General features: G+C 41.1%; 4 protein-coding genes across 6 annotated transcripts in view; 1 reads left to right on the top strand and 3 right to left on the bottom strand.

Annotated features, from left to right (window-relative positions):
* The window catches only part of LOC115006981 (serine/threonine-protein kinase MARK1-like), a 10,321-nt gene extending 3,507 nt beyond the window's left edge, over positions 1–6,814 (bottom strand). The window contains exon 1 of the mRNA XM_029429615.1: positions 6,296–6,814. Coding sequence (XP_029285475.1) covers positions 6,296–6,346 — 51 coding nt within the window. The 5' untranslated portion in view covers positions 6,347–6,814. The remainder of the gene's footprint in view (positions 1–6,295) is intronic.
* Positions 6,815–11,159: 4,345 nt separating this feature from the next.
* LOC115027528 (atlastin-2) lies at positions 11,160–25,600 on the bottom strand. 2 transcript variants are annotated; one of them, XM_029460943.1, is made up of 14 exons: positions 25,494–25,600; positions 20,620–20,891; positions 18,096–18,227; positions 17,842–17,946; positions 17,665–17,715; positions 16,759–16,815; positions 16,190–16,282; positions 15,599–15,737; positions 15,379–15,506; positions 14,970–15,026; positions 14,593–14,664; positions 14,080–14,511; positions 13,541–13,555; positions 11,160–13,355 (listed from the first exon to the last, which is right to left on the bottom strand). In XM_029460943.1, exons 1-14 carry the CDS (start codon positions 25,552–25,554, stop codon positions 13,245–13,247), a joined length of 1,725 nt encoding a protein of 574 aa, XP_029316803.1. In that variant the 5' UTR covers positions 25,555–25,600; the 3' UTR covers positions 11,160–13,244. The 2 variants fall into 2 exon arrangements, with proteins under 2 accessions (XP_029316803.1, XP_029316888.1); XM_029461028.1 differs by lacking the exon at positions 13,541–13,555.
* Positions 25,601–28,571: 2,971 nt separating this feature from the next.
* Positions 28,572–48,608, bottom strand: hnrnpll (heterogeneous nuclear ribonucleoprotein L like). The gene is made up of 14 exons (XM_029429608.1): positions 48,598–48,608; positions 47,054–47,375; positions 38,732–38,850; positions 37,849–38,086; positions 36,635–36,720; positions 36,098–36,194; positions 35,835–35,907; positions 34,891–34,950; positions 34,540–34,772; positions 34,289–34,410; positions 32,599–32,797; positions 31,574–31,631; positions 31,315–31,413; positions 28,572–29,795 (listed from the first exon to the last, which is right to left on the bottom strand). Exons 1-14 carry the CDS (start codon positions 48,606–48,608, stop codon positions 29,740–29,742), a joined length of 1,773 nt encoding a protein of 590 aa, XP_029285468.1. The 3' UTR covers positions 28,572–29,739.
* A 19,799-nt stretch (positions 48,609–68,407) lies between these two features.
* The window catches only part of LOC115025460 (protein NLRC3-like), a 10,701-nt gene continuing 8,855 nt past the window's right edge, over positions 68,408–70,253 (top strand). For both annotated transcript variants that reach the window (XM_029457779.1, XM_029457860.1), the window contains exons 1-3: positions 68,408–68,467; positions 69,918–70,025; positions 70,133–70,252. In XM_029457779.1, the coding sequence (XP_029313639.1) occupies positions 69,937–70,025; positions 70,133–70,252 (209 nt within the window). In that variant the 5' untranslated portion in view covers positions 68,408–68,467; positions 69,918–69,936. The remainder of the gene's footprint in view (positions 68,468–69,917; positions 70,026–70,132; position 70,253) is intronic.

Below are 70,253 nucleotides of genomic sequence, written 5' to 3'. Positions count from 1 at the left end.
GACAACATGTATACAGTAACACAACGCGACAACATGTATACAGTAACACAACGCGACAACATGTATACAGTAACACAACGCGACAACATGTATACAGTAACACAACAACATGTATACAGTAACACAACGCGACAACATGTATACAGTAACACAACAACATGTATACAGTAACACAACAACATGTATACAGTAACACAACAACATGTATACAGTAACACAACGCGACAACATGTATACAGTAACACAACGCGACAACATGTATACAGTAACACAACAACATGTATACAGTAACACAACAACATGTATACAGTAACACAACAACATGTATACAGTAACACGACAACATGTATACAGTAACACAACGCGACAACATGTATACAGTAACACAACGCGACAACATGTATACAGTATATACAGTAACACAACGCGACAACATGTATACAGTAACACAACGCGACAACATGTATACAGTAACACAACAACATGTATACAGTAACACAACGCGACAACATGTATACAGTAACACAACGCGACAACATGTATACAGTAACACAACGCGACAACATGTATACAGTAACACAACGCAACAACATGTATACAGTAACACAACGCAACAACATGTATACAGTAACACAACGCGACAACATATATACAGTAACACAACAACATGTATACAGTAACACAACGCGACAACATGTATACAGTAACACAACGCGACAACATGTATACAGTAACACAACGCGACAACATGTATACAGTAAGACAATATGTATACAGTAACACAACGCGACAACATATATACAGTAACACAACGCGACAACATGTATACAGTAACACAACGCGACAACATGTATACAGTAACACAACGCGACAACATGTATACAGTAACACAACGCGACAACATGTATACAGTAACACAACAACATGTATACAGTAAGACAACATGTATACAGTAACACAACGCGACAACATATATACAGTAACACAACGCGACAACATGTATACAGTAACACAACGCGACAACATGTATACAGTAACACAACGCGACAACATGTATACAGTAACACAGCGCGACAACATGTATACAGTAACACAACGCGACAACATGTATACAGTAACACAACGCGACAACATATATACAGTAACACAGCGCGACAACATATATACAGTAACACAGCTCGACAACATATATACAGTAACACAACAACATATATACAGTAACACAGCGCGACAACATATATACAGTAACACAACGCGACAACATATATACAGTAACACAGCTCGACAACATATATACAGTAACACAGCTCGACAACATATATACAGTAACACAACACGACAACATGTATACAGTAACACAACACGACAACATATATACAGTAACACAGCTCGACAACATATATACAGTAACACAGCGCGACAACATATATACAGTAACACAGCTCGACAACATATATACAGTAACACAACGCGACAACATGTATACAGTAACACAACAACATGTATACAGTAACACAACGCGACAACATGTATACAGTAACACAACAACATGTATACAGTAACACAACAACATGTATACAGTAACACAACGCAACAACATGTATACAGTAACACAACGCGACAACATGTATACAGTAACACAACGCGACAACATGTGTAACACAACGCGACAACATGTATACAGTAACACAACGCGACAACATGTATACAGTAACACAACGCGACAACATGTATACAGTAACACAACGCGACAACATGTATACAGTAACACAACAACATGTATACAGTAACACAACGCGACAACATGTATACAGTAACACAACGCGACAACATGTATACAGTAACACAACGCGACAACATGTATACAGTAACACAACGCGACAACATGTATACAGTAACACAACAACATGTATACAGTAACACAACGCGACAACATGTATACAGTAACACAACGCGACAACATGTATACAGTAACACAACAACATGTATACAGTAACACAACGCGACAACATGTATACAGTAACACAACAACATGTATACAGTAACACAACGCGACAACATGTATACAGTAACACAACGCGACAACATGTATACAGTAACACAACGCGACAACATGTATACAGTAACACAACGCGACAACATGTATACAGTAACACAACGAGACAACATGTATACAGTAACACAACGCGACAACATGTATACAGTAACACAACGCAACAACATGTATACAGTAACACAACGCAACAACATGTATACAGTAACACAACGCAACAACATGTATACAGTAACACAACGCAACAACATGTATACAGTAACACAACGCGACAACATATATACAGTAACACAACAACATGTATACAGTAACACAACGCGACAACATGTATACAGTAACACAACGCGACAACATGTATACAGTAACACAACGCGACAACATGTATACAGTAAGACAACATGTATACAGTAAGACAACATGTATACAGTAAGACAACATGTATACAGTAAGACAACATGTATACAGTAAGACAACATGTATACAGTAACACAACGCGACAACATATATACAGTAACACAACGCGACAACATGTATACAGTAACACAACGCGACAACATGTATACAGTAACACAACGCGACAACATGTATACAGTAACACAACGCGACAACATGTATACAGTAACACAACGCGACAACATGTATACAGTAACACACAGCTCGTTTTAATGCGGAGAAGTTACATATTATACCTTTAAACAGATCCTCTATGAGTAAAACTAGCATCGGTTAGCCGCTGTGCTAACCAAGACGTCACACACACACACACACACACAGACACACACACACACAAAGACACACACACGGAGGTCAGAGGTCAGAGTTCAGGCTCTGGTTGGGACTCTTTAGCAGGGCGGAGGTGGATCTCTGTGTGGCTTCATGTCTCATCACCGGGGCGGGTGGGTAAAGTAGAGGAAGGGGTTGGGGGGTGGGGGGGGGGGGGGGTTTCCCACTCCCACTAGGGGAATCCCATAGTAAGCCTATCTGTTGCCATGGTGACAAAGAAAGCCTCCAGCAGCTGATTTCACAGTGATTGATCACGGAGGAGAATCTCTCTGTGTGCACAGAGAAAAGCTTCATACTCTGTGTGATGGACTGCACGTGACACAGTGACCGGGGTCAAAGGTCACGCCACCAAGGTAGGGGGGGGAGGGGTTATTTGTCAACCTCGGAAGTTGGAAATCGGAGCCGGGAGAAAGAAACCGGGTTGACCACGTTCCAGTACAACAAGTCGTTAAACTGTTGTTAGCAATACCAGCTAACCATCAATGTGGTTTTATGCGCGCGCGCACACACACACACACACACACACACACACACACACACACACACACACACACACACACACACACACACACACGAAAAGAGCTACAGCTTTCATTTAGTGAAGCGCAGCCATCTTGGATTTTCAAGTCGGGGTTGGTGATGTTCTTGGGACTTCCCCCCCCACACACAATTGCGGTATTGTGATATTTATCGTTAAAAAACTACTTTTACAAAAATAAAGTTCCAGTCAGGTTCCAGATGAAATTTCCAAAAGTCTGACTTTCCCAGGACAACTGGAACGCACCGTTAGTATCTGTCCTGTCACACTTCAGGGTTTTAAAAGTGACTTCTAGAAGTCTAAAAGACTTCACAGAGCAGCTGATATCACATCGTGCAGTGTATTCTGGGAACAATCAATAGTCAACAGACAGTAGGAGCCAGCTGTGTGTCTGAAGTGAAGGGTAACAGATTAGAGGAAACAAAGACACGACCGGCAGCAGGACGTTACTCACTACTACTGTGAATAACAAAGTGGAGACTCTGCATTGTTTGGTTTTTGTTCATCAAACTGAAATCAAAGCAGCAGTCCGAGACAAATACATTTGAAGTTGATCATCAAAACAAAATTAGAAATTCATTGTTTCAGTCAATTTTTCAAGCATTTCCACTAAAATGACCTAAAAGTACGAAGAATAACGTACAAACTAAATATTTAGAGCCTGAACGCACTGTTGGGGACGTCGGCTAAATGGAAGTTTGAATAATTAAATTCTTCTTCTTTTGGGGCCTAAACTACTTTGAATATAAATAATACATTTGGTGTCTAAAATATACTTTAGACATTATTTAACTTCTTGGAGTTGAACAAAGCCAAACATTAGAAGACGTCAGATTTGTTTTTTAAGGAACTGAAAGTGAAATATTGTGATTTTAAAACCAAATCGATTTATTAAGAAAATAATGAGCAGATCAATCAATAAAGGAAGCAATCTAATAACCATCTTAGTGGTTATTAATATCTTTTTATATCAATATACAAGTTGTAAGATGGAAACACATTAAGACTTCACAGAGTGATGAGGACGTGCACGAGGAGCCTGAGAACAGCTCACTGTTAGCATTCCTGCATTAGCATGACAATAAGGAAGCGCTTCCCAAAATTCCTTCAAGGTCCATCAGCCTCCACAGACCTTGTTCACACGAGGCATTAAAAACATCAGTGTTCTCGTGTTTGACAGATGACACGAGAGGAAACGAGGTCGGTCTAATCTAAAGTACAAAAAGACTCTTTAGTGAAAAGTACGGGCGGATGTAGTGGACCACAATAAACAAAGCAACTGTGTCAGCAGCTGTTAGCTTCCTGCTACATGACTCCACAGATAAAACCTGAAGCATTATACTTCATCGACTCAAGTTATTCTATCTGACGGAAAGTACGGGGATCATTTACTTCAGTAAAAGTAGTAATACAACCGTGTAGAAATACTCTGTGCAAGTAAAGGTCCTGCATTTAAACCTTTTTACTTAAACACATTCTTAAATTCATATATCAGACCAGATACTCTGGTGCAGGATACATTAGCTACAAGTTTAACACACCTGGAGTTATGACTGAACTGTCAGAGGAAGCGTTGCATTGTGGGTAATGTAGTCACCAGGTTTTGACATGGAAGAAGATGTGTGGAATAAAAAAGACGATATCTTCAGTTCTGCTGCATCGATTTTCATCCTTTTTCTTTTAAATGGAATATATATTATAATAGTGTGATGATGAATCAGTGGAAGACTCTTTAAAAAAGGCAAGACCTGCAACGTTATCTGATCTTAAAGCGATAGTTGCAATTTCTTTTCAAGTGGGGTTGTAAGAGGTACTTATCAAAAGTCAGATGGCGGTCGGCACGCCCCGAGTTTGGAGAAACAGACAGGAATACCAGCACGGGACTGCAGTGTACTGCTGTGGACGAGGGCCACAGCACCAATATAAATATCAGTTTAAGTGTACACTATATTTATATTTTTACTGCTTCACCTTGTTGTCAGACAGCCGTTTCTGGCAGGACTCTGAAGCCGTTATCTATCCTCTCATCAAAGCTACCAGACTCCATAGACAAAAACAGTGCTTTTACCTCGCAGAACACGGGAGCTGCTGGTCTATCGCAGCCTCGATCGGTTAGTTAGTTTGCGTTATTGTGCGACTTTGGTGACTCCGAATTAAACCTTTAAAAACACCAAAGTAACAATAACACAAACTAACTAACCGATCGAGGCAGCGATAGACCAGCAGCTCCCGTGTTCTGCGAGGTAAAAGCACTGTTTTTGTCTATGGAGTCTGGTAGCTTTGAAGAGAGCGATAATGGCCTCAGTTCCCCGTCGGGAAGGGCTGTCTGACGGAAAGGTAAGGCGCTAAAAATATAGCGTACACATAAACTGATTATTTAAGGTGGCTAAAATTAGTTTAGCTGCTGCCCCCGTCCACAGCAGTACATTGCTTTGCTCCCATGCTGGTACTCGTCTGTTTTATCCAATCGGTGGCATCTGTAGGTAAGACATCGACGATGGATAAGTACCTCATACAACCCCACTACAAACAATGCGGACTATCCCTTTAAGGCAATGTGTTGTAAAAACTCCCCAAGTTTAAATGTAGTTCTGAGGCCACAGTTTCTCACAAATGGGTGTTGTTTGGGTGCACTGACCCTTTAACATGTTCCTACAGTTACTTCTCAGACTTGAAACATGTCATTGTGGTTGACCCTGTGACCCTGAAGTTAGATATTTAACAGTATGAGGTTGTCACACAGCTGCTGCCGAGCTCCCTCTGAGCAAGGCACTGCTGAAGGACTATGGATCAAGATGATCAGATTGTTTCACCCGGTTTAAACTGTCAGAATAAGAAATAATACAACTATCAATGATAATAAAACATCAATATTAAAAGACTCCATCAATAATCAATAATCAGGGTTGAACCACACTTACCTGCTCGGCTTCTCTCTCGCTCACCGGGGTCAGAGGCATCCTGCTGGACATCTTCCTGCTTTCCTCCGCTGCTTTCTGCTCTTTCAGTCCGGAAGACGCATCTCCTCCGCCCGCTGTTCTACAGCATCTCTCCCCGGGAACCAGGCCACCTCAGCGGGGCTCAGCTGGGAGGCTCCGCCGGCCGCAGGGAGAGGGAGGCCGGGGCGGCGGCTACAGGAAGGCCCACTGTTTGCGTATGTGCGGGAGAGAGACCCGCATGGAGACAAAGAGAGGGAGGAAGAGGAGAAGAGGAGGCGGAAGAAGAAGAACAACAGTAAGAAGAATGAAGAAGTGTTAAAGTAAAAATCCTTCCTGCAGCTTCCAGCGGTTTATCGGCGCACACAGCAGCACTGCGGAGCTACCAAAAAAAACATGGACCCATGACGTCAGAGCTCCTCCTTCCCGTCATCCTCGTCCTCACCATCGTCATCCTAAAAATATCCCAGCATCCTCAGCTGCTTCCTCCTAAAGCCTGAAGCACGCGCCCCTCGGGGAGCTCTCGCGCGGAAGTCTTTTATGTTGTTATATTTGTATTTGTTTTAATGGCGAATCAGCGGCGGCAGAACACACACTTCCTCCATGCAACTGTTTTTTTATTTTTCTTTATTGAAAAACCAAATGTAACAACAACAATATGAAGTAGTAGAAAATATATATTTAAAATAATAACCTTTTAACCTCTTCTAATAAGTCATGCTTTAGATTAATTAAAAGAGACCCCTTAGCTATGTAATTTAATTAACTAAATGTATTTTATTTATTATTAATAAAATAGATACTAATGCTCAGTAGCTTTTTTTTTTGCAGTTTTCTTTGTCGTGATTTAATAATAATAATACATTTTATTTATCAAGCGCTTTTAAAAGGTACTCAAAGACGCTTAGATTTATAATACAGTGATAGTACTCTCATAACAACACATGGATAAGGGTTGGTACATTTATGAATGAAACATTTACCTAAAATGAATCAAGTATTTCACAAAAATACAGTTTTTTTATCCTCCACTATGATAACAAATGTAATACATGTTCTGGTCAAATAAAAGATTTTTGATTCTAGCAAATCATACATCTTAGATTAAGTATTTCTATAAAGAGATGAAGAATAACTGATCCATAGTTTCTGTTTTACAGAATACACACCTATTGTGATCATGTTGACCCTTTGTTTAAGTATATATTTATTTATATTAATATATATATTTATAATAAAACAAAAAAAATATATAACTTATAATAGAAATATATTAATGTAAATAAATATATATTAATATATATATATTAATATAAATAAATATTAATATATATATATTAATATAAATACATATTAATTTATATATATATATTAATATAAATAAAATAAATATTAATTTATATGTATTAATATATATATATAAAATATATTATATATATATATATATATATTAATATATATATATATATTAATATATATCTATATATATATTATATAAATAAATAAATATTAATATATATATTAATATAAATACATATTAATTTATATATATATCTAATATAAATAAATAAATATTAATTTATATGTATTAATATATATATATAAAAAATATATATATATATATAATATATATATATTAATATATATATATATATTAATATATATATATTAATGTATATATAGACTTCTTGAGTACTACTTGAACATAGATGCTACTTTATACTTCCACTAATCTTTACTCCACTACTTGTATTTGATAAGTTACTTTTAGGCACAGATGAATAATAGAAAATAATCATCAATTACATTATGATGTATTATTATAAAGATACAACTTTATTGATCCCCAGGGGATCAAGCAGATATTCTATTATCCATTCTGCATGAGTACGACTTGTGGTACTTTAAGTGTATTCTAATGCCAATACTTTTGCATTTGAAATGCAGGACTTATGTTATGAATCACAAGGTTGCAAAACTAAATGCAGTTGTAGTTTAGTCCATTATGCAACACAAGAAAAGCATGACAAAACCTACAGAACAAAAACAATACTCATATTTAACTTCAGTAAAAGTAGTAATACAGTGTAGAAATACTCTAGTACAAGTAACGTCCTGCATCTAAGCAATGCACTTCTGTAATCCTTGCACATTTGACTTTGACTAACAGTATTTGTACATGTGATATTAATACTTTTACTCAAGTACAAAGAAGTACTTCATCCACCTCTGATGAAGTTTAAGATTAAAGCTCGACTTTATTTCTTAACTGATTTTCATCTTTATCTCCGACGACTGAAATCAAACTGAACAAATTCTGTGATTGAATTTATTTTACTTATCTGCAGCGGTGGAATGTAACCAATTAGATTTACTCGAGGACTGCACAAGTACTTTTGTTATTGCTACTTTATACTTCTGACAGCTTCAGCTCCTCCCTGTCCAGTGTGAAGCCTGTATCTCCAGATGTGTCGAGTGTTTGTGATACACTGTGTGATGAAGTGTTCCTTTATGTGTTGAGAAGATTCTCCTCCTCCTCCAGATAAATAAAGTGTTTGTGATACACTGTGTGATGAAGTGTTCCTTTATGTGTTGAGAAGATTCTCCTCCTCCTCCAGATAAATAAAGTGTTTAAAAAGCCTCTTGGATCAGCTGTAACATCGTCACAAAGCTGAAAACAGGCTGTTTTTGTGAGGAGCTCATGAAAAGTAGACTTTTTAGAGACACGTGGTTCTCACAGGACAGAGACGCTACAAACATATGATGATCTTATAGAATATGATGCATTGATGGAGATTACACTACCAACAGGATGTAAAGGAGGGAACATTAGAACAACCTTAAACATGTACAGCAGTAACACACAACACACACATTAATGCAGCAGGAATATTAATCCAGAAGCATCACATGTACTGAACCTCACAGGGAACATCTCACTGCACGTACTTTAAGTTCTGCAGGACTTACTTGTAGTGGAGTATTTTCCAGTGTGGTATTAGTTTTACTTCAGTAAACCTCTTGCACAACTGCTTCTCTGCACGTTTATAATAACAGTACATCTTGACATCTCATGAGGATCAGTATATCCTTATAATATAATAAAATATATGCACATGTAGAAACTAATCAGTCATACTGTTACTTACTTTCCCATAGCATCGCTAAATGTTCCTCGAATATTTCTATATTTTAATACAGATACAGAAAGTTCTATTATAAAGAGAACAGACAGAATAGTATTGTTGTCACGTCTTCTTCAGTTAATAAGTGTAGTTTGTATTCTGCTGCCATCTGGTGGTTTGTCTGCTCTGGTGCAGTCAGTCTTCTCGTGCACAGGATTTCAGATCGTTTCTCATAAATATATAAAGATTAAGATGAAATGTCAATATAATGAATACACTGAGACATGTGATGGTGAATATACACATGATCAACTCGAGGGGATTCTTTTAAATAGAAAGGAGTTGACATGAAGTCTGATGTGCACCGATAAAAGGACAGGATTTAATCTTTAAGTGATCAGTTTCCACTATTTCTATAAGAACACAGTGACTGGACGAACCTTCACATTAAACTGAAACAGGAAGAAGAAGTCAGAGTCCCTTTAAATAGATTATATTAAAAACAGTTCTGAAAAAGATTGTTTTCCTAATAACAGGAAAAGATCATTTTTATACCCTCAACTTTTAAAAGACCCACTTGGTCAAATGACTAGTAACACAATAAGCTTTGTTTAAATACATTATACTGGTCAGTGCAGGACACATTCAGCTGCTCATATATGAAGGAAGCTCCAACACTAACGGGACTTACGAGCTTTTTCCACCCAGAGCTCTCAACCACATCTGCAAAGAGCAGGAGAGGAAGTAGGAAGCTCAGAGAAGAAGGCAGGCGCTGCCTTCCAGCGGAAACAAGTCATGAACACAACATTTAAGTCGATATGTCAGCAAACCGTTGTCCATTTACACGTCCAGCAGGTACAGAGACACCGTTCATTAAGAGTCTTTGTTCTCCACCAACTCTGGGACTGACTTCAGCTGCTGCACTATGTTCACCAGCTGAAGACACGTGTGAACCAGAACAGTAAAGTTGAGTCAGAAACAACGAGCTGAACCTCTAAAGATTTGGCTGATCATCGAAGTCACATTATTTCATAAGTTACTATAAAAGTATAAATTATAGCCAATTTTAAAAACACGAGTAAAGTCGCTGCAGGGCCGTTGTAGCAGATGTATTGAGACGTTTACTTCAAAGTCTGTTTTAAATGCTAAATAAAAGAAGCTAATTGTTCTTTTAGCCTCTAAACTTTAACAGGCTAACATGTTAGCTTTTATTAGCATGCTACATCGCGCCAAAAATGTTTGACTTAACCAAATGGAAACAAGTGATTGAAACACGAGCAACAACATGTTGAGAAATGTTAGCATAGCAACCTTAGCATGCTCACAAATTAGGAAAGACTTTCAAAATAAGAGGCACTGCAGTTAGGAGCATGCTAAAGTTAGCATGATGCTAAAGTTAGCATGATTTACATGCTAAAAGCTTAACCGGAGAATATTTTACCACCAAAAATACTCCATGGGAAAAGTTTTAGCATCCAACGGATGTGAACGCTCGTCTTCATGTACAGAACATCTGTATGGACGCTCTTTCATGACAAACAAAACATCAGGAATGATGAGTGAAGAAGACTCACTGCAAGTTAAAACTAGGAGATGAAGCTTTAATAAATATATTACATTTACTATCTCCTTTCTATAATTTTGGAAAACATGGGCTTCTGTTGTATTGTATATATAATCCCAGATTACACAATGAAACATTTACAAATGGAACGACACTGCTGTGTGTTGTAGGAGTTTGGTTTAATATTGTATTGAAAAATAAATTAACGAAAATAACTTTAAAATGCAACAGAAGACAAAAGAAAAGTAAAGAAAAGAAGAAAATCCAGATTATAAACATTCTTTGCCAGCAGGGGGTGGAATCTCAGTGCTCGTGTAAGATTAAATTTACAAATATATATATAAAAAAGGAATTTATTAGACATATCCACAAATCACGAAAGCATTCCTTTACATCCAGTGAGCTGAATCTGGTCTACCACCCAAACCGTTGTTCTTACAGCTACAAAAAGGTCTAGAAAATTTATATTTATATATGTATATATTCATACACATGCCCTATGTGTGGATGAGGCTGTAAAAAACTCAACTGTACAAAAACAAACAAAAAGCACACAGTGGTGATGATGTGGATGGAATGATGATTAAAATAAACGTGATGAGGTCGAACCTTCAGTCATCCGATGCACGGGAGTTTGGCTTTAAAAATCGGAAACACTGACGCCGAACAAAGTGCTCATGTTACATGTGGGGGATGAAATGATTTAGAGTTTTAACTTCTGGTGCTTTAACACAAGACGAGGTGATTCAGTCCTTCAGATATGAAGATGACGAGGAGGAATAACGAGAGTTAAATAACAGAATTAAATATTATCTACAAGGTCTCTGCTGAACTGGAGGAACACATTTAAAAAAAAGCTTTATTCTGTGGAACTGGCAGTCAGATCAAGAGGACTGAGGATCATCATCGTGAACTACCAGGTGAAAGACTTAAAAACCTGATATCCCAAAATAATAATCCAGAGATCATTCAAGATTCAAGGAATGGTTCATAGTATTAGAGATTAATATTAATCCCATGTTTGTACGTTAAGTAAATGGAGCCGTGGTGGAAGGATTACCTGTCGTCGTCAGGAGATAGTTCCTAATCGCTCCTGACTCCAGACATGAGATCCATCCGAGCACCTCCCTGAACTATGACCTTTAACAAAGGAACTAAAAACACGATCGGTTTAATACTGAAAGTCATGATCACGTCTTTGTTAATCTGAAAATAACGAGCAATCAAGATAAAGTAATCAAGTCAACATTTAGCTGGCTCTTGTTTTGCGTCAGAAGGTTTTTGGGGGACATTTAGTTTATTTTACTTACAGTTTTACTTTCAGACAAACTCATGGATGTTTAGTGACCGTCTGCAGGAGCCAACACCGTTCAGCTCCCGTGGAGCCACTTCCTGTCCCACTTCCTGTCCCACAGCAGCAGAAACTGGTTTGAAAACACTCATGAACCACGAAGATAACTTTTACTATGAGCTTTCGATTACATGGCCGTACTGGAGGTTCACGTCACTGAGAAAGACTCGACGGTCGAAAGCTCCAGGAAGTGCCGACTGAATATTTACCACAGATATGTGGTGGAGAACTAAATCTCCTCGCTCAAGTGTTTATTTGTTGTTCCTCTAATCGGACATAAAAGTTTGCAGCGTTAAGACGTCCTCGCAGCTGGACGTGACCTCTGAGTTCATGTCCAACACCTTCAGCAGAAGCACACCCATGAGTTTGTGTAAGTCGGAAAAACTGTAAAAATTTCCCCCGAAACCGAACCGTCCTAAAAACATCGAGTCAGTCCGCTCGGTCTGAGAGCCTCTACGAGTAAAGCTGTAAACTTTTGGTCGTGACTCCTCCTCGTGACGCCGACCAGCGACAGAAACCAACCTGACGGAGACGACAGGAAGGAGGAGAGGAGGGGAACCATGAGGAGGGTCTGTGGTCATGCGCTTCATTCATACAGTCACATAAATGGGAATCATAAATGTTGAGACACTCTGGAGAATAATGGCCCTTCCCAACAATAAATACCGTAACCCCGCCCACTGACAAATAATAAAATACATCACACTGCTTCATCCGGGTCTACAGCGAGTCCTTAAAACCTACAGCCAGCTCGGCGAGGAACCTTTATCTACAGTCCGAGAACGAAAACTCATTTACACGTCTCAAACTGTACTAAAGAAAACGTGGTTTCAAAACCGAGCAAAGAGTGAGGAAGAGGGAGAATAAACATGGCGGGAACAAGATGGCGGGCTGCTAGTTTTTCTTCTTCACGTTGTTGTTCGAGGCGAGCCGGGGCCGCGGCGCGGGGATCAGGCTTCCTAACGGGACTCGACTCCGAGCCACTTCGAAGAGTTTGGAGAAAACCTGGAAGAGGAGGAGGAGGAGGAGGAGGTCAGGTGGAGACTAATACTTCTAATACTGCTCTTAGTGAAGTGTTTCCACTCGCCGTTTTTAAATACAGCAGAACAAGTCGTTTCAATTAATAAGTTTCTCATTCTGTTGCATCATCTCTGGACCAACAAAGAATCTATACAGGGAGTTAAACGTACCTTTCGTGGAGTCCTCTGAAGCATCGAGAGATAAAAGAGGAAGGGTTAAAGGATGACATCACGTCAACACATCTTAAAGATCAGTTAAACGTTTGTTTGTAAAGAGCAGACCCCCCAGGGAGGAAGTAAAAAGCTTTATGACAGGGTTCAGTTCTACATATTTAACTGCCGGTGCAAATATGTGACGTAAAGTCAGACACCGACATCATCATCATCATCATCATCATCATGTTGTCTGAGGAATGTTACAGAACTGCTCTTTCATTACAAAAATCTAACTTTGATGCCAACGTGCAGAACTTCAGTTCCCGACACGCTGCATCGTAGACGCACGTCAGTCGTGAAGTTTAATAACCGCCCTGTTTGTTCACCATTAGTCGAGAAGATCTCGTCTCATTACGTCACCTCCTGAAACTAGAATTTAACTCAAAGTGCTGCAGATCATAACGGTTTGCAGCGCTCGACATCCTCGCCGCTGAGCTTCGGTTGAAGGTGAAGACAGACGGACACAGAGCAGCAGGTAACGCGAGGCCTCTCACCTGTTCCCAGAGGGTTTCAGCCACCCGGTCTATAATCCCTCCGACCTCGCGGAACTCCCCAGAGTATTTGACGTAAGCCCAGATGCACAGCGCCGTCAGAGCCACGCCCATCACCAGGTTACACAGCGCGGCCACAGAGTTGATGCCCACAAAGCCCGTGACCATAGACACCACGTACATGACGAACATGACGGCGAACAGCGTGGCGGGCGTCCGAGCGGCGAAGAAGATGTTCTTCCCGTCGTTGTGCTTGCTGAAGTTGACGTACTTCTCGTCGAGCTCAGCCTCCAGCTGCTCCTGGTAGCGCCGGCAGAAATCCTCGCCGCCCATCTTTTTAACGGAGCGGAAGTGTTTCACCGACGCCTGCCGCAGCTCCAAGTGCCGGCGCTCCAGCTCCACCGGGGACATGTAGGGTTTGTCTCCGCCGCAGACCTGCGAACAACAACAACATCTTATTTTATCACTCAAACCCCGGATCTGATATCCAGCGAACGCAGGTGTGCGACGCGTTACCTGCTCCATGCTTTTGTTGTACAAGTCTTTGGCTCCTGCTACAGCTGCAAGGTTATTAGCTTCAGCTGTTGCCTAGGTAACAAATGAGAAAACAGATTCAATATGGAGTCAACACGTTATGACAAGGCAACAGATCTGCTCTGTGTGGAAGCATCACGTCATACGTAAACATACGAACCACTCTGAAGGTTTGCCATAATGAAAGAATATTTATATCTAATAAACATTTCATAGGATTTGAAAAGTTCATATTAGACTTTAAATGATTATTCAGTATAAAAGGACACACACACTGTTTTGGATTACATATGATGGCACTGTCAGCAGCGTTTAACAGAAGGATTATTGTAATAATGTTGCGTATGAGCGGCGCTGACCTGCAGCATGGACTTGGGGTGAGGAAGCTCCTCTCCCTGGTAGATCTTCATGTACGCCTGAGAACAGACGGACAGTAAGTGGAGCGACACGGGAACAATCGGAGCACAGCAGCCTCTCTACTGAAGACCGTTCAGTGAAGCTGCAAAACTACTCATGGGATTCTGACAAAACAATCCCCACTCAAGGTCTACTTACTAACTAAGAGCCAGGATTTAAAAAGTTTCATTTAAAAAAAAGTTCCTGACATTTTCCTAAAGAAAAACAAAAACACAAAAAGGTTTTATCTGTTCAGGACATTTTAAAGTTTCAGGAACCTAGAAAAGAACCAGTTATTTGGTAAAAGGCCGACTTCACTCACGTCACTGACTGTAATGCAAATGAAATGTGGCAGCTGGAGAATAAACTCACCTTGAAGTAGTGCAGCAGCTCTCTGCAGGTGATCTTCACGCCTCCGATCTCTTTTTCCACCAGGTTCTCTGGAGAGAGCAGCGTCGGGACGAGGTTCACCAGCTCCTTCTTAAACTCCTCATCGATATCTGAGACACACACACACACGTCATGAAAACTGACTCTTCTCGACTGGGTGACTAGCTGCATACACTAGTTGGGTCGGCGTTAGCGTTTTTACCTCGGAGACGTCCGTCAAAGTGCGGGTTGGTGGCCACCTTGAGGCCCGGGTGAGGCAGCAGGAAGCAGCCGATGTTGGAGAAGCAGGAGTGGATGTGTTTCCTCACGTTCTGCAGCTCCTCGTGTTGGTTCTGCTTCACCTGCACAGACGTAAACACAGCAAATCACTTCATTTATCCCCAGCGGGACCGTTGGTTATGGAGCATTGGTTTAACTGTCCTCCCAACATGTAGGAGGGAGATGGCAGATGGTGTAAAGGATTGTTTGAATTTATTGGTTTTAACTCGCGGAAGTCTGACGAGGGTTCCAGATGTTGGCGTTAAGCATGGCAACAATCAGACAGGATGTAATCTGCTTTCTTTTATAACGGCTGTAAAGATCCTGCAGTGTCCCGTGCAGCAGCAGTTCAGCTGCACACATTGAACACCTTATCAAGAACACTTCGGTGTTTGACCTTGAGAGATCGTGGAGTGAGAGAAAAGAAACACTGCTGGCTGTTCTTGTACACCAGTATTACCCTCGCATGTCAGTTTATAGTCGAGTATATCGTCCGTCTGAGGATGTTCAAACCAGAGACTTGAGTGAAACTAACCTGCAGACGCTTCTCCAGGAAGCTGTGTCCTCCCTCCAGGCCGTACGGATGCTCGTAGGGGTAACTCCAGTCTCTGATCAAGAACATCAGACTCTGAACAGAGGGACACGTTCAGGTTATTCATCCAGGATCCAGAATCCAGATCATTTCACAAGATACATAAAACAATGTCTTCAAATATATACTTTTGATAAAACATAAATAATCGCACAAATTAAAAGATGGAGCATCTAAAAAAAGCTCAACCCAAGAACACGAGTGGTTTTATTACACGTTTTATTGATTGATAACGTTGCTCTCTGCAAAAACAGACGTCAATAAACAATTACTAACGAGTCTCTGCGTTTATTTACCGGTTCTTATTGTATTTTAATTCATCTGGCTGCTATGACGGTTTAATTTCCGTCTGGGGATTAATAGGATCATCCATGACGAAGTGTATACAGATTGTTCAGTTATTAACATTAGTTTAGTCATTTGAGACCTGAACTTCAAAATCTTGTGTTTCTAATGTCTCAGAAGGTTTAAAGAAAATAAGCCTCTAAAAATCAAACATGTTGGCAGATCACCTGAAAGGGTTTCTCATAGACTTCCTCCATGGCCAGTCGCCCGTACTCCGTGAAGAGCTGAGGAGACAACCAGCGTTAAGATCTAACATCACAACAGTCACAACGCTCAATTAGTGTAGCAACAAATGTGAGCAGATCTCCTTCCGCTGTATCCGGTCCATGAAAGCTTTTCCATTTGCTGCGCTAAACGATCGCCGTCTAAAACTGTAGTTTTGTGCTGCAGCAGGATACAAGATTCTTTTTTGAGTGGAATAAAAAAAAGAGAACTGGGTTGAAGTCGACCCGACGGACGCGTGTTGCCTCATTGCACCTGAAACCCTTTTAAATTAAGAATCAACATTTTTCCAAGGAATCCCGTTTAAAATAATCCAACATGTGGCCATCCTTCAACTCTTATAAGAAAAAACAACAATATAAAAATCAAAAGACCCCGCCCTCACTGTTTGATTGACAGCTGAAGTGCAGCGATGAGCAGTTGGGACCAAAGATGGAAGAAAACTTTCCACTGTGAGACTTCTGTCAGGTCTCAGTCCGAGCTGCTTCCTGCCTCATAAGGCTCCTGCTGGTTTAGTGCAGCAGTTAATCCTGACCTGAACACATCATCAAACACCTGATATGGAGATTCTCTCACAAGGAGGAAGCGCTTTAACAGAACTGCTGTAAATCTGTTGGATTAGAAACCAACACACAGCCGCTCTGCGAGGCTGGACAGTCAGCAGTTTTATCAGGATGGTAAAAAAAGACAAAAGTGACGTTTGTACGTTTCTGCTGAGCAACAAAAAAAACATTTTCGGCAAAGTATCTGGCCCAGTCTCAATCACTCAGAAGAAACGTGCTCTGCAGATTTAATCTTTCTACTAAATGCTCCAAAAAGCTAGTGAAACGGTGTGCAGGCTGATCACTGACCTGGAGGTGCTGCAGGTCGTCTTCCTGGACATTCTGGGACAAGTTGTACACCTGAAACAAACCAACACCTCAACTTGTTAGTCCCCTGGTGCCATCACACTAAGACCGTTATTACTTTACAAACAAACACACACACACAGGACTCAGACACTTCAGGAATGATGAATCACAGCGGACCTGGACAGAGCTGGTCATGGTGCTCAGGGCGAACAGTGTGGCGCAGTCTTTGATGGTCGACTGGCTGTCAAACGCTCCCTGTGTGTCGATTAGTAGAACTGCAACCTGCAAGAACATCAACACATGCATTTAATGTCAACAGCTCTCACTACAACTGGATTATTTTACAAATGAGTTAGATTACAGTGAAGAAGAAAACAAAAGAGATTTAAATGTCCAGAAGGTGCTGGCTGGGCGCCGGCCTGTGAACCGACCTTGCAGCCGTCTGGTTTCTCCACCACGAACACCTCGCTCCAGGCCAGGATGCCCGTGGTCTCCCTCTCACAGCCGCCTCGCCAGGTGAAGCCAGTCAGAGGCTCCTCCTCGCTGCCGACCCACGAAGCCGACTGGACGGAGACAAGAAGAGGGTGGAGAGGTCAACACGCTGATGCTTCTCCAGTTTATCACTTACAGATTCTAGACTCAACTCAGAGTTAATGACATGTGGAAAGAATGTTATTGTCCATGTAATGAACAATATGTACTGTGAAACACGAGGCTGTGGTGGGAGACACAATCAAACCCTCAGACCGTCTGCTGGATATCCTCTTTGTTACAGGTTGCTGTGTTTGTGATAAAAGTGCAGCAGCAAGTCGGATCAGTTTTGATGATGCATCAATGAAAGACCCTTAAAACTATTTGTCATTTCTTCTGCAACATTTGTTCAACTGAAGTCAAAACTATGACATAAGAAATATAATTATTTTAGTTCAGTGACAACTGAAGCGTGACAGTATTCTGCATCGTGTGTGTGTGTGTGTGTGTGTGTAGTACAGGAGCAGCAGATACACCGGGGGACAGCAGGACGCTCTTTACCCGGCTGCATTAGTGACGTGAAGGTTTGTTATGATTTTACACACTTGGTCATTATATCAACATTACTGATGATTATATATGTTGTGAAAGCACCGATAGTGAACCCTACACAATCCTCACAATATTGAAGCATTTGGTCAAAAATATTGTGATATTAGATTTTCTCCAGAATATAAATACTCACTTTTAATATATTTTAAAAGAGCTATTGGTCAGATTTTGTCCTCCACCTTTTACAAAGTTTCAGGACAGGAGAAATGATTACACACAAACTACTGTCAACGTGCATTTGACAGACAAGGTCTGGATTAAGAAACCGGATTTTAAAAAACACCCTGAGCATCCTTTAACCTACAGCGTGTTTAAACAAACTTAAGTAGTTAAATGTTGACTGACAGATCAGCAGGTCCCAGGAAGGATATACTTAAGCACTTATGGTCAATAGGGGAGAGAAACATATGAATTAAAGTCGTGTTTTACAGAAAGAATTGTTTATGGATAAAATGACAAAACATATGATTTTGGTGTATGATATCAGTGATGCTGAATGTATAAAACATTGTTTCCTTTATTCTGTGAAAGAGAAGGCTTTGATCGTGTAAACAATAGAAATATCAGATAAAAACATGAAGGCTTCTGTCTGGTCCTCATTCTTTGAGACCTGAGCAGGAGGCATGTGAAAAGGCAGCCCATGACCGGTGTGTGCCGGGCTTAATCTCTATAAAGATGGCTTTCATGTGTGGAATAAGCAGCAGCAGCGAGCTCTGCGGAGGCCCCGCCACAGAGCCGGCATTGTGATGGTTTAAAATCCTCTTTACAGAATCATGCAACCCTCCAGAATGTTCCTCAGTGCTTACCGTAGATTAACCCGGCCAAAGGTCGAGTCACAGATCAACACATGCACCCAGTTTCCTCTGAACCCGGTCACCGTTTCAAACAAACATCTCAACTGCAGTGAATTCCTGCTGCAGGGTTCAACACAGCCGAGAGGAAGTTCACTGGAAATAACATTTGTTTCTTAGTTCCAATAACTCATCCAGTGTTTTATGGTTTAATGTGGTGAAAGAAGACCACCGCTATGAAGTCCAATCAAGACCTCACTGGGCAAATAACTAGAAATGAACCCTGAAAACAAATGTGTGTCAAGATAAACACTGGAGACAAACAACAACAACACAGTGAGGGTCTGATATCAGCCTCTGATTGATTATCAGATGGGGAGGCTCATTCGAACTGCAATCATTTAGAACTTATGATCTTCTGCTTCTAGAAAGCACTGAAGAAACATGACTGAAATGTTGAAAACAATTCCAACTTCAGGTGCACTTAAGGTTTTTTCCAGTCAGGCTACAGGTTAATCCAGTACAAGTTGATGCATCTTTCCGTCAGCGTCTCCTCGATGTGATGCTCTGCTGAAGAACCACCAACATGTTGGTTGTGACCTACATTATACGGCTTTTGGACGGCAATCTTTGAGTGGCTCTCAAACGTATTCCAGACAGTCAAACATCGACCTCTTTGGACGCTCTGCAGAGACTTGAGCTGCTGTACGACGTGCAGATTGCTCTGCACTCAGACTGGAGGTTGCTAAGAAACTTCTTGTGACTTGGAAACCCATCACCTCCCCCCCCCCCCTCTCTCCCAAGTTGTTACTGTGACAACATTTTTAGAAGACCATTTAAAATAGTCTGGCAGCCTTTTTGTTTAGTTTGTGTGGTGTTGCGTTACAACTTTGTTTTGTCAAACTACTTCAAGAATTAATTTTGATAAAAGGAGTGAAATGAACTCATAACTCTCGAGTCAACGTGACATTTTAGTTTAGATTCAACTTTATAGACGTTCATAAAACTTTCCATTTATAGTTTAATGGCGACAGCTGTATAGCCTCGGCAGAGACGTGTTTAACTTCAGTCGACGGTGTACCTGTTTGTACATGAAGCGCAGCATGAAGTCCAGCAGGAAGGACTTGCCCTTGCGGAAAGCTCCGGCCACGGAGACGACGACCACGTTGAGGTCGCGCACCTCCTCCTGCAGCAGCAGCCGCTCCAGTGCCTCCTCCTGCAGCGAGAACGAGTGCTCCTCCTCATCCGCCACCACGATCTGCACCGGCCGGGCCACACCCAGCTCCTCCACCTCCAGCAGGTCGTCTTGCTCCTCCCTCATCGGGGATGTGTCTGATTTAAACCCGTGGCCACCTGAGAGGGAAAGTTGTGGTTTAAAGTTTGACTGAGCAGAAGCTCAACTTCCTACACGAATACAGAACGAGTTTGGCATTTATGGTTCGTCGTTTCTGGTTTTAGTGGAAAAACAAAGACATCTGCTCTCCTCAACTCCTAACGCTAAACAAAGATGCGTCATTAACTGGTGGATTGTGTGATCAGCTCTTCTGAAGCACTAAAGAAAGCAGTCTGCATCAGAGAGCACGCGGTCTTCTTTCTTATCTGCTGTCTGACTTCAGTCACGATGGCAGAGTTTCTCCACAGGGATCGATAAGCTCTGATGTTCAGAAGCGACAGCGGGACGGAAATAAAGTTTCCTGACCTTTTCAAGTTAGTGAAGCTTCACAGGAGCTCAGCCAACAGGAAGGCGAAAGGGAATCGCTGCCATGGCTGGAGGTTTACAGTAAATAGACCGAGCCATCAGTCAGTGTTGTTCTACAGAGTCCGTTTTAACCTGTGGACTAGTAAAGCCTTCAGCTCTCCTTGTATGGCAGCATTTACACTCCACTGATCTACAGCCGTCTGGATGTTTCAGGGAGACATTTCACTCTTTTTGGAAGCTTTTGCTGTCAACTGATAAGTTGGAGTAAAAAGGTTTCGTCATCTCTAGCTCACTGGTCTGAAATCAGAGGAAACGAGCTGCAACTATAGATTTGCAAAATATTGGATTTTTTCCGACACACGCATGTTTTTCCACCAAATTGCAGAGAAAATAAAGTTTCTCCTGTAGTGGAATTAACATTATTATGCCCACCGTTCTCATGAAACAGCCCACTGGCAGATGCAGACTTAAAATACAATGCTTTTCAAAATGTAGACATTCACTGGACAAATAAGAAAATCTACTTCAACTGGCTTCATGTAAAACGTGCCACATTTAAACATGTTCAAAGTAAACTAAAGAATTCACTTTAACAGGCTCTGGTCTGTCCTGACACAATCCTGAAAAACCAGGCCAAAGTTGACCCATTACATAAAGTTGCAAAACAATGTAATCTCTGTCGTTTCATTTGTAGCGTAGAAGCAATGTGATGTGGAGATGACGAACGCTGAGCAATCGTTTCAACAACAACTTATTGGCATCTGTTTCGGACACTTTAAAAACCTCCACACACACACACACACACACGTTTTTGCACCTGCTTTGTAGTCATCTTACAGGTCCGTCATAGCGGAGGAAATGTTCATTTCTGGAAGATATTTCATTTTAAAAGCCTTTATCTGCCGATATCACTAACTGCAACGTTTTAAATGCTGGAGAACGACAAAGTTGTGGATTGTGTGTGATCTTGTGATTTCGTGATGGCTCTTACTCAGACTGTCTTGTGATTACACAGCTAACTGAGCAGCCTGCGGCCTCATGGGAAGACGAGTCCTCATACCAGGTCAGCGTTGAGCTGAGCGGGCCATGTGAGAGCTCTGCAGGCAGCAACACAGCGATGATCTGCCGCCACCGCATCGAGCAGACAGCTCGCTGGTTAAAATATACAGCGGCATCATCCTGGGGAAGACGTAAATAGTGTACAGGTCCACAGAGAAACTGTTTTGGGACGCCTTTCTGACGATGTGTGCTTTAACTCAGGCTTTTAAAAGAAGCCCAGTGATCCGGTAAATTCAGTGTCCTACTGTTCTCTGTACAGCACATGAGCTGCACGAGGAAAAATACTTCTACAGAGCAGCGCCGACACAAGAAACAGCAAAGTTATGCACAAAGCAACAACGTTAAACATAATCTTGTTTAAGCTCCTCCGATGTGAGGATTGGCCTGATTTTCTGTTTGATAGTATTGTAATCCAAATGTGGCTTTAGAAGAAGTCACCTTGAACAGTGGGAACTGCTCAACAGGCATTTTCAAACAATTAATTGATAACTCAATGAAACATTTTGTATCCACTGATGCGTCAACTGTCCTGAACTTTTAACAACCAACCTGCTCGTGTTCAGGTGCATTTCGTACAAATGCTTTTGCAGATTTAAGTTTGATGTGTGTGTCAGTTCAGCCTCTAATAGAAGTATTGATTTACAGAAGGGAGCAGTTTTCTAGCAATAAGTCAAAACTGGACGTGTGAACTTTAATTAAGACGACATACTTATTCAAACGGGCCAAACTAAAAATCAATGTTTGAAAATATTCTCAGAGATTTAGTTTTTCTTCCGTTCTGGACTTTTATCTAAAACTATTTGAAAACTTTAGTGTGAACTAGGGCGGCAACTAACGAATGTTATTTTTTATCAGTGGATCATCTGCTTATGTTCGTCGTCTTGTTACAGAGACTGTCTCGGTAAGTTTTTCATGTCATTAATACAACAGAAGTGAATATGCACATTTCTCTGCTTATCAAACAGGACAAGCTGGCCAGTGGCTTCCTCTATTGTCATACTGGTAAACGTCCACACAACAGAAGATCTACCCTCCGATCAAGTCATTCCTTGCCGCCCGTCACTGCATCATTACACCCGTCAGCAGAGCAGAGGAATCTGGTACGAGTTCTGCTCTAATGTCTGTTATTAAAAGTGTCTGTATATGCTGCAGTCATGTTCAGCTCTCAGTCTGGTCTGGCTGCATACTCTCCACTGTTGACTTACTGGGGATGTTTGCTAGAAGTCAAGAGACAGTCACAAGTAGTGCGTTTATAAATGAATACATAAAACACACAACTAAGGATATTTGAAGTTGTAGAACAAACATTTATCACAACTTTTACTTTTAAAAGAGGCAAAACTGCAGTTCTTCCACATTCTGCAGCAGCGCTTCAGTACAAGAACCTGGAATAGGACAACAACTACCAAAGTACAGTGTTCAGATACATTACTTACATTCTTCTTACAGAGGAAAGGAAACATGTCCTCTAACACTGCATCTGACAGCCTGTCCTTGTGTAAGAAAATACATCTGCTGCTAGTTTAAGGTTGATGTGAGTCTTTGAATATCACTTGCCTTGTCAGAAGTCTACAAAAACAATTCTTAAGCCTCAAGAATTTCCATTCAGCATACAAAAACAGATCCGTATGCATCAGCGTAGATCCGTATTAAGTTGCAATTCTTCATCTGCACTGGCATTGTGCAGTTTTGGAAGCTGAAGACTTAAAAATGTGAGCTCAAACTGTGAACCTGGAGGATAACCACAGCAGTACAATTATGTCTACACATCACGTGACAGGTGGCTCAGTTTTTGCCCCACTTTGGTCTTAGTACACAGTGTGCAAGTCTCCACATGAGTCCTCTCAACACAAGCAGCACCAGATTCTTGTAGCCAAAAACAATATTGAATATGTCCAACAGTAAACTTTATTAACCCGTGTTAAACAGCTTAACTGGAGCAACAGTTCTGCCCGAGACCCAGTGAACCAACACTGACTGTTACAGTACAGCTCAATCTGACAGTTATTTATAGCAGTAGTGAAGTTGAAGTAACACTGATAAGAAACACAGAAATGTGTTTCATCATCAGCCAGCTTGTAAACTAAATCACAACAGTTATCTTGTTAGCACCTAGCTGAGATAAACTAACCCCCTGGCAGTAAACTAGCAGCCTTGTGAAGATGTAGCTGCAGGTTGTGTAGTAGAGGGGACACTAACAGGATAAGGTAGAGTTAGCTGGTCGGCTAGTAGCTGTCCCAAACACAGCACCTGACAGCCCAGTGCGCCGTACCCTCCCGTAGGAGATACTACACACCACATTACATTTTTTTAATGCATATTTAATGCCAACTCGCTTCTTCTACATAATGTTATATTGCAAATAATCAGACTCGTCCTCTTGAATAACGTTGCACGGACACAGTGAGAGTTAAAACGTTGAGACTAATAATTCAGACATTGGGTGGGAATAAAGGGTCCCGTTATTAATCCTCAACAGGAAAGGAAAGTATTTTAAATGCTGGATTTATAAACTGAATTAGGCGTTAGGTTAACTGTACGAGTCTGCTGTCTTAATCATAAACACATTTGTAGCTCACATCTCATTTTTCTAAATCGGTTTTGCTATTCCACCTTGTTCTCCACTTGCAAGGTGTGCTAGCCCATCTCCGGTTACACACCACCTGAAGTTAGCCCCCTCACGAGCTCAACTACATTAGGTAGCACGAGCTAACTGACAAACTGCCAGCTTCCACAGAGCCGTTTATCCGCCGTTATTAGAAACAACAGAACAATGCAGAACTGGCTCGAACAGGCTAGCAGCTAGGTTAGCTGGTCGGCTAACAACAAACACATTGAGCTGAAGGTGAGGACAGCAGGACGGCTTAACAAAAACTAGCTGCTTCATGACAGTACACACTGCACGGCGGGAATAAACCGATGTCGCGTCAAACAACCTCCACGGTCACTGTCACCGGTGATGGGGTGCCATGTTTTCAGTGATATTTTATACGCTCGGGACGCGTTTATTCGCAACGGGATGCGAAGCGACATGGGATGCGATTATTCGACGAAGCGGAGCGCTGGCAAGCCTGCAGTGTCATTTCATTGCAGCACACGGCGGTGGACACCACGTATTTAGAAACCCCCCCCCGCCCCCCGCTGTCATCTATCGCGTCGGTAACATCATTTTAAACTCTCGATATAAGTTTAATTACCTTCTGAGAAGATGCTGTTTTTGTGATTCCGCTGCTTCAACCTGCTCTCATCCGACGCCATCTTTCTTGACCTGCTGCTAGCAGCAGACTGCTCTGACGTCACAGAATTCGAAGCCATAGTGGGGTCCTCGCGGTCCTAAATACAGAGCCGAAGCCCCGCCCCCTATTAGTACATTTACTCAAGTATTTAAGTGCATATTCACGTTACTTGTACTTTACTTTAGTATTTCCATTGTATGCAGCGTTACACTTCTACTCCACTACATATCAGAGGGAGTTATTGTAGTTCTCCACCACATTTGACTGACAAATGTTACTTTAGTTACTTTTCAGATCACAGTTTGCATCCTCTTCCTGTGTAGTGTAAACCATGTGTAGTGTAAACCATGTATTTTAGATGTGATTGAATGTTTGGGATAAGTGTTCCTTTATGTGTTGAGAAAAATCTCCTACTTCCTAATCTAAATAGACAATTTAAAAAGCCTCTTGGATCAATTGGAAAATGCATCGTCACAAAGAAACTCAAGAAACTCAACAAATGTTTTTAGAGATAACGTGGTTCTCACAGGACAGCAACACTACAAACATATGAGGATCTTATAGAATATGATACATTGATGTAGATTAAACTATCCAACAGTATATAAAGGCGGTCAAATGAGCACAAAAAATGCAAAATACACATTAATGCAATGCAATGTAACATCAATCCAAAAACACCATATACTGTATAATAGTAAAACACTGACAGGGAAAATGTTACTGCACAAAGAGTACTTTAACTACATGCTGATAATACTTACATCATTTTACTTATGTAAGGTTTTGAATGCAGGACCTTTAGCTTGCAGTGGGGTGTTTTTACAGTGTGGTAATAGTAGCCTTCTTTTGCTTAAGTTTTACTAAAGGATCTGAATACTGCTTCTGACCTTATGAAAAATTAAACATAATAAGGTTTTTTTTTCTGACCATTCTTAAAACACCCTACCATTTTAACAAAGATAAATCTGCTGTTGTTTGATCTAAAGAAAAGGCTTAAAAATCTCTGTCGAGTTCGTGCTTTAAATAATGTAAAATCCAAACCAGACCTAATTCAGAGTGCCAGAAATAGTTTTTTGAAATCTTGTGACTTGTCTGTAGAAAATGGATTTGAGTGGAGAGTCAGCTGACTCCTGTGGGAAAATATCCTGTTTCAGTGAATCCATCCTCACCCAGTGCATGCTGGGAGTTCTGCACATTTCCTTACTTTGTAAATAAGCAGTTGTCTCAGACACACTGTATGTTACATTATTTACCTTGTTTCCTCTTTGCAGTTGGTTTGATCAGATTACAATCTGTCTTCACGCCTTTATGTTCGTGTGGTTGAGTTTCATCAGAGGCCGGGCCGCTCAGACCGGCTGCTGTCTGTATTCTGCAGTTAAAAAGAGCAGGCTGACAACATGTACTGCAAGTATTGGACACAATGGGAAGCCTTCATCTGCTTTACTTACACTTTTATTTTCAAAGCAACCTGCCTGTTGCGTCTCAGGCTGTGATCACCACAACACAACACAACAGAAACAATAAATGAACCGTGTTTTGTAGCTCCATGGTGGCAATGTTGGTCCGTCGGCTGGTCCTCCACATCCAGACTGAAACATCTCAATAACAGTTACGTGGATTGCCATGAAATGTAGAAGGCTACGTACATTCATGGTGCCCAGAGGATGAATCCTACACACTTTGGTGATCCGCTGTGAGCACAAATTTTTGCCATAAACTAAACTTAGCAGTTTGACAATTACTATAAACCAAAGTTGTGTTACTAATAATGTATGGCTCCAGGGTCAGTATTCTGTATTAAACTATTGAGTTATGACCGTTAAATGGGACACATCACTCAGAGCTTGTGTACATACATGTGGGTATCTGGAGTGCCTATCAACCCTCAAACTGGGAAATAAGACCAGGCAGCTTCTCTGTGGGGAATCAGTCTCTACACAGAGACAGGGAGGACAAACAAAATGGCTGTCCATCCAGCTGATGCCAGAACTGTGATTTTCTTCATAGAGTCAAAATTTAGTTAAATTAAAAAGTTCACTGTCAGAAACTGTGACTCAGCTGTCGTTTACCTTCACATGTGATGCATCAAGTTTTATTTTTCAATACCATATAACAGCACGTACTGACACAACTTGTATTACCATCAACATCAATGGATACAGACAACTGGTTTGTGATTGGCTGTCAGGTGTCTGTTAAAATCATACATGAGGACAAACACAGTTCTGTTTAACGGTTCATTACAAATCGGTGCTGTAAGATATTTTAACAGGGACGTTCACGCAGAAGTTACACACAAACAAAGTTATTTATCTCTTCCCTCCAGTGGTATCAGTCCATGACAGATTTGGTTTCATCTGTGCAGTTTGCTTTTTAAAATGACTTTTGAAAGATTCAATAGCTACTCATCTTCCCAGTAACTCTGGATAATGGCAGAAGAAAAAGAGTTTTGTGGATGATCCAACTTTCAAAGTGTTTTATCCTAACATGCTAACATGCTAACATTAGCATCCTAACACACACTGTAGCATGCTAACATGTTTAGCATGTCATTCTTGTTATGCATTGACCTCAAAGTCTTATATACATGGAAGTTATTCTAAATGGCTACACTAAGTCTGTTGATGTTTTTAGCAGTTATACGTTATTTGCGTTTCTGTGTAATGCTAGCTGTTTAGTCACGTGAAGCTAAAACCTTCACCATCACACCACATTTACGCTGATTGCTTTCACAGCAAAGCCCTGCACCGTGTTTGCAGTATGCATTTCTCTTTTGGGAAACTAGGTAAGAGCAGAGCTGAAAATACAACCGTATAAATGTAGTTGTGGCTAACTTTCATCTACATCCAGCAACACGACCGCCACATTGGAGCCGTGTTTGTGTGGAAGTAAGTTCACCACATCTACTTTAATTTATATGTCAAAAGGTGAGTTTGCAGCTTGTTTTTGCATCCCAACAGATGGTTTAGCTCCATGTTCATCATGTAGTTTTTGAGTTGCAGATGCTGCTGACTGTAACTGCAATAACACTTCAGCTTTTCCATTTCTGCATCCACATGAGAATCATATTTATTGAATAAGTACACAAACACAAAGTATTCTTTTCTTAAATAGTCACAAATGAAAACAGGAGTTTATCCTCAAAATGTATTTTTTCTGTAAACATGGATTCAATTAATAATGTTGTGCTTTAATGTGAATTCACGTCTCCACTGATAACAATAGAGGAAACTAAAAGCAATGATAATATTCATCAGTTCCTCAGTAAACAATCAACCTTCTCTTCTTAAAAAGGAAAAACAGAAAGTTTGAAACACTCTGATCCTTTCGCCTTTACTATTTAAAAATACATACAAATTAAAGTTAAAATCAATCAATCTAACAAATAAAGCAAATAATCGTTGAGCTCTTTTTGTCATAACATAAACTGATTTACCATTAACTGGAAAACAAAGTTAATAAAATAAAATAACTTTAAATTCAATAAAAAAAGTACACAAAACCCAAACTATGCCAAACCAAAATAACATATTAAAAGATATTGTCACATATCTCTCTGATATCTGATTGATTCACACACACATTCAACTGCAAAACCTAATAAAATAACCTTCAATTTAATTAAATAAACACAAAATAAAACCCAAACAATGTCAAACCAAAATGACATGTAAAACATGATAAAAGTATTTTATGATTGTCACGTCTCTCTTTTATCTGATTGATTTACACTTGTTTAGAGATTCCTCCCTGAGTTTTGTTCAACATCCTGCTACAACAAATACATCGCTTTCCAAAAAGCTGTTCCACTTCTTTATATAGTGTCAGCTGATACCGTTTGAGCTATCTTCAGGATATGAAAGGGCTTTTTGTGGAGGATACAGTAATTTATTGATTTAATCGAAGCATAATGAAACCAGAGCAGAAGATTTCCTCTCAGAAGGCTGATAGTATTCATGTTTCTACAAGAGGCCGTTGCTCATTTAGTTATTTAGTCATTAAGGTGCTTTCTTCTTCATCACGACTCCATCACTTCCTGCTCAAAATAAACAAGAAACAAACAAAACTCTTCCATTCAAATACTTCACAGGAGAAGCTCCAATCTTCTGTCCATCACTTTTTGTCTTTTTGTAAAGAACAAAACTTCCTCTCTGGTTCGTCCTGAAGGAATTTTGGCGACTGTGGCGGCCATCTTGTTTCTGGTTCACAGATGGGAGGAGGTGGAGAAGCAGAGTTTCAGGGTGAAGGGGTTGGAGCTGTCTGCAGGTCAGAGAGGGAGAACAGGTAAATACATATAAATAAACACTGTTAAAGGCACAATGAGTAGGATATATCGATGGTGGATTGTAACCACAAGATTTAAAGTTGGCCCCTCCTCCGAGGGTTACGGTGCTTGCCAGCAGGTGCAAGCACAACCCCAGATTCAATCTCGTTTTGGAACGGGCTTTCTCCGTGTATATTGTGTTTTTTCGGCGCTGTGTTCGCCATTTTCTTAGCTTCCTCTTGGATGTGTGCTTACGATCCACCACTTGGTTGCTACGTCTTTATATTGATTGATGCTCAGAAAACCTCCAGAAACCAGCAAAATGTAAAGAAAAGAGAAAATCCAGTCAGAGGGCTGCAGGGCAGACACACACTCTGCCGCACACGTCTAGTGGGTCGTAAGTGATGATTGAGAGGGATTGTTTTTGCACAAATATATACATTGTTATTTAGGAAAATCCTATTTATTGTGCCTTTAACATTCTGTGTGATGGTTTCAGTCAGATTTGATCAACACAATGAGTCAGGTGCTGGACGATGATCACAGCGGAGATGTTGTCTCTGTTGTTGTTGTCTTCACCAGATCTGCGAGGAGCCTGACACCTAGTGGTGACTGCAGGTAGTGACCTGCTGTTGGTGCTGGATGACGTCACCACCAGCCAGCAGCAGAAGTTCCTTACGTGTTGTTATTGTTTGATCACATATGAACTCTCCCTGTTGGTGCATTCATGGACACTCAGAGACTTCTGAGGTTTGAGTGTCGGCTGCTGAACTGAGCTTTATTACCTACAAGGAGGTTACGTTTTTGGTTTGTTTATTTGTCTGTTCGTCAGAAGGATAAACTACCATCCCGATCATGAGCGATTCTAATCACAGGGCAGATACACAACATATTCTTCACTTCACTCTCAACATTGAGAGACAGGGCATTTGGCCTTGATGTATAAAGTCTGAGCTAAACTAATTTCACATTATCCTTTGAACAACAGCCAACTGTGCATGCTTATATGCTAAGAATACCGTATAGTATGCTAACACATGGTAGCATGCAAAGATTGGGATCCTAACATGCTAACATACTATTATTTTCACTGATTATCAACATTGCAGAGCTGACTCTTAAATCAAAGAAGATAATGGAGATTCTTTGAATGCATCAGCACAGCCACAGTCTGTGTGTCTTTAGCATAAAGACTGGAAGCATTGAAAAACAGCTGGCTTTGCTCTGTCCAAAGTTCAAAATCAGCACCTCTATAGCTCATTGTTCAACACGTTGCATCTTGTTTGTTTAATCTGTAAGAAGTTACACGTTGGAACTATTTCTTGAAGAACAGCGGTGACCGCAGAGCTTTCATGTTGTCAGTGAGGTTGCAAAAGAAGAGCTGAGCAGATGGATAAACTGTTTACTGTTTGTCAAGGTGAGGCAGGAAGAAGAAGTACTTGGTAAACTTGGTTTTGAACTTCTGGCCTCTAATGAGTTCCTCCTGTATCATCAGGGTGTCAGTTGACGACTTACTTGGTATTCTGATCTGGTGGTGGTTGAGGACGGTCAGAGCCTCCACAGCTTCAGTTTTATTTTCAAATTCCATCAGACCAGACAGAGTCTTAGAGCTGGCTGATAGGATAAAGAAGAGGAGGAGGAGGTAAATGATGAAGAAGAGATGAAAATATGTCTCAGTTGAAAGCTACATATTTATTTTACGGTTATAATTATATTTGCATTGGTCATATTTATTCTACAGCTCCTTGTCTGTTGTGTGATTGGTTGAGCTCACGTTTGGCATCGAAGATCTTGAACTTGGTGAAGGCGGGAACGTTGTGTTCAGTACAGAGCTGCAGATGAGAAGAAGAGGAGAGAGGACTGTTTTTAATGAAGAAAATAGCTCCTGCTTTCTGTTCTCTATTGTTATAGGATAATTCCGGTTTATTGTGACTCTACGGGTCGTGCTAGTGTTGCCATGTCCACCTCTGGTGTGGAATATTGGTGAAACGAAGACATGGACAAAAAAACAACTTGATTTTTATATGAATTATTTCATACGCTTGTCTCTGGGTCTAATCAAAAGTAAAGACAGAAAGTGTCCACCTGGATCGGACTACATAGAGATCTACATCTGGGCCAACTTGCACATCGATGACGGAGTCGTAACAAACAAGATAAAATGCTTTGTGCCTTCAAGTTTCCAAACTGCAAGAAAGAAATAACAAGAAAGTCAGCCATACACATGTAAACAAAGCTGCATGTTTGGATGAATATGTAGGTGATTAGCTCAGGTGGCACGTTGACCTGGAGACTTTCTGTGTTTACTTTCCTCCAGACTGAGAGACAAGCGTTTGAAATGATTCATGTAAAGGTTGTCTCACAGCTTGCCCCAATTTATACACTGTCTTTTTTTCACTTCAGGTGGTGAGTGCATAGATAGCACGACCCATAGAGTCACTAATTTGACCTTTTATAACGGCAAAGAATAAGTCCTGCTTACCAAGTTGTCAATGCTAAAGGTTGAGAGGTCTTCTTTATACCACCAAGAGTACCACCAGAGACGAGAACATAATTAAATATTCCATCTTATATGGTCTGTTAAGTTTGATGATATCTTTAAATGCTGCATATTCCCCTGAGAAGAACTAAGGAGTTGAAGCTGCTCTCTAAAAATTTATTAAATGGTTGAAATATGTCAATTGGCTGAAAAAAACTGAACTTCAAACTAAATGTAGGGTGTCCCACAGAGCTCTATACTGGGCCCCATTGTCCTCTCAGTTTGCACCTATTCAAGGTGTATTGCAGGTGTGAATTCACCTTGTGCAGCTGATGTTGGGTCAGGGTGGGCGGGGCGTTGTAGAAGTGCAGGACAGTGGCGGGTGGCTGGATGATGTTCCTGCTGCTCTGTGAGCTGCTGAAGCGGTTGTTTCTGGTCAGACTGAAGTCCTGGTAGCTGCTGCTGCCGTCGGCCAGCTCAAACACCTGACTGGGAATCACCGCATGCTGCTTGGACACACTGAGAGGGGAAGGAGGGAGGGAGGGAGGGGGAGGATAGACGGATGGATGGACGATAGACAAAGCCATGTAAACACAGAAGGAGGGGAGGAAGAAGGCGGTCAGGTCAGGGCCATGCTTGTGTGTGTGTGTGTGTGTGTGTGTGTGTGTGTGTGTGTGTGTGTTGCATGAGACAAACTGTGAACCTGCAGTTTGTCATGAAATAAATGTTTAGTTCAGACTTGATCAATGTTACTATAAGAAGAGTCAAAACTTTAACGGAGAGCCAATAAGAGAGTGGCCTCTTCTTTCAATGTTTTTCAGTTTTTGAGCATTTAGCGCAAAGCAGTAGCTAATACAGTTTCCAAATGCAGTTAAAATTTTAACTGAACTTCCAGAAAATAGTCTCAAGAAAACATGAATGAATGTTTTTTTTTCCATCCACTTCTGTGAATGTGAGTATAATATTCAAACAGCTGGTGGAGCTAATTCTCCAGTCGGTGCCATTATACCACTGCAGAAGAAGAAGAGGACACAACGAGACGAGGTCATTAAAAGAGCTCCAGTCAAAGCAGAAATGATGGAAATATGAGGTTTCTGTTTGTTTCATGTTTCATGTTACAGTTACAGTCAACTCATCGCTCCACACAGATCGGATGTTTTCAGTTCTTCCCTTTGAGTCACATGCTTCATGTGCATCATCATTTATTCACTAGGTCTGTTTTGCTTTTATTTTTTTCTGATGTTTGACTATTCCCTATTGTGAGCAGTTCAACCAAAGTATAATATTCCCTGATGAACTTGTTTTTTATTTAATTTATTCCCCCAATAACAGAAGTTGTATTCCAAATCTAACTTTCATTCTTTATTACATGTCACGCAGAAGAATACACAGAAAACAAAAGGTTATTTCGCCAGATGAATAGTTGTAGAACGTGACATCAAAATACTGCTAATATTAAGTGAACCGCTGACACAATAGCAGGGAACAAATTACCCCCGTCTCCCGTGGGTCATTTTCCCTGCAGCGCTGTGTTGCCAATTAATTGATATGATAACTCAAGTTGTGCAAGAGGAAGTGGAATCAGCAGGGAGCCGTGAAATGAAATGAAAACAATGCAGTTTCCTATTCCCCTCCCTCGTTCTCGTTCTTCCTGACTGCCGATTAGACTCGTAACATCATAGTTTTAATTATTGTTATTCAAAGTTAACATTCACACAAAACACAAGGCGATGCACAAACTGCTCATACACAGTATAGATAAACATGAATGGTTTTTTTGTAAATATTTTCTACCTCGTTAATAAATTTGCAGCCAATTTTAGTTTTTTGGTATTCATCAACAATCTTGACAAATTCAAATACTTGAATTTTGCACCGTTGATATTGATATGTATCTGTTTCAGTGATATTTCACGCTGATCGTGTGCAAAAAGGTTCTTAGAATCCGTCAGATCTCTTTTACCATCACAGTCGATGTCTTGTCATGTTTTCATCGAGACCAGGACTCACCACACGTTGAGTTTCTTGCCAAACACCTTGATGCTGTTGAGGTGAGTCACGGCTCGGTCCACGGCGTACTCATCGCCCATCTCCACCAACGCCGTGCCGGGAACGCTCTTCATGAACTTCACCTGCAAACACAACCAATCAAGTCCGGTTTTTAGAGGGACTATTTCTTCTAGATCATTGACGGGTGGCAGACTTCTCTTGTTGACTGCAACATATGACCCCATCTCTCCGAGGGTCTGGACTGTACACACCTTCTCCACGTTGCCGTAGAGACAGAAGAGGTTGAAGATGCGGCTGCAGTTCATTTTAGCGGGATGGAGGCCGCTCACCATGGCGACTGAGCTGGAGGCGGCGTGGCCCAGGTAGTAGGAGGAGGAGGACGTCTTATGGTGGAGCGGCGGGTAGGAGATCATGTCCTGCACCTCCTCGCTGCTCCTCCTGTACCTGCTGTTGGCAGGCAGAGGCAGCAGGGGACAGTGTGGGCCTGCAGAAACACACAATACTTTGGGATTAGACACACCGGAGGACTGTTAGGGATGAGACACCTGGAAGAGAGACGGGAGAGGAGAGAGGTCACAGAGAGACAGACAGAGAGACGGTACCGTAGCCGTTGGATGGATGCTCTCCTAGGATGGCCTGACGCTGCCTCCCCTTTCCCCGCTCTGCAACACACACAAACACAGACATGTTTAACTAAATAGGAGCTGACAAGAAGGTTGTTGGTAAAAACACTGTCTCTCTCTCTCACACACACACACACACACACACACACACACACACACACGTCTTGGTGTTAGCAGGGTCTGACACGGCTGGTGTAAGTGAGCATTCCCTCTCTAATGAAAATCTATTTTCAGCCTCCACAGCAGCTTCAGCCACCACCTCCAGGTTAGTCATAGTTTAACCTTTAAGTCTCCGGGCTGAGTTCACTGAGCTCCGTCAGGTTTCTGATCGTCTGTGTGAAAGCGTGTCTTTATTTCTCACCAGGCTTCAGAAAACAGGATATGATGTTCACATGCAACACATTTCGAAGTGACAAAATTCTAAGACAATTCTGAGAATTATGACGTTTTCTAAGTTCCCCTTGTGGTTTAGATCCTGCTAAAGATAAAGGTCATTCACAAAGCATCCAAGAGAGCTCCTAAGGTGAAAAACTGTTAAGAGTATGGAGGAGGCTTAAGAGTTTCTTAAACACAGGAGAAAATGGCGGAAAGACAAAGAGGTCAGATAAATATTGTCCAAGGGCTGAATGACAGCGAGTTAATGAAACGCTACAGATTAGATTGTGCAGGGATAATGTCTGTAGTCAATCTCATCAGCATGTACATATGCTACTGCTGTTCATTAAATACAATAATATTTAAAATGACACCATGTCTTAATGCAGACTGAAGTCTTTTCTATGCCCATGATCACTCTCACTGCTTTTTCTTTACACCTTTTAATGGAGTTTTGTGGCAAGATATTAATCGCAGTATAGCCCAGCCACAACATGAGAACACCTGAGTGTGTGTGTGTGTGTGTGTGTGTGTGTGTGGTGTCCTACCTCGCTGCAGGAGGAAGGGTTTGGTGTAATCCCAGCTGCTGTTGTCATTGCGGACGACGTTCAGTCTGTTGGGCTGCAGGGGGCGACAGAGCACAGCACCTCTGGGTGGGTGTGTGTGCGTGGGCCTGAGAGTGAGGGTGTGTATGTGTGCATGCATCTGAGTGTGTGTTTGTCAAGAGCCCTGTGTGTGCGTGTGTGTGTGTGTGTGTGTGTGTGCGTGTGTGTGTGTGTGTGTGTGTATGTGTGTGTGTGTGTGTGTTTACCCGAGCGTATTCGATCTTGAGCGTGCAACAGCCGGCGTAGATGTCGGCTCCGTTCAGAGCCAGTTTGGCCTTCTGAGCGTCCTCCACTGACTCAAATGTAAACTTGTTAAGGATGACTCATCAGGATGAACCAGCCAATCAGAGCAGAGGAACACGACCATCACAGTCCTCAAGGAGGTCTACTGTCAGCTTTAGTGATCCAAATTTGATTTTAAAAGATCTTTCTTAAATTCAATCCTCTTGGATCCTCCTCTGCTTCTTCTATCTACAGCAACTAAAGTTAAAGAGGGAACTAAGATCTAAACTGCAGCTTCAAAGGAAGGAATGTAACCACGTGCATTTACTCAAATACTGTGCTGAAGTACTTTACTTAAATATTATCTCCTACTTTATGCAGGCCACTTACACTTGTGACAGAGTATTTTTACACACACCCACAGCACACACACACACACACACACACACACACACACACACACACACACCACACACACACACACAGCACACACAGCACACACACACAGTCAGTCAGGATATTCCACCATGGCCTGGATGCCGTTGCGTTTGAAGATGACGATGCGCAGGACGTTAACGATGGGGTTACAGACGGTGTACAGAACATCCTGAAAGAGAGAGAGACAGAGAGAGAGAGAGAGAGAGAGAGAGAGAGAGAGAGAGAGATAGAGAGAGAGAGGAGAAGAGAGAGAGACGAGAAGAGAGGAGAGAGAGATAGAGGAGGAAGTGTATAGAGAGAGAGAGAAGAGAGAGAGACGATTAGAGACAGCAGAGAGATAGGAGTAGAATAGAGATTAGAGTGTAGAGAGAGATCTATAGATCGTTGCTCTATCTCGAATGATATCTCATCTATTTCTCTATCGCGTCTACTATGAGTCCTCTTCGTAGCTCTCGCATCTCCTCTCTTCGCTCTCTCGCTTTTCTCTCTCTTCTGCTCTCTCTCTCTCGCTCGCCTCTCTCGCTCTCTCCTTCTCTTCTCTCTCTCTCTCTCTCTCCTTTCGCTTCTCTCGCTCCCTCTCTTCTCTCTGCTCTTTCCGCTCTTCTCAGGCTCTCTCCGCGCGCTCGTGGCTCCTCTCTGCGCGCGCGCGCGCGTCCTCGCGCGCGCGCTGCTCTCGCGCGCGCGCGCGCTCGGCGCGTCGCGCTTGCGGGCTCGCTGTCGCGCTCTCTCTTTGCGCTCCTCGCGCGCGCTCGCTCGCTCGCGCGGCGCGGGCCTCGCGCATCCTCGCGCGCGCCGCTTCGCTCGCGCGCGCTCGCTGGCTCGCGCGCGCGCCTGCGGGATCGAGCCGCGCGAGGGCGCGCGCTCTGCTCTCCATCTAGCGCTCCGCGCGCTCTCCGCTCGGCGCCTCGCTCTCTCGCGCTCTCTCCGCGCTCGCTTTCGCTCCTCTCTCGCTCTCTCGCGCCTCTCCTCGCTCGCGCTCGCGCTCTCTATCGCGCGCCCTGGCCCTCTCTCGTCTCGCGCCGCTCGCTAGCCTGACTTCGCGCGCCCGCACTCTCGCTCTCATCCCTCTCTCTCTTCCTCCTGAGAGAGAGAAGCCAGTTATAAAGACTTACCTTCATTATAGTGGATTATATGTGTATATGTGTTTGTGGTGCATTATAGATGGAGGTTCAGCTGAGGAAGAGGAAGTTATGGTCCTGATGGAGGTTCAGCTGAGGAAGAGGAAGTTATGGTGCTGATGGAGGTTCAGCTGAGGAAGAGGAAGTTATGGTGCTGATGGAGGTTCAGCCGGACTTACGGTGGTGACGGGGTACAGCGGGTTCTGGATGGACAGCAGCAGAACTTTGTTTCCGCTGTTGGGGTCGTCTGCGTTGGTGGGTCTGGTGATTCTCTGGCTGGTGGAGAAGTTGAAGAAGGCCTGCTGCTCAGCGATGCAGACCACCTCCCGGTTTCCGCACGACACGCAGCGCTCGGCGTTCTCCACGCTGTCGAACTCCACCAGAGCCTGACGCTTAAACGGCATCATCATCACGTAGCTGCGGACGGAGCAGACAGGTGTTCTCTCAGAGACTCAGGTGAAAAGAGGGTTGTCTTTGTGTCAGATGGAGCTTCAGGGTAAAGACACTTTGTTTGGTACTAAAGATCTCTTTAGAATCATCAGATACAGTTTGAGGTTTTGAAATGAATCCATGATTGCGAGGGTGAGTAATTGTTTTGTTGTTATATTTGTTGAAATGCTCTTTACACCCCGACAACAATCAATGAATCAAAAGAAAAGGATCCGGTTCATAAATCCGACCTGCCTGCGTCACATTTCTTAACACTGATCCTAACTCTGTAATCTGAGTGTTTTTAAATCCCACAGCTCACAGGAAACTGCTGCCTTTTAAAAGAAACAGGCTAGTTTCAGGTTGTGCTGATGGGCAGAAGAACCACATCACACTGCACCTCAATAACCGACAGTTCGGCTGCAAAACTGTGTAAATTATTCAACCCAGCAGCCATTTTCTGTACGTCAGCAGCCAGAGAGAAGGAGCTTCACTGCTGCAGAGTCTGTCACTCCAGTCTGCACATCATCACACATGCTCCTAATCTTTGGACTTGGTGTGAACATTCAAAGGACTGCGTGAGCAATGCACATAGACGTTTATGTAGTCAGTATTTTATAGGTGAAATGTTACCAGATGTTGCCGAACTTGTCGAGCGCCTCCACCAGATCGGCCTCCACCACGGCGTCACAGAGCCCTCGGACGTGGACGACCGGAGACGGGGAGATGCGGTGACTGTCGTCCACACCGTCCTGCAGAGACAGGAAAAAAGTCCCAGAGACAATAAACACAAAGAATACAACATTAGATTGTTGGATTAGGTTAGGGGGACAATTCAACATGATTATTATCATCTTTAATGAAACATATCGTGATGAAATAACCCTTAGATATATAGTCATCGAGATATGAGCTGTATATCGTGACAGAAGATCTTGTGATTCTTTTGGTCTCGATTGGAGCTCTATCAAGTAAATCCCTGATCATGTGATGATGATGATGATGATGATGATGATGATGATGACAGCTGCTCTGTATGTTTGTGACTCAGCTGGTGAAACAGCACTTCATTGCAGTTCTTCTCAATTGTTCTTAAATTGGACAAAATCAGTGTCTTTGTGTTTAAAGCATCTGCCGTTGGGACCTCATAAAGATAGAAAAACAAGACCCCGCACACACACACACACACACTCTGATGAAACAGAGAGATAAGATCAGGAAGACAGATATCTGTAATCTTTCAATCACTATGTGCAGCCAGAAACATGCAAACTAAGTTACAGCATCACAGACACGCAGGAGACACTTTCCTCACACACACTGAGGACTCATAAACAAAACTCAGGCCGTTGGCGGTTACAGTCGGAAGATCTTCTCACAGATTAACTGTCTCTCTCAGGAAGCGCTGTAGGTTTTGCAGCCTGACTTGCTTTCTGCTGCAGGTTGCCAGCAGGAAACACGCTCTGAACGAGGTTGTTTGTGGCGTTGACCTCTAGATGATCTAGATCTCACAGCATCAGTCCAACACGTTACCTCTGTGGATATTTGGATCTAGTGTTTAGACATTTTCACAATAAACTTAACTTAAATTGGGTTAATGTTGAAGTATCAGATGGCACATGTGACGTCTGGTGTCTTTATAAAAACTTCAGTGACACATTATCATAAACAACACAACAGTGTGTGTTCATACACACACTGAAGATGCACAACTTTAACAATAACTGGGTTTAGATCTTCACTCAGGGTCGTCTGAGAGTCGAGCCAATATGCTCATTAAATACAACACACCTGTTTGTATCTGGTGTGTTCTCTCCTTATGTGTGTTATATGTATGTCTATCTGTGAATGTATAGTATGTGTATTTATTTAATATTTTATTTCACTATAGGTTATTTATATATATATATATATATACATATATATATATATATATATATAAATATATATATATAATATATATAATATATATATATATATATATATATATATATATATATATATATATATATATATGTAGGTTATTTATGTGTATATGTGTGTATTTATTTAATATTTTATTTCACTATAGGTTATTTATATATATATATATATATATATATATATATATATATATATATATATATATATATATGTAGGTTATTTATGTGTATATGTGTGTATTTATTTATTTTAATTGCATTTATATTATTTAATGTTTTCTTTCATTAAAGGTTAGGTCTATTATTAGTAATTATTATTAGTAATATGTTTTGTATCACAATATATCACAAAGTTGAACCTTTCTCACCTTCTTCTACAAGTACTGTGTATTTTTCCTTTCTTTTAGTTATTTCCTTTCATGCACAGATGGAAATGTTTATGCATCTTACATATTGTAATTGCACTGTAAATCTTTCAATAAATAAAGCAACACAAACATCATGAGGCGGCTGAACAACACACCAAAGAAGTGGTCGGTACAGGCGCCGGGACTGGAGAGTGGACGCAGAGGAGTATCCGGACAGTTGGCTGCAGCAGTGTGAGACATGTCCGCCTCTCACAGCAGACTGTGGCTGCAGCTCGGTCGTCTCATTTTTAGCTTGCGTGCCTAATTATTTTTGTCTACTTCAGTTTTGTTCTGGCTGCAGCGACGGACGGAGATGTTAACCTCACACTTCACCTTTCAGCAGCTCTCTTCAGAGGAAACGTATGGAGTCATACATCTTTTTACAGACTGTGGTCTGTGCAGGCGAGCGCGCACTCCACTGCACCTACGCCGGGCTCGGTTACTATAGCAACGCCAAGCGGGAGGCAGGTGTTTGAAACATGCACGACGTTGAGGAGGGAGAAAAGGTGTTACAGACGTACTTATGAGTCAACACTGAAACAATGAAGAGACAGAAATGTTTTCTGTTGCAGTTTTGATGCAGTTGGTTCCCAGACACCATTTATTTAATCTCATACCGTAGTTATCTTTGTGACAACATTAAGTTTCTGTTTCTCTTCTGCAGGAGTACAGAGGAGGTGCTGCTCAAACTGCTGGTTGCCATGGCGACTGAGCCTAAGCTTTTTTTGGGTGAATGCGTGCGTCTTTATTTATTGCGAGCGCGTGAGCCTGAGGGTGAGCGCTCACTGACATGCTGCTTCCTTCCTGTCAGGCCACTGTAACATTACAGCTCTGTCTGACTCTCCTCCTCCCTCTTCATCCCTCCTCCTCCGTCTTCATCCCTCCTGCTGCCTTCATCTTCATCACATCCTCCTCTTCCTCCCTGACGTTTCACTGTAAGCATTAGCCGGGTTTCCCGCTGAGCTAACAAGCTTTTAAAGTGGCAAACTAGGCAGGATGATGCATCATTTATAAACCCTAGTGTGTGTGTGTGTGTGTGTGTGTGTGTGGGTGTGTGTGTGTGTGTGTGTGTGTGAACAGAGAGGAGATCTGACAGTTTGTCCCTGTGCAGCTTCTGTAAACACAGAGCTCTGTGATGTCTGAAGGAGCTTCAACACACTCACACAACTTAGACTGTAATAACAAGAACTATTTAAAGTCCTGTTAGTAGCTTCATCCTTTGGGGAGCAGGAACCCTCACACTATAATGACATACGTCTGTGTGTGTGTGTGTGTGTGTATCTAAGTGTCGATTATCTCATCAACCGTTGGACCGATCTACTTCACGCTTGGCGTGTGGGTTGCTGAGTATCCGAGAGAGTGCAGTTGCATGAAGTTATTTGGATGAGCGGTTCTGTAGCCAGACTTTGGTTAGCGCCTGCGCTAAGCCGTAAAAGTTCAAATAGACGCGCATCTAAATCCACACATAACGAACAATATGGGACTTCTCTGTATGTTTTCTTTTACAAAATAGCGGGCCTGTGTGTGTGCGTGTGTGTGTGTGTGTGTGTTAATCACGTTGCACGTTTATCTGTGCTGTTACGGTAGAGGTGCTCGCAGCGGCCAAAAAGGTGCCCTTTACAGTAAATCAGTCTGAACTTCGATTTTCTTCCTAAGTGTTTTGGCTCTACACATTTGATGGGGCTGTGTCTTCACATCCCTGGACGAGTGACTGAAGGTTAAGGTTAGGGTAGGTCGTCAGGGAGCGAGTCTCACGAGAGTTTTCGTAGAGTTTCGCAAATCGATTGTTAACATGTAGACACAACTCTGGACACGTTCCTGCACATATTTCACAATAAAAGCCTTGTTAGGAAATCAAGGGATTCTGTCCCCTACAACGGGATTTTAATTTGAAACAGATAAAGGTGGTGTTGAGTTTGTATTAACTGCATAAGGCAGAAACAAACGGGGGCCGCTCGGAAAAATAATAATATAAGCCTGCTTCAAATAAAGGCCCCTTCTGCAACCCATCAATCACAAACATTACAGGATGGATTTATCAGGAAACCTGTTTCAGCGTTATGTTTGTTTCACCTAAATGAATGAATACAACTCATCATGTAAGTTTTTCATTTTCATTTGAAGTTAATTTTGTGCATCAATCACTTCATTTACTCAAGGTACTCTGTTCTCGGGTCACTTTTACATCTCGGCTGGTGATTTCTGTTTGAACTTCTCTCTCTATTATAAACATAAAAACCGTGAGATCAAAGGTGCTTTGATGTCGACTGAAGTCTGCAGAAAGCTGCACCTCTGGATTTAATCCACAGCAGCACGGCAGCTGATCCGGTGCCTGCTTACAGAACATGCAAATCATCAAGAGGTAAAATAACATCCTGGGTTGTTTTGAATGTTCTGACTGGTGCGTAGAAACACGTGAACTGAACTTTAACTGGTGGTTTGATTCATTTAATTTTTAATCGTTCGGTCCTGTTTGAGAGCACTTTGCTGCATCAAAGAGAAGACTAATTAAAAAAACAGGAGCTGCAAGATTTGAATAATTAAAATGTAAAACTGGTCGGCATCGTGAACTGTCTGTCTGTCTGTCTGTCTGTCTGTCTGTCTGTCTCTCTCTCTGTCTGTCTGTCTCTCTCTCTGTCTGTCTGTCTGTCTGTCCGTCTCTCTGTCTGTCTGTCTCTCTGTCTGTCTGTCTGTCTCTCTGTCTGTCCTCTCTTCTGTCTGTCTGTCTGTCTGTCTCTCTCTCTGTCTGTCTGTCTGTCTGTCTGTCTCTCTCTCTCTCTGTCTGTCTGTCTCTCTGTCTGTCTGTCTGTCTCTCTCTCTGTCTGTCTGTCTGTCTGTCTGTCTGTCTGTCTGTCTGTCTGTCTGTCTCTCTCTCTCTCTGTCTCTGTGTCTGTCTGTCTGTCTGTCCGTCTAGCCGTCCGGTGGCAGGAAGTGGTGTATTCACTGACAGCTTCACACTGACGTAAGCCTCTGGCGGTCTGTTTGGTGTTGGTTTTAAGGTTATCTCATCATCCTCTTGGGGTTCTGTTTGTTTGTTTCCTGCTTTATTTTGAAGGTTCACTCCTCTTTGTCTTGCCTTGTTTCATCTCCCGTCTTTATAAATGTCTGCCCTGTCTAGTTGATTAGTCTCTTGTATATGTAGTCTGTGTGTTTACCATGTTTTCTTCGTCAGTTCGTCGTCTCAGTGTTATTGTAGTTTTAATTATTTCTTGAGACCAGCCTTCATGTTTTGCTTTTTTGTCTTTGCTTCCCTGCTGGACCGACTGCTTCTGGACTTGTTGAAAATATCCTGCTGCCTCCTCTGCTGACTGCATTTGGGTCCAGCTCCTTCTTGCTACACTACAAACTGTGGCAATCTGTTTCCCATGATGCTCTCTGTCTGCAGAGCATTGCCTGATCCTGATCTGAGGAAGGAGGAAGCTGCAGCCAGCGAACTGTTTGATCAGACTTCAATAAACTCTACATCCTTCAGTGTGTCAGGATAAAACACACACATGCAGACTCACAGTGCAGGAGTGTGTTGTTCTCAATGTTACTAGCTCACAGTTGCTGATTTCATTTAAATGTACCAAACATTGCATTGCACGTATATCTATCTCTCTATGTGTTCAGACTCCCCTGCATCCCTCAAACCTTAAAGGTATAACATGTAACATCTCTACATTAAAATGTCTAAAAACAACTAGACCTATATGTATATATATATATATATATATATATATATATATATATATATATATATATATATATATATATATATATTGTTGAGTTGTGTAGTTACATTACCCCCAAATGTTTCCAACAATTTCCAAAATCAAGTAACGGTCTGCTTCACTTGAATCCCCTTTGAGCATGCGTTAGTGTTGTGGGTGTCTGCCCATAACAATAAATAATAAATTGCCCTTTTATCTAGTTTTGAAAGCATATTTTTGAGGTACACTTTAGATCTTGGTTGTTTTGAACTACATATTTTAACCGGATGAAGGATTTTAGTCATAAGAAGTCTGGATCTTAAGTTATCAGAGAAACAAGCTAAGCAAATGTTAGCGGCAGCCGAACAGTCGGAGAAACAGATCTTTTTGTGTGTATTAGTTTTGGAGGGGAGGAGACCTCTGCAGATAATCCAGCTCCCTTGCAATGACGACAATGGTGGTGAAGACAAAAACTCCACTTAACGACGTCACCAAACTCTGTGAGAGTTTTAAAAAGAAAGATTTCTAAAACCTTACAGAACCATTGGAACTTCCTGAAGGACCGCGAGCAACTCATCTGTGAACTTTAAACCTCAACACCATCAGGAAATGACCTCTAGAAACTCTATTCTTCTAGAAACCTCCTGCAGGAGACCATAGAACGTACCTACACTACTAAAGGACCTTTACTACTACTACTACTACTACTACTACTACTACCGCTACCACTGCCACTGCCACTGCCACTGCCACCTGCTGCCACTGCTACTGCCACCCGCCGCCACCGCCACCGCCACCGCCACTACTATCTCTACCACTACCACTACCAATACCGCTACCTCTACCGCTACCGCTGCCACTGCCACTGCCACTGCCACTGCCACTGCCACTGCTACTATTGCTACTGCTACCGCTACCGCTACCACTACCACTGCCACTGCTACTATTGCTACTGCTACCGCTACCGCTACCACTACCACTGCCACTGCCACCGCCACCGCCACCACCACCACTACCACTACCACTACCAATACTGCTACTGCTACTACTACTACTACTGCTACTATTACTACTACTAATACTACTACTACTACTACTACACTACTACTACTACTACTACTACTACTACTACTACTACTACTACTACTACTACTACTACTACTACTACACTACTACTACTTAAAGAACCACGTAAACCTTCTACAGAATATATACAACCTCTTATAAAACGGGTAAAGGACCACAACCTAAATACAAATATAAAACATTTGAAAGCCTGTAAAAGGTTTGTGGGACTCCTAGAACCTCCAACAGGACCAGAAGAACCCTCTTTTAAAAGAGGTTCACCAAAGTTATTACAATGATGGGAACACATAGCACGAGAGGAGAAGTCAGGGAGCCAGTATCTTCAGCAGTGATGTGTTGTCTCTGTAACACAATAAACAGTGGTATGTTCCTTTAATTCTAGCTCTAATTAGATTCAGACATTTATGTGATCTTATTTTGGAGTTTTCCTCTGCATATATTTATTGTCTGTATTATGTTTCTCTGTCTCCAGACTGCAGGGTTCAGTGTGATCTAACCTGAACACTGACAAGGTTACAGATTCATTTAGATGACCATTTATCAAGGTGGACAGATGGTCTCACTTCCTGCTGAGTGCAGCCATTTCCTGTCATGGCAGAACCTCACAGAGAGACCATATTGTCCCACCGAGCAGAGGATCAGAGCAAGAGACGGACGATAAATAAGCAGACACGGATTACATCTTTAGACCCGGACATGAAAGGTAATACAAGAAGAAAAAAATGAATATCTGGCCTATTAGACACCTTCTAAAAACTGTCTTGAAGCTAATTTAATGTTTGTTTGAAACATTATCTAACATAACTAACATTTTAATCACGCTTTTCAATCACGTTGGAGCGAGGTTCCATTGAGTTGCACTATGGTGCGTTCAAGCTCCATTCAGTACAAATGTGTATTATAATGTTATCATGATGTGTTCAATGCAGTCTTGTGAAAAATGTAGTTTTTCGTGAGATAAGTCAATAAATGCCATTGTTTTCACACCAATCTAGAATAGATATTAGAGAGATTATGACCTGTTTAACATCCTAACACAAACCATTATGCAAATTGTAATAAAGCAGTGTATTTTGAAGTATTGTTTGTTTTTTACTGTGGTATCGAATTGGTAAAAACCTTCCTACACGAAGCTTCTCTAGCCTTCTAAAAAATAACCTTTAACTGGCCATCCAATTGTTTTGAATCAAACACTTGTAAAACCTTGTCATTTTAAAATGAAAAAGGTTTTCTGCCTGCCGTGTCACTCCATCAAACTCCTCGAAGGCCCCGGAGCTTCACAAGAAACTTGACACTGCAGCAGTTAACAGTTTATGTGGATGTTTTGAAACCTAACCTACTGAAGGAACACCTGCATCCTCAGAACATCTTCAGACCCCTAAAGGACCCACTGTGACTCTGAACACCTCTTAGAGGAAGAACAAAAGAGCACGAGAGTGTGGAAACCCTGACTTCCTCATACAGAGACCGTAAAACATCCCCAAAGAAGCTCTTCATGATGAACTTCTGAAAGCCTTCTCAATCCAGATACTGTGTATCTGACAGAGAACTGATTCACTATGCTGTGTGAAGTTCACAGACCTGTTTCTGATGACTCCTTACTGTCAGGGGTTTACCCTGCAAACATAGACCTCTCTGTCATTTGTTCTAGATGTATATATATATATATTTATATATATATATATATAAATACTGAGTGACTTTTTACTGTTAGTTTTCTGTTCTTTCCATATTTATTTCAATGTAATTTAGTGGACACTGGCCTATGTTGCAGTTTCCTTATGACACAAACATAATTTGTATTGTAACCGGATTATAACAGCAGGATTGATAGAAACTGTCCCCCACCTTCCCTCCGCTCCTCCGGCTCCTGTTGTCGGTGGTACCGCTGCTCCCCGCTGCCTCCTCTCCGGCGGAGTCCTCCTCCCCGTCCTCCAGCTCCTCTCCGCCGGCCTCCTCTTCCGTCCGAAGCCGCTTGGCTGCCCGGTGGTATCCTCCTCCTCCTTCTCCTCCTCCTCCTCCTCCTCCTCCTCCTCTGTCTTCTCTCTCCTCCTCCATCACAGACTGATGAATTGACGGATGAAGATTTTCTGTAAAACGGAGGAAGAGACGGTGACACCTGCAAAGTCTAAACCTCTCTCTCTCTCTCTCTCTCTCTCTCTCTGTCTCTGTCTCTCTCACTGTCGTGCGCTCTCTCTCTCTCTCTCTCTCTCTCTCTCTCTCTCTCTCTCTCTCTCTCTCTCTCTGTCTCTCTCTCTCTCACTGTCGTGCGCTCTCTCTCTCTCTCTCTCTCTCTCTCTCTCTCTCTCTCTCTCTCTCTCTCTCTCTCTCTCTCTCTCTCTCTCGCTCTCTGTATTCACTCCAAAGATAGGAAAGAAATAAAGACGTGTCACTCCGCCACAATTTCAGGAACATGGATTAGCTTTGACCACGTGCAGCAATTATTGATGATCTCGTGCACGAAAAGCAGTAATGCTGCAGTGTAAAACTAGTCTGTTACAAGTCCTGAATTTAAAGAGGGTTTTCAAAATATTCTATATTTTCAAAAATATACACTGAGAGTAGATAGACTTTCTGGATTTGGGACAGAGTTTATGTTCAATAAATATTGATCGAGCTTTCCCTAGATCAGGGGTATACATTTCTAAAAGGTCCAGTTAGAGAACATTTCCCATGAGCAAAGGTCCGGAGCATCATAGTGTCTAACTTGCATTATGAATTAGTGTGAGATATATTGAAGTAGCCAATTCAAAAACATTTAGACAATATTTATTGTCACTTAACATTGAACTATACAGATAGATATATTACTGTAGATATGTATAATGTTCTTCTCGGGCTTCATTTAAAAATAAAATTTCGAAAATAAATACCAATAAGTACCAATAGTAAAAGTATTCATTATGCAGAATGGACAATTTCAGAATTATACATATATTAGGCGATATTATTGGATTCTAAGTATTGATGCATTAATGTGTTCATCGCTTTAATGTCGCAGCTTGTAAAGGGGGAGATCATTTTGAAGAAGTGCAGTAGAAGTATAACGTAGCAGGAAATGGAAACAATTAAGTAAAGGATAAGTCATTTCAATTGCGTTTAACCCTTTCATGCATGAATTATGACCACCTCAGTCAGGAAGTGTTTTTATTGCTCTTTATGCATGCGCTTATGTGTTCAACTGAAGAAATATGTATTTACCGTATTTGAGTAAATGTACTTAGTTACTTTCCACCACTGTAGTTTATCTGTAGATGTTTTCAACACGTTCTGCTTGTCGTCTCTCTGCAGCTGTTTCCTGGAGGTGGAGGTCAGGTTACCACAGCAACAGCACACCTGGCTGTCACACTAACGGCACCTCGTTCTAATGTAAAGAGGTGCAGCAACTTTACACAGGAAACATCATCACTGAGGTTACTTTCCCTATATGAGGCTTTTTATGGTTTGAGCTCATTGAACAGAATACACATACAACACAAATGTTAAGTCACTGCTGATCATTTTCCAAATCCTCCATCAGTTTCAAGATTGATCTCCTTCCTTCTTGGCATCATTTGGTTTCAGTTATATGAACATCAGCTGCGATTCAAAGATAACCAGTCACTTCACTGTTTATCATCTTTACTCTTATTTCTTTCCTTTTAGTTTGTCAAAGTTTACCATCCTGTGGTTTGCAGCTTCCTTGGTGGTGAGTTCAAGGACACTCTGACATCTGACATTGCACAGCCGGTTGTTGAAAAGGATCGAGTGTCTCTGTACTATATACTAGTTTTGTATTTCGGTACTGCATCTACTGTAAGAAACAACCATCATAGAAAAATGACACATGAAAAAATTAAACATTAGTTATTTAATTAATGTCATCTGAAAAACCTTGATTATTATTATTATTTTAAGAAACTTAGTTGATTTGCATATTATGTAAAATAGACAGGAATTAGTCGTGGAAAGTCCTTGAAAATTCCTTGAATGTATTGAGTGTATTTGACGTTTTATTGAGATGAATATTTTGTAATGCTTATTTTGAAACCTGCAACAATGCATTACAGTTTACATTACAGTTATTCTCACCTGGTGGCTGTGACTTTCCTTATTTGGCATTTTGTTGTAATTGTGCTCGTGGCGTTATGTGGTGTAGTGAAAAGTGTGTGTGTGTGTGTGTGTGTGTGTGTATGTGTGTGTGTGTTTCACAGGCCTTACTATGACAAGTCAATGGATGTGTGGGACATTTAAAAATAAAAATAAATACAAAAGTTAAAGATCTTTGATCGTGTAGCCTACATACATACAGCCTAACCTTCTGGCACGCAATGTCTGTACATAAAACCCTAAAAATTACAAATAAACTTTGCAAGTCAAGCCAAGCTCACATGCAGACGAGTTCACAGACCTTAATATGACACATTAATGTTGGCATACTACATAGATCAGTCTATTTCCAGAAAGCTGACGCAAGTTCATCTATTCTTCTTCAGCTACAGGTAGGTGCGCCAAACTGTCATGAGAACCTAAATTGACATGTGGGCCGGTTTTGTCCCGCAGGACTTAAGTTTGACTCATGTGCTGTTGAGGAAACACTTCTTTGCCTCCACCTCGACACCTTGTTGTATTATTGCCTACTTGTTTTTTGTCTTCTCTTCCCACTAACTCCGTCGGACTTTGTGCGATCATGTGGTTTCAAAATATTCAGATAATTCAACCACGAGGCCAAATGAAGCTCTCAAAGTCAGTCAGTGAAGGCGGTAAATTACTCTGCTACACGTGTCTCCTGGGACTTATTATAATGTTGTTTATTTCCTCGTGTTATTTAATATTTGAATATTTACTTGTGACTGCCTTAGTGAAGTAGAAGCAGCAGTAAAGTAGTTTCAGTTCACAGACTGACCCCGAGCCTGGATAAATAGATGATATAGAGATAATGACACATGTCATACACTGCAGTGTCGCGTTAGCTCAGTTCATCCTCTGACCTCTGAGGGGAGAAATGTACAATAACAAACTCAAACAAACTCTGATAATAAAACGTTTGTCAACCTTTAAAAACTGTAGTCTTCAGTGAAAATAATGTTCTGAGGTTTATGGACATATTTTTAATGATTTCCTGACTCTACACTCAGTGTCCAGTTTATTAGGTACACCTCTTTAAAACTATTACTATTATTACTTAATAACACAAACACACACACACACACACGCACGCACACGCACACACACACACACACACACACACACACACACACACACACACACACACACACACACACACAAACAGAGAGGCTCAGAGATACATTAGAGGACGACCAGAGAGTTCACGCAGAGGATTCTGTTTGACACGCAGATCTCGTCACCATGAGGTTCGATGAGATCCTGGACGAGGTTGGCGGATTCTCCAAGTTCCAGTTCCTGCTCCTGTTCATCCTGTGCCTGCCCCGAGCCATCCTCCCCCTCCACTTCCTCCTGCACAACTTCGTCTCTGCGACACTTCCTCACCGCTGCGCCCTCGGGAGCGCGAAGGATGAAGATGGGGTGTTGCTGAGCATGGACCCCGAAGCTTTGGCCCTCAGGATCCCCCGTCAGGACGACGGCTCCTTCAGCTCCTGCAGAATCTATGACCCCCCACTGACCTTTGACCTCGGCCCAGGTAACAGCACAGCGCCTTGTCCCCACGGCTGGATTTTCAACCAATGGAGTCGCCCCCTGCTGGATATTAGAGAGAATGCAGGTTTAAGGCACTTCTGCATTGGCTTCACTTTTACTCAGGAAAATACTCAGATCTTGTAATTAAGTAAAAGTAGTAATACCACAGTATAAATACTATGTTAAAAGTACATTCTGCATTAAAACAAACTACAAAAGTAGTATCAAAATAGAGCCTTCTTAAAGTACCAAAAGTAAAAGTACTCATTATGATGAACTCATTTAAATACTTTATATACTGCCGGGTAGTTTGTAAAAGTACACATACATTTTTTTCTTAATCTATAATAATGCATCATAATATATTTGTTCATCATATTTTGTATTAATAATCTGAATCTGCAATTGACTTTAGTTATCATATAAATGTAGTAAAAAGTACAATATTTGCCTCTGAGTGAAGTGGAGTAGAAGTATAAAGTAGCAGAACATGGAAATACTGAAGTAAAGCACCGCAAAATTGTATTTAAGTACAATACTTGAGTATTAACTTAGTTACTTTCCACCACTGACTTTAAATAACCGGATGTTTGGGACATGAACCCTCATCAAATTCAAACTGTGAAACAACAGCGCTGTATTTTACAGATTTCCATATTTATTAGTCTCATTGTAGAAATGTGTTTCTAATGAACTCAATGCTGACTGTGTGCAGGAATATAACTTTTTAATATTAACATTGAATCAACTAAAGTCATTTAAAAGCTCAGAATGCTTCTTCGTCCAGTCAATACAACGATAACAACACAAAGTTATGAGGGGTTGTTAAGTTATTCAACATTTATATAAGAAGGTGCTTTTTTATAACAAATAACATTTTTTAGACTAAAGAAATTATAAGTTTGCAAAGAAGTCAAAATAGTGAATTACTGTGATTTATTTAAGCTTTTAATTAAAAGAGGCAACAGGAGGCCATTCACAGTGAACTGAACTTTGTAAAACATTCTGGCTCAGCCCTCCTGAATCCAAGAATCAAAAGTCTCCGAGCGGCGTGACAGACATGTAGGGACGTTGAGGGAGATTTAAGTGTATGCAGATGTCTTCTGACACACAGCGAAAACATAATAAAAACATTAAATCTACAAAAGCAGTTTTTAATCCACTGATTATCCACAGTCCTGCCAACAGCTGTGTGAGGCTGCACACCGTGGTGCTTTGAGCTAAATGCTAACATCAGCATGCTAACACGTTCACAATCACAATGCTAACATAATAATAATAATAATAATAATAATAATAATAATAATAATAATAATAATATAATAATAATAATAATAATAAATTGTATTTATAAATCATAAATCATGTTGATGTTGATGCTACATGGCGTATTCTCAGTGACCGTGAATGCACACGTCAGCCTTTGCTTTTTATTTTCTGATACCCATCACTCTACAAAACATTATGTGCCTCAGTCAGAGAACATAAACACTCCCAACTCCACGTGTGTGAACAGGGGGATCACTTCGGCTGAGAAATAAAGTTTCTTATTCTTCAGTTCCTCTTATGTCCACTAGATGCTGCTCCAAGAAACGCTTGACTGTGTTGACCATAAATTGTATATGAGAAGTGGACGTAGTCTCCTTGAAGTCACCTATTGGTTTATGGACTACGCTTTTTAAGGTGGAGCTAAACACAGACAACACCCAGACCGGACAACACAAGATAACAACGCCCTACAGCATATCGTCTATTTTACTATAAATGGGACCATAATTTACTAAATGAACATCGTGCTGTATTGAAGAAGACTTGAAACAAGTGATTAAGATCATAAACTTATCAGGAAAATGTTTACTAAGGTAATAAATCAAGTAAGACATTGAATAATTTTCTCATAGACTTCTACACAATCTGATTGCTTTGTGTAGTGTGGTCGCCCCCTGCTGGCCATTGCATTTGCCTGACTCTTCACCTGGAGGTTGCCACTTGGTGTTGACGTAAATGTGAAAACTTCTCTATTCAAATACAAAGCAAAAACATTTTACACAAAAAGTTAAACTCAGGTGTTGACTTCACTTGAGAGAGGTGTGTTTTCTTCCTCATTCATTCTCTCAGAAACCTTCTGACAGTACAGACCGACAGGTGTTACAGTCTGTGTGTTAACCTGTCTGTCTCTCCGCAGTGGGATCTGGTGTGTGATGACAAACATCTGAATCAAGCTCTCGCTACAGAGAGTTCTTCAGTGAGTTCTTCAGAGAGTTCTTCAGTGAGTTCTTCAGAGAGTTCTTCAGAGAGTTCTTCAGTGAGTTCTTCAGTGAGTTCTTCAGAGAGTTCTTCAGAGGAGTTCTTCAGTGAGTTCTACAGTGAGTTCTTCAGTGAGTTCTACAGTGAGTTCTTCAGTGAGTTCTACAGTGAGTTCTTCAGTGAGTTCTTCAGTGAGTTCTTCAGTGAGTTCTTCAGAGAGTTCTTCAGAGAGTTCTTCAGAGAGTTCTTCAGAGAGTTCTTCAGTGAGTTCTTCAGTGAGTTCTTCAGTGAGTTCTTCAGTGAGTTCTTCAGAGAGTTCTTCAGAGAGTTCTTCAGTGAGTTCTTCAGTGAGTTCTTCAGAGAGTTCTTCATGAGTTCATTCCGAGAGTTCGTGAGTTCTTCAGTGAGTTCTTCAGAGAGTTCTTCAGTAGAGTTCTTCAGTAGAGTTCTTCAGAGAGTTCTTCAGTGAGTTCTTCAGATGAGTTCTTCAGAGAGTTCTTCAGTGAGTTCTTCAGTGAGTTCTTCAGTGAGTTCTTCAGTGAGTTCTTCAGTGAGTTCTTCAGAGAGTTCTACAGTGAGTTCTTCAGAGAGTTCTTCAGAGAGTTCTTCAGTGAGTTCTTCAGTGAGTTCTTCAGTGAGTTCTTCAGGATTCATTAAGTTTTAAACCCTCGAAGTCTGATGCTGTGACACTGGAGAGGGATCAATGCAGTTATTAATTATTAAATATCACCTCTGTCTGCAGCATCAATACCAGAGTGAAAACATAAATAAAAGTCCTTCCTAATTAAGTAATATTAGCAAAATGTTCTTAATGTATCAAAAGTAAAAGTACTCCGAATGTATAATGGCCTCTTTAAATATTATTAGATTTTTATCATCTGTTCATGTAAACAGCATTTTAACTCAATACTGGTAAAAGAGCCGAATTTAACTAACTAATGCAAAAAACTAAGTAATTATTAATTAGCTATAAATTCCTAAAATGAATCATGAAATAAGTGAAAATAATGGCAGTTTTGTTAAATTACTTCAACCTGTTTCTACGTTACTACGTCAGCGTGATTGAACATTTGTAGATTCAACGTGTAGATACATTAATATCTTCAATAAATTAGTTTTCTCAATTCAGTTGGTTTCACATTTCCATAAGTTGACTTTGAACTAATTATTCAACTTTAGTTCAGTTAACACATTTTTAAGGCAGAAGGAAAATGTGCACCAGCTTGAAATGTTTTACAGTGTGGTGTATCTGCTAATAATAAAACTAAAATAATTACAACCTCCGTCTGGCTTCGTGCTGCACACACCAGAGTGAGTAAGTACAGGATTGCACTTAGACATCTGAAGTACTTGTACTTGAGTTTTACTTTTATATGCAACTTTATGTACTTTGTACTCCACTACATTTGTTTTGCAGCTTTAGTTACTTTTCAGATTTGACATCCCTTCCAGTGAAAACCAATTATCTCATGATATGTTCATTTTAATGTTTGTGATAAAGTGTTACTGCTTGTGTCCTATCCTTCTCCTACTCTTACTGAAAAATACCATAAAAAGAATCCAAAATAAGGAGAGAAAATGTTATAATCCACTTTATTATTACGTTTATTTGTAAAGCACGTTCTAACAACAAGGCAAGGAGTTTTTTAGTTACAAGGTCAGCTGCTGCTCTGCTGATACACATATGTGTTTTTCTTTGTGTGAGTGTGTGTGTATGAGTTTGTGTGTGTGTGTGTGTGTGTGTGTGTATGAGTGTGTGTGTCTGTGTGTGTCTGTTTGATATTAACAGCAGACTGTCCACATGACTCTATATTGAATAAAAAAACAAATATCAGTTACTTAATAATCACATGTCATTGATAACCAACACAGAACACTGTCTCACATGATTGGGGGAGACACACACACACACACACACACACACACACACACACACACACACACACACACACACAATCACCTGTTTTTAAGGTGCATTCAGAGGCTATTTTGGAGCTTTTCATCAAGTGATCTTCAAATATGAAGAACAACTAACGTTAGGTCACGAGGAGTCCTCAAAGTGATCAGAGAAAAGGGCATTTTATAAAATATATTTAAATTCTTAATTTGCAAATGTTTTGTGTGTGTGTGTGCGTGTGTGTGTGTGTGTGTGTGTGTATGTGTGTGTGTGTGTGTGTGTGTGTGTGTGTGTGCGTGTGTGTGTGTATGTGTGTGTGTGTGTGTGTGTGTGTGTGTATGTGTGTGTGTGTGTGTGTGCGTGTGTGTGTGTGTGTGTGTGTGTATGTGTGTGTGTGTGTGGCAGGTTTGGTCGTAAGCCGATGCTTCTGGTGGCTTTAATCACCTCCACCACGATGGGTGTCGCCTATGCCTTCTCCACCTCCTACGTCATGTTCGCTGCCTGCAGGCGCTGTGCGGCGCGGCCCTCAGCGGGCTGTCGATCATCGGCGTGGTGCTCGGTAAGAACTCAAATAGATGATTTGAAACAGAAACACTTCCCCTTCGTGCTCATGTCAGTGTGAAAACCTACTGACGATGTTTCTTATTGTCTGCAGTTTACACTTTAATTCTCACAAGTAAAGGCTGGTGGCTCATTATCTCAAGAGCACAACGTAGTTCTCTTGTTATCTTGAAATCACATCTTAATTATGTTGATATTGTTCTGTTAATTGTTATCTTACGATCGTAACTTCATTTGGAAACTTCTGAATGAAAGCAAACTATTTCACATATGCAGCTGCTTCAAAATAAAAGCCCTCTGACATAATGCCAAACCAGAATCTGAGCCCATTGTGCATCAATACATTTAAAAAAACAAAAGTCCATTTTGAAATGGACCCGTCAGACTCAAAAAGACCCAAAATAATTACATGATAATTATATACATCCTAAATAAAAAATGAAAGTGGAAAACAACAGAAATGTGGTAATAATGTGCTTAAATTACTCATTTATAGAAACAATGTAATGTCCAAGACATTTTGTAATCTTTTGATTATTAATATGTTTATTTGTTATTGTTTACATATATTGCCGAGTCTCCTGTTGTGTGTGTGTTCATGCCGACTGTGTACCTACAGGTTTGCTGTTGCCTTCCTGTACTATGGGATCAGCGTCAGTATCTACCTCACACAGTTCATCTATGGCGCTATTGAAGTTCCCGCCAAAATCCTGACCTTCTTTGTCCTTGCCTAAAAAATAAAGCCAATGTGGAAATACCTTAAACCTGCATTCTTTCTAATACACTCCACCGTTTGTAAAAAGAAGTCAAAATGTATAGAAATCCAGATGCATTAAAAACAAATGTAATACCAAAGGTATCCAGTAAGTAGCGTTTGAAAATATAGGCTACTTTTGCAAAACTCTACACACTAACCACAACACCTTGCACCAAACCAGTCAACATCTCTTGCAAAAAGCAAACAATAAGCAAAACTCTTTTTCAAAATTGTATTTTTGCTATTTTAATTATCATTTGAATTAGCACACGAAGCACCAACGCACTGATAGTATATATGAAAAACCCATTCTGTGCGGGGATCTGTTTGCAAAAAGGTTTTGTCCTGTAGTAAAACTGCATACATACGCAGGAGCGTGGATGTGCATCATCATCAAGGGGAAGAATTTATTTTTCTCTAAATGTTTTAACATGTTTGTCCTTTTTATAGTGCTCGAGCTCAAGCTGTGGAACGGCAATAAGCAACATAGATGTCTCAATGTGGAGTCCAATGTTTACTGTTTTGTGTTACGCTTAATAAATGCATCGGCTACAAGTCTTACTAGTTTCAGGGATAGTGCTTCACTGTTAATGTTAAAGCATTCAGAAAAAACTATATTCCACCCGTGGAATAACTCTGTTCACATGTTTAGCTTCTTGCTTATATCTTGTTTTCATAGTGATTGATTGAAAGAGTATTCATTGTTCTTCCTTTCTGTCTAGACACGCAGAGCGAAGCAAACAGAGATGCAACGATTGAGCAGAAGGAAAGAAACTCTAAAGACACAACGGTGTCACAGGACAACTGATCAGCTGCCCTGGAGAGGACAAGTTCTTCCTGGTTGGTGAGAAGATGAATCCTCGCTGCAGTCCGATGGATCGGTGCTTTTTGGTTTTCATTTGGACCTCAAATGTGAGTAGAAATGTGACACCTGACACTTTGTACAACATCTACTTATAGCAAATTAAGACTATGCAAATAAAATATTTTGTGTGTATTTGTCTTCTTTACTTTATATTTTGTGGTTGAGGAGGTAGAGTGGTCGTCCAGCGGTCGGAGGGTCGGAGGTTCGATCCCCAGCTCCTGCAGTCAGCATGTCGAAGTGTCCTTGGGCAAGATACGGATCCCCAAATTGCTCCCGATGGCCAACAGTGTGTGAGCTGATGTATGGTAGCCTCTGACTCTGTATGAATGTGTGTAAATGGGTGAATGACATGTGTTGTAAAGCACTTTGAGTGATTGCAAACATTGGAAAAGCACCTTATAAAAGCAGTCCATCAGCTTCCATAGGAAAAATAACAACATAAAAAGATATTTTTAATTTTAATTTTACCCAGAATGCAACACAGGGGAAGAAAGAGACTGGAAGACATTTTCCTCAAATACTTTATTGTTCTTGTTGACTGAATTAATTTAAAGTCAGACTATGACTAAATACTTCACTTACCTCAGTTTTGTGGAGATCTACATATTACTAATGTACGTCCTCCATAAAGGACACAAATAACACCAAAGTAAAGCAACAAAGTTAAAGTGCAGATTCTGTAACTATAACCAGCCTCTCTGTGAGTTATGCTTTGTCAGCATGCTTATATGTCCACAGTGACAACGCTAACACGCTGATGTTAATGCAACATTAATTATCAGAAAAGGCCAGCCGAGGCAGGTATTTGTTCATGAACCAATATAATGTTGACCTGATGATGGCGGTAGATGATCGACAAAGTAACAATTCATCCTAAAGGGGAACATCAATGTTTGACAGACTTCACCGACCATAGAGCCATCTGCGAGCATGGATATAAAGTACATCTGCATGTCATGAATTTAATATACATTTCTGGCTCTGATGTCTGGTTGGTGATGAAACCTTGAGGTCCTTCAACTGTGCGGAGCGTCTTTCAATGCTGAAGGCAGTGCATCAGGATCTGATGGCCTGTCATCGCTCTCCAATCAGTTCCTGATGCAGTATCATCAACATGAGGAAACTTTACATTTAAACCTACTGTTTTTAGGGCGTTTGACTCCAAAATACTTCCCTTTGCTGCATCTCTCTCGCCCTTTCCTGTCTTTGTTCAGTCAAATTTAATAAAGGCACCAAAAGTAATCTTTAAAAAAAAATCTCTTCTGTTTTTACATAAAATATTTACTAAACATTGTAAAACGTATCCCAGGGTTGTTTAATTTTAGTCCTAAGAAGCTCTAAAATAAAAAACCGATGTGAAAAAGATGTTTAAAAAACAAAAAAAAAACAAAACAATTATTTTACTTTATTTATATAATATATAAAATTAAGGGGAAAATAAATGTTTGTTTTTTAGTATTGTTTTTTTAGGCTCAGTTCACTCAAAGCAAACAAACAATTATTTATTTCCTTTACTAATATGTGTTCGCTTTCCCTGAGTGATGCACTTTTTTTAAACTTTTGGATCATTGTGACTTTCAGAGGTTGTTTACTGACAATAACAAAATAATCCCTCCGACTTTATATTTGTCAGATTGAGGATTTCCTCTACAGGAAGTGATAGTGCTGCGTTCAGGTGAACCTTAGCCGGCTCTGTGAGACGCTCAAAACTCACAGTTGCCAGCTGAGATTAAACTGGATCACAGCTGTTTCCTGTGATGTCACCATCCTCTCCTCACAAGTGATGCCACAAATATTAATCTTTTTAAATCGTTTAACTCACTAAAAGCAGGATGTGCAGTAAAAGTATCAATTCCACAGAGTAGAAATGCGCAATTATGAGCAATGAAATATATTAATAATAATATAAGTATTATAATTATCATTTAAATTAAGCACCTGGTCAAAGTGGAGCTCATTTGAATTACTTTATATACTCCTGAGTAGTTTGTGGATCTACTCCCAGTAATCAACAAAGGTTTATCTTACCCGATAATAACATCATTATTTATTTGTTGATTATATTTTGTATTATTAATCTGAATTTGCAACGTAACGGACCACGATGGAAACAAATCCTGGATGTTGTTTTAAAATTTTAAAATAACTAATAATACTAATAACTAATAAACTAAACTAGTATTAAATGTATTAAATTAATGTAGTGCAGTAAAAAGTACAATATTTTCCTCAGAGGAATAGTATAAAAGTATTTAAAGAATTTTAAAATAGCACAGTACTTTAGTAAATGTACTTAGTTACTTTCCACCACAGCTTTTACCTCTTACAGCGTCGTTATTGATCAGAAAAGAGCAACTGGATCCTCTCTGCAGGTGATTGTGAGGAAACATGTGACGTCACAGTTGCCTGCAGAGATTAACAAGTCGACCTGAGGAGCTGGAAACACGCACACGCACACGCACACGCACACACACACACACACACACACACACACACACACACACACACACACACACACACACGACAGTCAAAACTGAAAACAAGTGGACAACATAACCAGTTATTGCAAGTTTAAGATGAAACTTCATTTGGACTTTGACACCTGGTTGTGTATAAATGTCTGACTTCATTGTCTGTCTGTTTTTGAATGTGTACTGAAAGTTGCATTTTCAAATTGATCTGCATCAGTGTGGTTGTAGCTCAGAAATGTGCACTTTTCCCCCCGAACAAACCTCAACACACACACACAAACACACACTCTGACACACACGGTGGACAGATGACATGTTGGATTTGTTCCGGCCTGCAGGCTCCGAGGGCTCTAACGAGGCGAGACGTGGACGGACAAAGCTTCAATTAGAGCTGTGGGGTGTCCCAGCAGCGGACAGTGGACACTGAACACGGACCCCCTCGGCCGCTCTATTGTCCCTCCATGGAAAACAGAAAAATAAAGACAATGTGATTTGGTTCTGCTGAAGTGAACTCCAAAAGCCCTGACAGCGTCAGAGAGTTAAAAAGCGCTCGCTCTCGTCTTCAAAGCGTCGTCGACCTCGTCGTCCTCAGCCGGCAGATGTGTCTCTGCATGGCGACCCCTCGCTGTGCTCCACATACACTTTTCATCAGGCTGTTCCTGGTCAAAGAGCATAAACATCATAGCAAGTTTGTGAGCAGATAATCATGTTTCATCACTGAACCCTCAAAGTGTGAACGACATGTTAACAGAGCAACAAGCATGTAGTCCGTACAATGTAACAAGAAGCCTGCAGTATATACACAAACTCAAGATAATATCATCTCACTTAATAGTGTTGATCAGGACTCAACTGTGTCTGATGGTTGGAGGTAGATTTTAAATATATTTTTGATCACTTATTATGTGATTAAGATGTATACAGAATATGAGAAACAATAATCAATTCTCTTGACACAGAATATCTATTTGGTGACGCGGAAAGAATAGTTGTGTTGGATGCAGTGTAAGTCTATACAGCACATGTAAAAACATACATACACATTATTTTTATTAATGCATTATAAATAAAACTCACTTATGAAGTCATGATATTTTGACTGGTGTCAATTCCTAATTCCTACCCTTTCAAATTGCACCCAAATATTGAGCATGTTCAGCACATGTTTCCAACCCCTCAATGTGCATGAGATTAGAAACACATTGTTATCATTTATGAACACCACATCTCGTTTAGAAAACACATACGTGAAATATTAATTCTATCCTTTCGTTAAAATTTTTAATTTTAACAATTTAATAAATGATCAATTTAGTAATTTAAACGTTTCAAAGTAAACACAGAAACAGACTCTGTGAGCATGTGGTCCTGCGCTCGAACACAAAGTCAGTGAACTAAACTCCATCAGCTCAGAAACACAAAGCAGTCGCTTAATATCATCCAGACTGTCAGAGTTACACGGAGCCAGATTATTAACATGATTCAAAATACAGAAAATAAGTTTGTCTTACCTCAGTGATAAACACATGCGGGCTGCCAGGCTGAGGAGAGCAGTGAGAGTCAGTATCGTAGCGCCACGCTGACCCCAACACACACACACACACACACACACACACACACACACACACACACACACACACACACACACACACACACACACACACACACACACACACACACACACACACCCCTCCAGCCTTCACCTCCCCCAACACCTCACCCTCAACTGTCTGCTCTCACTGTTGATCAGGGTTGAAGTTTCCCGTGATTTAAAAATGTTGACTTCCTGTGAACATGTCCCCCCTTTAACCAGGATTAATCATCAGGAAATATGTTTTATTTTAAACACGGAACTGCAAATGTATAACTATTTTGTATTCTTTTATGCACTAATGTCATTTAATTAACTGAACACTATCTTTGAGGTGTAAAAAGACAAAACACCAACAAGAATCATATGAATTTTTCAGCATATCATCAGTTTTAGTGTTACTTAGTGTCAGAACATCTTTATGAATGTGAGATGTTTGAGTCATAATTGTCATCCGTAGTCACCATGACAACCTCCTTTGGTTTGTCCGCTACAGTTTGGAAGACTTGAGTTTTGTCGTTTTGGCCGTCAGCGGGTTTGTTGCAATACGCTGCTTTATTGTCTATTTTACTCTAAATGGGAACATAATTTACTAAATGAACATCACGCTGTATTGAAGAAGATTTGAAACTAGCGATTGAGACTATGAAAGTGTCAGTTAAATATTTACTGAGGTAATAAATCAAGTAGGGTCATTTTCTCATAGACTTCTATACAATCAGCCTTTTTGCAACCGGTGGAGTCGCCCCCTGCTGGAGATTAGACAGAATGCAGGTTTAAGAAACTTTAATGCTCCACATTGTGGTCTCAATGTTTTTTGTAAGCTTTCTCTACACTGCCAGGTGTACATTTTTAGTGGTGAATATGCTACTAAACCCTATTTAGTTGTTTTTTTGTCCCTGAACTGTCACATTTCCTAACATTTAATCTAAAAAGAAATACTAAAATGAAACTTAAAAACCTCAAAATGTGTAAAATGTAAGCCACTGTAGAACGTAAACTACCTTTCATGTGCTCTCTATGATATCCTGCACTGGTGTTAATGACGGTTAATGAGCTTCGGAGAAGGAAACTATGATCCAGCGATAACACCCAAACATCCCACTGTGAACTCTTTGGGCTCTTTTACTGATATCTTGGATTGAAACGCATGTATTCAGTTTTCATTTCCACACCAATTTAAAAGAAAAACACAGTTTGGTGAGAAAAACTTAAATAACATTCAGAATGTTCAGTTCATAAACATTTTCTGACTTCTATGAGTCAGCAGAGCTTCATGGCTGCATGTGAATGTAGAAACGTTTTAAAGTTGTTCCTGGATGGTGGAGGACTGAGTGTCGACCAATTTAGTCATTAATTAACTGCTTTCTTTTGAAAAAGCTTCGACATGCGAGCGTAGCCTTGTTGTCGTGTGTTTTTCTTATCAGGCAGCCGCCGGCATTCCCACCTTCACATGTCTGACGTGTTTCTTTTCAACTGCAGCACCTGCAGACTTCCCACAGACTAAAACACAACGTGTCACTTTAAGGACATTTCTAATAGTTTGTCAAGATGATCATTCATAACAGATTATGAAGATTGATTATTCAGATCCTTCACAAAGTAAAAGTTGTGCATTCAAAACCTTACTTAAGTTAAATTATACAAGTATTATAAGCAAGATGTACAGAAAGTAGTATGAAAAGTAAAAGCATTCGCATTAAACTGTATATGATGGATTAATAGATAGATTAATAGATAGAGAGAGAGACAGAGACAGACAAAGAGATACAGACAGACAGACAGACAGAGAGAGAGACAGACAGACAGACAGAGAGAGAGAGACAGACAGAGAGACAGAGACAGAGAGAGACAAAGAGAGACAGACAGACAGACAGACAGACAGAGAGACAGACAGAGAGACAGAGACAGAGAGAGACAGAGACAGAGAGAGAGACAGAGAGACAGAGAGACAGACAGAGAGAGACAGACAGACAGACAGACAGAGAGAGAGAGACAGAGAGAGAGAGAGAGAGAGACAGAGAGACAGAGACAGAGAGAGACAGAGACAGAGACAGAGACAGACAAAGAGAGACAGACAGACAGACAGACAGACAGAGAGAGAGACAGAGAGAGAGAGAGAGACAGACAGAGAGACAGAGACAGAGAGAGACAGAGACAGAGACAGAGACAGAGACAGAGACAGAGACAGACAAAGAGAGACAGACAGACAGACAGACAGAGAGAGAGACAGACAGAGAGACAGAGACAGAGAGAGACAGAGACAGACAAAGAGAGACAGACAGACAGACAGACAGACAGACAGACAGACAGACAGACAGAGAGAGAGACAGACAGAGAGACAGAGACAAAGAGAGACAGACAGAGAGAGAGATTTTTTGATTTTTCAAAAACACTTTATTTACATATTCTTAAAACAAACAGTTTACTAATAAAGTGTAACGATATATTTATATATTTATAAATAACAATTTTATAAATATATAAAAATTATCCAATAAAAACCTGTGTAAAGTGTAAACATTCATTATTCACAGTGCAGATAATATTTTTAAAACACCAACGTTCTTTAAAAGTGTCGAGATCCCCGGTATGTTTGTAAAACCTAAAATCGAGCCAGAGTCTTGCCCTGATATTACAGAGCCACACTGTCTTGGCCTCCTGCCCCTCTCTGTTCTCAACGCTGTTCCTCCTGCTTATATAAATCGCCATTTTTGCCTCTCCCGAGAGGAAATTTAGGAGCTGCCACTTTTCTTTGTTGTCTTTTTTGTAGGCAACTCCCATGATAAAAACACTCTCGGTAAAAACTACGTTAAAAAGACTAAAAACCAATGTTAAAAGAGAGAAGAACTCTGTGAGTCTCTTACACTCAGTAAAAACATGGAATACAGTCTCACGTAAGTTGCAGAAAGGACACTTGTTAAAAACAGCAGGATAAATGACAGAGATAAAAGCGTTACAGGCGACGGCACCATGTAAAATCCTCCACTGGAGGTCGGCTGTCCGCTTTTTGAGGGGAGGTTTGTAAAAAGACCCCCACTGTGGGCTTGGTCCACTTCCTCCACCCAGTCTGTTGCTCCACACAGTGGAGGGTCTGCTGCACAGGCCTTTCTTGTGGATGCTTTTTACACAGTTCGTATATAGAGTCTTTTTGTCGGCTCTGTGCAGCGTCAGTCCTGCCGGGTTAGTGACCTTGAGCAGGGGACCAGTCAGTTCTCCCAGCCCTGGGCTCAGGTTGATCTCTGGAAAAGGGTCTGCTGGGTCTGGAGAAGCCTTCCCGTCACTGTAGTCTTTTATTAGGCTCTTCTCCTTCCCAGATAGCCTCTGGCTCCACAGCTCCAGAATTCTCTCGGCCACTCGAGCGGAGGTCAGACCCAGCAGAAAGCCCAGGGCTCGGGTATCGCTCAGCGCCGGCCCCACTGCATTCACCAGTTGCTGCAGGCACAGGGTTTTGGACCTGCAGAGCGCCACCATCAGGCCGGGTGTTCTGCTGCTGCTGACGTCCAGCCTGGCTCTGTAAATCAAAGGCTCCTTCAACAACCAGTGCAGAGAGTCCGACTTTGGACACCTTTTATGATTAAAAAGGGCCCAAGACTTAAAAACACCCTGATAAAATGGAGGCAGCCCATTTAACTTAAAAAAATTAGAATCAGTTAAAAACAGAGCAGCATCCAGCCCCAGGTTATTTACACGTCTGAGAATGCAGCTGGTCACATCTCTCCACACCAAATCAACCGGGCCGGTAAGATATTTACCTGAAAACTGAAGTCTAAAAGTGGCTGTTCGGCTGGCCAGGTGGACAAGGCCCTGTCCCCCCTCCTCTCTGGATAAAAACAGCACCCCCTGTGGCACAGAGTGTAGACCATCCCAAAAAAACAAAAAAACAATTTCTTTCTGTAGCTTTGCTAAAAAACCTGAGGGAGGGTCTACACAGGTCAGACGGTGCCACAATCGGGATGCTACAAGGTTGTTTAAAACCAAAACCCTACCTTTAAAAGACATCTGAGGGAGCAGCCACTTCCACTTGGAAAGCTTTCCCTGAATCTTTTCTGTGACGTTCTCCCAGTTCTTCTGGACAATAATTTATTTTCCTAAAAACACACCAAGATATTTCAGGCTGTCAGTTCTCCAGGTGAGGCTCTGGGGAAGAACTGGGAGACCGCCACGCCACTCCCCGACAGCGAGGGCCTCACTTTTCTTCCAATTTACCTTCGCTGCCGATGTTACACTAAAACTATCTACTATATCTGTTAAAATGGCCGCATATCTCTTGCTTGTAATAAAAACAATTATGTCGTCTGCGTATGCGGATAAAACAAATCTGTTATTAAAACCAGGTAAAACCAGACCTTGTAGGTTGGAGCGTATTTTGCAGAGGAGAGGTTTAAGGGAGAGCGCATAGAGCATCCCCAACAGAGCACAGCCCTGCCGGACCCCTCTATACACTCTAAAAGGAGCACACAGACTACCATTAAATTTCAGCACACTCTCAACTTCACTGTACAACACCTTAATCTTGCCTATGAAACCAGCGCTGAACCCAAACTTCTCCATTACTTTCCAGAGGAAGTTGTGCTCAACGCGGTCAAAGGCCTTTTCCTGGTCTAGAGAAATCAGACCAGTATCAAAGCCCAATGAGCTGGAGACCTCCAAAACATCTCAAATTAGGTAGACATTGTCTACCATGGACCTGCCGGGCACACAGTACGTCTGGTCCCGGTGGATGACCTGCTCCCTAGCCCCCCCCAGCCTGGTGGCCAGAGCCTTGGACAGAAGCTTGTAATCCACACACAGCAATGACACAGGGCGCCAGTTTCCGATGTCCTGCAGGTTTCCTTTCTTGGGCAGGAGCGTTATCACGGCCCTGCGGCAGGACATCGGCATGGAACCAGAGGCCAGACTCTCGTTAAAAACATCTAAAAGATCTGTTGCTAAAATGTCCCAATATGCTTTAAAAAACTCAACAGTGAGGCCGTCGATACCGGGAGCCCGCCGTCCTTGCATTTTCTGCAGAGCAGCCTGTAGTTCCCGTGTAGTTAACGGCCCCTCCAGCTGTGAGTTGGTTTCCTCGGCTACCTGAGGTAGTCCCCCTAAAAACCCCTCTAAAAGCGTTTCCTCCCCCTCATACTCACTCGAGTATAGGGAGGGATAAAAACTACGTGTTCTGATCTGGCTTGGTTCCGTTATTTCTTGCCCTGTGACTGAGAGCAGTGAGTGGATTACCCTCTTCTGTCCGTTCTTCTTCTCCAGGCCGAAGAAGCTAGATGGAGCATCCATTTCGTTGGCGTTTTGGAACCGTGACCGGACCAGTGCGCCCTGGACTTTAATGTCCAGCAGGTCGGCTAATGCCATTTTTTTTACTTTGAGGATTTCAATATATCCTCGATCTCCTGTGGACTCACTGATTTGTTCTAGTTCTACTATATCACCCTCCAGGTCTTTCATAGATCTGGTGATGCCATGTGTGACATTGAGGGTGTGCTGCTGACAAAGTATTTTACCATGGTCCCACCACTGCCTAAGACTGTTAAAATCCCCCTTCCTCTGCCTAAAAACACTCCAGAAATAAATAAAAACTTCTCTAAATTGTTTTTATCAAATGTTAAAACTGAGTTAAAGTGCCAGTATGCGCTTCTTGGCAACACATTTCTATAAAAACATTACATAAAAGCAAAGAGTGATCTGTAAAACCACAGGTATAATATTGCACATTTTAAAAATGTTAAAATGATGTTTAAAACAATAAATACGATCTAACCTGGCAGAGGAAATCCTATTTTCTCTGCATTGGGACCATGTGTATTGTTTAGCCTCTGCGTTCATCCTCCGCCATACATCCACCAGACCATGAGAGCGGACCAGCTGCCTCAGAACATGCTGGGACGCTGGATGCGGCTCTGCGCGATCTAAAAAAGCATTTTCTGTACAGTTAAACCCCCCCCCCCCCAAGAATAAAAAACATCATTAATTTTTTGTAAAAACAACTTCCTCTCTGCACCGATTGTTGGGACATACACATTTATAAAAACAGCATTAAAAAGGTCAAACTGGGCTTTTACTAAAAGCAACCTCCCCTCGATAAAATGCTCGACCTCCAGTGAGACTGGAGTAAAAGATTTGGAGAAGAGGAAGCCCACTCCTCCACTAAGAGATGTGTTGTGGCTTAAAATGACTTCCCCTTCCCACTCCCTCCTCCAGTCTATCTCCTTAAAGCCGTCGCTGTGCGTCTCCTGTAAAAAAAGGACATCAATGTGTTTTAATTTTGCAGTTTCATATATTTGTGTCCTTTTTTTAAAAACTCTGGCTCCGTTCACATTTAAAACACCCACTTTAAAAGTATCCATGGCTGAGATGTTAAAATAAAAAATAAAAACAAATTAATTAATTAAGACACCCATCATCACTGTTTATTTGTTTTTTTTACTCTAAGCACAAGTTTTTTTAATCTATAAACCTCCTGCTCAATGAGGCCAGACTCCTCTCTTTGGCTCATATGGAATCTGGTTGAGCTAATAAAAACGAGTAAATCCGGAAAGTAATCCTCCACTTTTACTCCGTGTTGGTTTTTTGTTTGTTGGAGAAAAACTTTTCAACATTTCAACTGAGTACATTTTTGTTTTCTGGCTGTTGCTCAGAGTAAAACCAGGGATGTCTCTGCTGTCTGACACACACTCCTCTTCACTAAAACTGTCTTCTGCCTGTCCCTGTTTCCTGCCTATCTGTTTTTCCTCCCTGACTTTACTGTTCTTGGCATCACTGGATGCATTCTTACTTTTCTTTTTCCGTTTTGTGGCAGGTTTTTGTTTTATTGTCTCTTCCAAAAAACAAACTATCCTTCTTTGAATGAAAAAAAAAAAAATCCTTTATAAATAAAATACAAAATTGAGGTATGTAGCTGAGGCTGTTAACTGTGTCAGCACACGTTTATCATGAGTCTTGAATCATCATAAGCACATGTGGGGTAATATTTCCTTTTTGCTATCTGGGAAAGGTAAAGGACAATAAAAGTCAAACACAAAAGTTAAACACAAACACAACATACAGTATCACATGGTTGTGGTTGTGTTGTAATGTTGGATGGATATGACAGGAAATTGCATAGCAAGTTGGAAGTTCCCTGCTGCGTCAGACTCACACTGTACTTCGTCCTTCCTCATTTCTTGTAAACGTCTTTGACTCAAAGACTGACTGGTCTTTGAGGTTGTCGACACATTTTAATATTCTCCAAACCTTCAGGTAAGAGTCTTATGGTTTTCTTTTTAGGCTTCTGCTCATTATACCTCAGTAAATACATTTGTATTGTGATGTGAAGCTTACGGTTTCTTTTTTTAATACATTTTTGAGATCTCTGTCTCTACACTGAACCATCAAGATACTTGCTGTTTAGTGTACTTGAAAAGTAACAGGATTGTTGCAGCTGGGGTTGTTACGGTATGAGATTTTCACAGTACGATAACTGTCTCAGAAAATATTTCAGTTTCACTGTATCATGCTATACGGTACACTTTTACATTTGTATTATTGTTGTTATTATTGTTGTTATGATTGGTGTTTTTATTATTATTATTATCAGCTACTGACCTTTAAATGAATGAGAACAGAATTATAATAATATACAGAATTATAAACCTTATAAAAGGAATGGCATGCAACTATAAAATGTTACATAATTTAAGCATGTTAGTTTACATATGAGCAGCACTATATCATGTTAAATGAACTATTAATGACTATGTGATTAAATAAAAACATCAGCTGTGGGCTTTTAAAATAATGTCCTATGAATAATTAACATATACTTTAGGTGTGCGACAATACATGCGATACAAGTGAGAACAAATGACTTCAGAGATCTGACTTACTGTGTTTCAGCTCATCACAATGTTTTTTTTTATTTTTTTTTAAACTGGGACCTGAATCCTTAAAAAGTCTGAAATTACCTTAATATAATATTAAAGTAAATATTAGCTACACTGAAGATGAAACTGTTAACATTTCTTCACCATCATTTGTTATGAATTTATTGTCAGAAAGCTCCATTAGTTTCTTCGAAGTCGGAGCTCTATGTCCATCCATCCATCCATCCATCGTCTACCACTTATCCGGGATCGGGTCGCGGGGGCAGCAGCTCCAGTAAGGAACCCCAATCTTCCCTTCTCCGGGCCATATCCTCCAGCTCCGACTGGGGGATCCTGGGCGTTCCCAGGCCAGTGAGGAGATATAATCTCTTCCCCGGGGTCTCCTCCCAGCTGGACGTGCCTGGAACACCTCCCTAGGGAGGCGCCCAGGTTGCATCCTTATTAGATGCCCGAACCACCTCAACTGGCTCCTTTCAACGTAAAGGAGCAGCGGCTCTACTCCGAGTCTCTCACAGATGGCTGAGCTTCTCACCCTATCTCTAAGGGAGACGCCAGCCACCCGTCTGAGAAAACACATTTCGATCGCTTGTACCCGTGATCTCGTTCTTTCGGTCATGACCCAGCCTGCGGTGCGGTAAAGTGACTGTAATACTGCCCCCGCTGCTCCGATTCTCCGGCCAATCTCTCGCTCCATCGTCCCCTCACTCGCGAACAAGACCCCAAGGTACTTGAACTCCTTCACTTGGGGTAATGTGGGGTAGTGACTAAGAGTAATGCAGATAAATGATGTTTGAGCTCTGACTGCATGTTGTTGTGTTTGTGTGAAGGAGTTGGCTCTGCTCTGCTATGAATCAGTGTGAAGAGACAGAGGATGAAGTGACTCCCTCTAAAACCACTCTGTGTGGGGAACATGACGGCCAGACCAGAACTCAGAGGTAAGATGAGGATCTCTTACTGTTCATGACTCTTCTCCATGTCAGAACTCAGTGCTCAAACTCCATAATCTTTTCACAGTCAAAGCTCTGTGTGTATTGTGTTGAAGCCCAGAGCAGCGACAGAGACCAGATTCTCCTGAACCTGAACCGAGCTCTGCGTCAATCAGGAGCCACCAGTCCATGGAACCACCTTTAGTGTTTAAAGGACAACTTCCTGCAGAGATTCAG

Source organism: Cottoperca gobio, chromosome 1, assembly GCF_900634415.1.
Source record: "Cottoperca gobio chromosome 1, fCotGob3.1, whole genome shotgun sequence".
Classification (NCBI taxonomy): domain Eukaryota; kingdom Metazoa; phylum Chordata; class Actinopteri; order Perciformes; family Bovichtidae; genus Cottoperca; species Cottoperca gobio.
Note: the sequence above shows the minus strand (reverse complement) of the source record. Positions and strands in the feature narration are given on the sequence as shown.

Bases quoted from the DNA above. Each gene is read 5' to 3' on its own strand.
- LOC115027528 (XM_029460943.1), bottom strand. From the start codon at position 25,554: ATGGCGTCGGATGAGAGCAGGTTGAAGCAGCGGAATCACAAAAACAGC. The intron at 20,892-25,493 runs GTAATTAAACTT...TTTCCCTCTCAG, and splicing joins AAACAGCATCTTCTCAGAAG to GTGGCCACGGGTTTAAATCA. The intron at 17,716-17,841 runs GTCCGCTGTGAT...GGTTTGTTTCAG, and splicing joins CCATGACCAGCTCTGTCCAG to GTGTACAACTTGTCCCAGAA.
- hnrnpll (XM_029429608.1), bottom strand. The intron at 35,908-36,097 runs GTAAACACACAC...CGCCCCCTGCAG, and splicing joins TCAAGATCGAATACGCTCGG to CCCAACAGACTGAACGTCGT. The intron at 31,632-32,598 runs GTGAATTCACAC...TCTCATCTGCAG, and splicing joins CCCAACATCAGCTGCACAAG to CTCTGTACTGAACACAACGT.